Source organism: Calypte anna, chromosome 9, assembly GCF_003957555.1.
Source record: "Calypte anna isolate BGI_N300 chromosome 9, bCalAnn1_v1.p, whole genome shotgun sequence".
Taxonomy (NCBI): domain Eukaryota; kingdom Metazoa; phylum Chordata; class Aves; order Apodiformes; family Trochilidae; genus Calypte; species Calypte anna.
In genome coordinates this window covers 14,332,941-14,403,891 of record NC_044255.1, presented here as the reverse complement: position 1 = coordinate 14,403,891, position 70,951 = coordinate 14,332,941, and the positions used below count along the sequence as shown (strand labels likewise).

General features: G+C 45.2%; 1 protein-coding gene across 11 annotated transcripts; it reads left to right on the top strand.

The window, feature by feature from the left end:
- The first annotated feature begins 15,824 nt into the window (after nucleotides 1–15,824).
- On the top strand, nucleotides 15,825–61,830 carry IL1RAP (interleukin 1 receptor accessory protein). 11 transcript variants are annotated; one of them, XR_003987911.1, is made up of 12 exons: nucleotides 16,097–16,229; nucleotides 31,866–31,931; nucleotides 42,406–42,691; nucleotides 43,427–43,619; nucleotides 45,302–45,467; nucleotides 46,344–46,415; nucleotides 47,421–47,550; nucleotides 48,427–48,575; nucleotides 50,862–51,011; nucleotides 51,914–52,057; nucleotides 54,300–54,453; nucleotides 54,682–54,725. XR_003987911.1 is itself a non-coding variant. In XM_030456425.1 (11 exons), exons 2-11 carry the CDS (start codon nucleotides 31,907–31,909, stop codon nucleotides 61,804–61,806), a joined length of 2,040 nt encoding a protein of 679 aa, XP_030312285.1. In that variant the 5' UTR covers nucleotides 15,825–15,905; nucleotides 31,866–31,906; the 3' UTR covers nucleotides 61,807–61,830. The 11 variants fall into 11 exon arrangements, 10 of the variants coding, with proteins under 10 accessions (XP_030312285.1, XP_030312287.1, XP_030312283.1 ...); XM_030456425.1 differs by lacking the exons at nucleotides 16,097–16,229; nucleotides 54,300–54,453; nucleotides 54,682–54,725 and adding exons at nucleotides 15,825–15,905; nucleotides 61,082–61,830; XM_030456427.1 differs by lacking the exons at nucleotides 16,097–16,229; nucleotides 54,300–54,453; nucleotides 54,682–54,725 and adding exons at nucleotides 15,834–15,905; nucleotides 61,082–61,830 and having other exon boundaries at nucleotides 31,863–31,931.
- Nucleotides 61,831–70,951: the final 9,121 nt, after the last annotated feature.

The window sequence follows — 70,951 nt, the reverse complement described above, 5'->3', positions numbered from 1 at the left end:
CCCAAGCACAATTTAGAAAGAAACTGGACATTACCATGGAAAAAAAGACTTTGCAGAACAATGAAGTATTTATTTGACAGCCTTTCTACAGCACTCATAATGGTTATCTTACTTCCCTGTGGTCATAGTGGGAGTCAGGGCACCAGAACTGGGGTGTGGAAATTGTGGCTTTGTTTTGTTTATAAGTTCAGTATCTTGTGAACAAAGTGCAACAGGATGGCACAAACAGATGCTGGAGAGCATTGGTCTATAATATCAGGGCCTGTGCCTCAAGTGACAGCTTTGCCACCTCACAGGCTGGCCAGGACTCCCCAGGGCTGCAGCCAGGGTGAGAGAAAGAGCTTTAGTGAAGGGTGTAGATATTTTCTCACCAGCTGGTAAGGGAGAGTAGATCTAACTTTCCACTTCATCAGAAAAAAGTTTTGCAAAGCTTGTGTACTCAGGTGATGAAGAATTGCAGTTGGCAGATAGCAAATGCACATCACATCCAGTAAATCTTTCTTAAAAGGGCATCATAAATTAATCTCTCTGCTGTTCCTCTTCATTTTTTTTTAGAGCGTCATTTATCAATTTAATTTAACATTACTTCAGTTGCTAAGGAGTCATGATTGGAAACATGTCTGAACACTAATGCCTGGTCATCTAATTGGAAGATATTAAAAAAGCAAGCTGAAGTCTACTCTCTCCAGCCACACTGCACAGAGAGATATGGAAATGTTCACTATTATATATATTAACAGTGTTTATTAGTCAAGCCTTCTAATTGTTGGAGAGAAGAGCAAAATCACAAAAGGTTCAATAAAAGTGACTCACAAATTAATTCCATTATGCTTGAAATTGAACTGCTTTCCATGCTAGTGGCAGAGATACCTCAAGGATCCTGAAATTGCCTGTGACTCTGTGAGGCATTTCATATCATGATCCTTCTGCTTTACATAGTAATGCAATAAGTCTCCATCAGGCTGGTGACAGAAAGGGGGATATTTTCTTAGAGATGTGTGAAATGATGAATAAAACTTCATGAAATTTTGGGGGGAGAGGGTGGTGAGAGAAAAGCTTTATTACGTTATTGGGTCACCATCAACTCCAGAAATTTTGCACATCTTTCGAACAATGAGCATCAAATGGGAGAGAAAAACTAAGGTTCAATGCTGCTTCAGATTTCTGCAGACACCCAAAAATGTATCCTCATTTCAATTAAATGTTGACCTATTTTTAATCAAAAGATCCTGCTGTGTCTTGCTACTTCAGAAGACTGGCATTGCCAGCAGGATGCTGAAACCTCAGGTCCTGACTCCCCAGGGAGCAGCAGAGGTTTCCTGGGGGCAGCACAGCGCGGGTGCAGCACAGAGCCAGCTCTGCCTCCACGGGGGCTGTGGTCTGATCTCTCCTGTGTCCGAGTGCCTCTCCTCATTGCTGTCACCGCAGGGGAGGGCTGTGGCAGAGACAAGGAACGAAACGACCCATCCGGTGTCATACAGCAGCTCTCAGATGTACTGGGAACTGGAAGCAAAAGAATGAATCTGTCTCTCCAGCTTCGAATCCACGTGTGGCAGAAGCTGGGACGCTGCACTGAATCCTTTTGTGGGGTCACAAAAAGGGACCTGAGCTGTCATTGAAAGGGACAAGTCAGAGTGACAGGCCAGTAACTTTTCTAGATTAATATGTTCAAAGAAGAATATGGAGCAATGTTTTTAATAAGCTCCTGTGACATAAATAATAAATAAGCAATGTAGTATCTGCATACACACACACAAATACACACACGTTATGTAGGGCTTTTCTTACTCATTAATTCCCTTGGCAGTTGGAAAATCACAGCTGAAAACCATCATTTGTATGCAGAGATGGACAGAATTTTCTGTTTTTCCCTAAGACAATGGCTTTTTGGCTAAAAAATATAGACAAATTAGTGTGGATCGTACTCAATCATTTTGTTTAATAAAACAGTGAGAGGGACATTTTCAAAAACTAGGGAAATGAAAATGTTGATTGACTTTCTATTTGCAGTTTCTTAAGTTTTAATTTTATAACATTCTTCTCAAGACCTGACCCTTGAATAAGGCTTCTATAAATCTGTATATTGCATGGGGAGTGTTTCACAGGGGGGTACTCACCAGGAAAAAGGAAACCCCTTCCAAATATGTGAGATACAGAGAGTAGAGATATCTGCTCAGAGCTACTTAGAGTTCACACCACATGAATTCTTTCACAAGGAGATGCAATATCCCTGAGCTGTTTTGCCTGTAACATCTGGAACATTTCTATTGCTTGGGCAATTAATCAAATAGGTGTTTCTCTCTCTATGTGCAAAAGGGCACTTAAGCTTGCCTTTAATTTGTAGAATAGTATTTAAGGTTAATCTCATGTTTAAACAATAAGAAATTTTTTCCCCTTTTAATTAAGATTTATACAGTTTCCCATCTGTAGACTAAGCAATGAAGTCCTAATGAGCAGAGGGCCTTATTATAATCATTCCGTAATTGGAATAATGGTGTGCCTCAGAACAAGACTGTTATGTTGCCAGATAATGGACTAGTGAGCTCTGAAGAAGGACTAACAAGGTCTGTGAAAGACTCTTGCTATTCTTATAAGGACATGCCTACTTGTGAACACCTTCATGAGCTATTCAAACACGTATAATGTAATAAATTGTGTGACATGTCCAAAGATTTATATCATGATGTTGGTAACAGCTGAAGGTCAAGGGCATGCAAAAAGCACTGGAATTGATTATTAATGCAAGAGAGAAAATAATAAGGCAGAAAAGGGTGAAGTGATGTAGGAGACAAATTAAAAGCATAAAAAGGGAAGTCAGTGGGAGTCAGCACCAGGAAAACAATCAACATCCACCACAATACCAGTCCCATCGGCTGAATCCAGCTCCCTCCACACTCTGATTGATGAAATACACTTGAATCCAATATTTTTCCCTGCCTAAGTGACCAGCTCTAATCATGAGCTCCACACATTGCTGCTTTCTTCATCATTCAGCTGGCCAGGAAAGAAAAGATAATTTCAGACTGTTTGTTTAGTAATCGTCTAGTTCTATTTTGGAGTTTGCTTCTGGTGCTAACGAATGCAACTCCATTATGTCATTTATCATGTGAACAGTCAGGTTGAGGAACATTTTAAATCAGGACTATTTTGGTTTGCATGAGAAATAACCCCACAGAACAACTGACAGCATGTGTGAGCAGAAAAATTTCATGCTGGAAAATGATAGGTTAGGTGATTTTGCCACCTCAAAGAGATCGCTTTTCAGCAGCAGAGCATCCATGGGGAAGGGGAGAGTTGCAGCCCCCCATTTATCCTCATGAGGAAATCCAGATTGCAAGTTTCTTAACTGACTTGCTAGGAAACATTTGTTTTCTGTTACCTTCTCTACTATAACTCATTGCAAAGAACTTTTATTTAGGACTTGAACATGCTAAAAATTATACTCTAAATCTGACTTGAGTACAGATGCCATAGCTTGTAATTTTATCTCAGGTGTGGCAAGAGCAGGAAAGTGGAGCTATGGAGAGACACCAGCCAAAAATTTCACACAGACACATCTGCAAAGCGATGGGGTGTCACAGCTCTCGTCTAAACATCTCCCTCCCCAAAACCCCATGTTTGCATTAGAAACATTAAATTCCTGATGTTATACTGTAGCACCAGGTACATTACTTTTTCCTGACTTAATACAGCCCAATGTGATAGACTTCTCCATTGGGGTGGCATCTCACATGATTTTTAACTTCTCCTAGGGATGGGTGTCATTCTTCATGAACCTAAACATGGTGATTTAGGCTTTTGACAAAGAAAGTGTTTTGGAGCACACAGCCATGTGAGAACAAACTGGCAAGATTGTCTCAAGGTATTTTCAAGCTCAAAACAATTTGCTAACTGATTGCACAACTGTGGGTTGAGAAACCTGTCTGAAATGGCAGGTCAAAAAAACCCTATCCATTTCACATGGTGTCCTCCCAGGAACAGTGGAACTGAAACTGACAAAACTTTGGTTAATATCTTGAAGACTGTAGGTGACTATTAATAGCAGTGCCTTTTTTTCCAGAAATCTCAAAGTCATAAAATGATGGTTTAGAGGGACCAAAACTATTTATAAGCTGAAGAAGAATTTAGTGAAGAGTTTTGACTAAAAAAGAGTAGAGGGAAGAATTTTAATGTGCTTGAAATAGTAGAAAATCTTAAAGAAAAACTGCAAATGTAAAGTATTTAAAATGTTTTTTTTTAAAAATGTTGAGTGGCTCAAACATGAAAAGACACATTTTGTTTCAGATCAGATGAAGATTTTGTTTAGTAGGATGAGCAACCTTGCTTTGAAATGTTGGCTAACTTCACCCTTCTGAAGGTGGCAGAGGACTTCAGTTCACCCAGGACTTTTAATCCATGCATATTTATCCTGATAAATAGTAATACATAGAAATTTAACTGTAAACAAACAAACAGCTCCCAGGAGCATTGATTTCCATCACAAGGCCTATTGTTCATTTCCTTTTGCCCAATTACTCTCTTCATAAGTTTCTCCGGCATATTATGAAGACTAAGTGTTAAACCTGGGAGGTCGTTTAACTTGCAGCCTGTGAAGAACATCTTTACATGTTTTACATATCCTTACTGCTTAATGACTTGTGAACTTCATAGAATCATAGAATCGGCTGGTTTAGAAGGGACCTCTGAGATCATCAAGTCCAACCTTAGCTCCAGTACCACCGCAGTTACCAGACCATGGCACTGAGTGCCACATCCAGTCTCTTTTGAAATATCTCCAGGGACGGAGAATCCACCACTTCCCTGGACAGCCCATTCCAATGTCTGATCACCCTCTCCGTAAAGAAATTCTTTCTAATATCCAACCTAAACCTCCCCTGGCACAACTTGAGACCCTGCCCTCTTGTCTTGCTAATAGTTGCCTGGGAAAAGAGACCAACCCCCACCTGACTCCAACCTCCTTCCAGGGAGTTGTAGAGAGTGATGAGGTCTCCCCTGAGCCTCCTCTTCTCCAGGCTGAACAGCCCCAGTTCCCTCAGCCTCTCCTCATAGGATCTGTGCTAGAGTCCCTTCACCAGCCCAGTTGCCTCCTTTGGACCTGCTCCAGCACCTCAATCTCCTTTCTCAACTGAGGGGCCCAGAACTGGACACAGTACTCAAGTTGTGGCCTCACCAGCACTGAGTATAGGGGAAGAATCACTTCCTTGGACCTGCTGGCCACGCTGTTCCTGATACAAGCCAGGATGCCATTGGCCTTCTTGGCCACCTGAGCACACTGCTGGCTCATGTTCAGCTTCCTGTCAATACAGACTTCCAGGTCTCTTGCTGTCTGGCTGCTCTCCAGCCACTCTCTCCCCAGCCCGTAGCGCTGCATGGGGTTGTTGTGGCCAAAGTGCAGGACCTGGCACTTGGCCTTGTTGAACCTCATCCTGTTGAAATCAGCCCAACTCTCCAGTCTGTCCAGGTGCCCCTGCAGAGCCCTCCTGCCTTCCAGCTGATCGACACTCGCCCCCAGCTTAGTGTCATCTGCAAATTTGCTGATGATGGACTCAATCCCCTCATCTAAATCATCTATAAAGATATTAAACAGAACTGGGCCCAACACTGATCCCTGGGGGACACCACTAGTGACCAGCCGCCATTTTGATGCAGCACCGTTCACCACCACTCTCTGGGCCCAGCCCTCCAGCCAGTTCCTAACCCAGTGCAGAGTGCCCCTGTCCAAGCTGTGGGCTGACAGCTTTTTCAGGAGTATGCTGTGGGAGACGGTGTCAAAGGCGTTGCTGAAGTCCATGTAGACCACATCCATAGCCTTCCCCTCATCCACCAGCTGGGTTACCTGATCATAAAAGGAGATCAGGTTGGTCAGGCATGACCTGCCCTTCCTAAACCCATGCTGGCTGGGTCTAATACCTTGCTCATCCTGCAGGTGCTGTGTGATTGCCACCAGGATGATCTGCTCCATAACCTTGCCAGGCACTGAGGTCAGGCTGACGGGCCTGTAGTTTCCTGGGTCCTCCTTCCGGCCCTTTTTGTGGATTGGTGTAACATTCACCAACTTCCAATCATCTGGGATGTCCCTGGTGAGCCAGGACTGCTCGTAGATGATAGAGAGAGGCTTGGCGAGCTCTTCTGCCAGATCCCTCATCACTCTTGGGTGGATCCCATCTGGTCCCAGAGATTTGTGGGGATCCAAGCAGCTCAGTAGGTCACTGACTGTTTCCTTCTGGATTACAGGGGGGCTGTTCAGATTCTTGTTTCTTTCTACAAGCTCCAGAAGCCAGCTGTCCTCAGGACAACCTGTCTTACTGTTGAAAACTGAGGCAAAGAAGGTGTTAAATGCCTCGGCCTTTTCTTCATCTTTGATAACTACATTCCCACCCGTGTCCAGTAGAGAATGGAAGTTTTCCCTGCCCCTCCTTTTGCTATTGATGTATCTGTAGAAGGACTTTTTGTTATCCTTCACAGAGGTGGTGAGATTCAGTTCAAGTTGTGCCTTTATCTCTCTAATTTTCTCTCTACACAACCTAACTGTATTCCTAAATTCTTCTTGAGTAGTTAGCCCTTTTCTCCATAATCAGTAGGCTCTCTTCTTTACCCTAATTTCTTTCAAAATCCCCCTGTTCAGCCAGACCGGTCATCTTCTGCGCCGGCTCGCCTTCCGGCACACCGGGACAGCCTGCTCCTGTGCTTTCAAAACTTACTTCTTGAAGTACGTCCATCCCTCCTGGACCCCTTTGTTTTCAAGGGCTGTTTCCCAGGGTACACTCTGAATCAGTCTTCTGAATAGGCCAAAATCTGCCCTCCAGAAGTCCAACACAGAGGTTTTACTGACGGCCCTCCTTGCATCCCTGAGTATTAAAAACTCTATTATTTTGTGATCACTGTGTTCCAGACGTCCACCGACCACCACATCTCCCACTCTCTGTTTGTGAACAGGAGGTCTAGGGGACTCCATCCCTGGTAGGCTCATTTACCAGCTGGAGCAGGAAATTATCCTCTATACACTCTATGAATTTCCTAGACTGCCTCCTCTCTGCTGTGTGGAGTTCCCAGTAGACATCCGGCAGGTTAAAGTCACCCATGAGAACAAGGGCTGATGATTTTGAAACATCCACCAGTTGCTTGTAGTATAATTCATCACCCTCATCAACCTGATTGGGTGGTCTGTAACAGACTCCCACCAGGATATCAGCCTTGTTGGCCTTCCCCCTGATTCTTATCCACAGGCACTCAACCTTATCGTTACTGACTTCAATTTTTACAGAGTCAAGAGACTCTAAAATATAGAGCTACTCTTCCACCTCTCCTACCCTATCTGTCTCTTCTGAAGAGCCTGTAGCCACCCATGGCAGCACTCCAGTCATGGGAGTCATCCCACCACGTTCTGTGATAGCGACTACATCACAGCTTTCCTGCTGCACGATGGCTCCAAGCTCCTCCTGTTTGTTGCCCTTGCTGCGTGCATTGGTGTACATGCACTTCAGCTGGGCTGCTGATTAGGCTCTTAACTTAGGCTGTCCACCCTTGGGCTCCTTTCTAGAGAGCCCGGTTTCGACCCCATCCCCCATCAAACCTAGTTTAAAGCCCTCCTTATCAGCTCTGCCAACTTACAGGCTAGAGTCCTTTTGCCCTTGCTAGATAGATGAAGCCCATCTGGTTTGAAGAATTTGGTTAGGTTTGATAAAATTTGGCCCATGGTCAAAAACCACAAAGTTCCTCTGGTGGCACCAATCCCTTAGCCACCTATTGATATGATAGGTTTTCCTCCTCCTCTCCTCATTCATCTCTGCTACTGCAGGAATTGAGGCAAACACCACCTGTGCTCCTGAGCCATCAACTAAACAACCCAGTGCCTTGAAGTCCTTTTTAATTGTCTTAGTACATCTTTCATTAATGTCATCACTGCCAGCCTGGACTACCAACAGTGGATAATAATCAGAGGGCCAAATTAGCTGGGAGAGTCTCCTACTAATATCCCTCACCCCAGGAAGGCAGCAGACCTCCCTGTGGGATGGGTCCGGTCGACATATAGGGCCCTCAGTTCCCCTCAGAAGGGAGTCACCAACTACAACTGTCCTTCTTTTGTTCTTTGGAGCTGTAGTTGTAACCTGTCTGGTAGATGGGGGGCGAACAGGAGACTTTCCAGACAGATCTTCCTCTTGTCTATCCTCTGCCTGATTCTCTGAGTCCAGGGCCTCATATCTCTTCTCTAAGGGCACCTGGGGAGATGGTGGGGGTTGGGAGGGGATTCTTTTGCCTCTCCTATGAGGGACCTGTTTCCATTCCCTCCCCTTCACCTGATTTGCTCCAACTGCCTGATGGCAGGAGGGGTAGGGCTTCACCGTCTCCTTCTGGACTTCTTTTGGGTTAGAAAGGGTGTGATTCCACCAGTCGGTTTCCCTTTCACTGTCCCCAATACTTCTTAGTCTCTCTACCTCCTCCTTGAGCTCTGCCACCAGACGTAGCAAGTCATTCGCTTGCTCGCATCGCACACAGACCCCACTCACACTGTCCTCTAGTGCTAACATGAGGCTCAGACACTCTACCCAGCCAGAGGCCTGAACAGCTACATCCCTCTTGCTGTCCCTCTTCAGGGGTTCTGTCTGTGTGGACACACCCTGCGTCTTAACAGGAGCAGGTTTTGCTTTTTTGAAGACCATTGCTCCTTCAAGAGAGCTGGGAGGTGGCTGTGTCCCTCCTGCTTGCCCTGCCTGCGCGAACTCCCTCGCTAGCTGCAGTGCCACGTTCCTGTTTACCTGCTCCTGTTTGTCATGCTCTGGGTCACTAGCTCTCCTCGCAGCCTTTTGTATCCCTCTCTGCAGTGCTGGGTGTTGCCCCCTTATCAGCTGATTGATTGGCCTCTCCTGAGACCACCAGCAGAAGGTGGGGCATTGTCAGATGCTGCTTTGTGACTTTGCATCTCCCAGCTGATGGCTCTCTGCCATGAGCCGAGCAACTGCTGGGGTTTTAGAGGGCCTCTTGCCCTTGTGAAACTTAAGTTCACTTTTTTCTTCTCCCTTTGCTTTTCCTTGCAAATTTATGACTTGCTAACAACAGTGTTGCTCTTGATTCCCTCCTCTTCACTGATCTTTAAGATCTCTCATTTCTTAAGAAAGAGGCAGGTGGGTGATTTGCTTCCAAAAAAGCAGCTTGTGTCTTAAGGTTGCTTATACATCTACCCAATTTCTGTTGATTTAATTCAGTCTCTTTTCTTTGGTCAAATTACAAATTAAATAGCAGTAATTAACTGCCCTAACCAAAGTGTTTTCCTCAACGTGCCCACATTCCCATGAGAGCTTTAGGTTGTTGCACCCACACAGGCAGGCAGCATACTTTCATCATGCTTCATATAGACAGAATACTTCCTTTGCTGATCTTTACACTTGTTCTCAGAAAACCATCCACAACTAATGACACATTCCTGTGGCTCACACCCATTCCTTCAGAAGCCTTTGTCCAAGCTTGTTATGCCCTAGGAGACTAATAAGATTTATTGCACCTTTGCAAATTTTGGTTCAATTCCTCTTCCCACTAAAGGGAAGAGAATAGTCTTAAGGGCTTCTAATTTTTTCCAGCAGACAAATGTGGAAACACAGGACTGGAAGTTAACAGGAGTATCCCTGAATCCTGGCTTCCACATTCACAGAGCTAATTATGACATTTATAATCATATTGATTTTCTTTTAAAAATGAATCAATCTCAGGCTATTTTACCCTTTCTACATCTGCCAGAAAGCTGCTCCAGAATCTTTCCTTCCTGCTTCTTCAGGAAGAGACAATAAATGGGTGACGTGGGCCGTTAGCAAAAGCCACCCATGTTCACCTCTTCCGTGTCAGAATGCCAGCACAGCCAACACATCTCCCTGCTCCTGCCACCTCAGCTGGACCAATGCAGCTGCACCAGGCTGCATTGTGCTGAACCAGCACCCAGGAAATCAATAGCTGTTGGGATAGAAAGAATTACAGAATGTTCTTAGTAATTGTGCAAATGCAAATTTATTACTCCAAAGTTTTCTCTAATGTAAATCCAGTGAGGTCAATGGAGTTATAGCAAAACTGGCCATTCTGCCTCATCTGTTAAGCTCAGTTTTATAATGATGGATAGTAGCTATCGAGGGAGAGGAACTTTCAAATGCTTGGAAATACACTAACCTGGGAAATGAGCTGCAAGGATGCCAGGAATCTCTCCTTGTGCAGAGCAGTGTTCTCCCTAGCCACGTCACTCAATGTTGCCAAAAAACTCCGCAAGCATGGGCTGCTACAGCTCCATCAGGATTAACAGGAGCAGAGGGTCCTGACCTTTGGTTAAAACATGCCAGCCTGTTACAGAGGAATTCCTGATTTTGGCAGGCAACAGTATCTTCATACATCAAGGACTTGCTAACCTGCAGCTGCCCTCTCCAGGGATTGTGTAAGGTTTTCTGCAGTTTCTGGAGTTATCTCCTAAAATCTTCTGTTGCTGTGTAACCTTTCTAAGACATACACAAAGGGGTTGTTTTCCTTAAGAAATCCTCAACTTATGCATAGATAAATAGAGAGTCTAAAGGTTAATGTTACTTCATCACTGCTAAAGGAAAAGATTTCAAAGGCCATTCTGCAGAATAATCTTGCATTTTTAGGGGAAATACAAACTATTATTGATTATAATAATAAGCTTTTAGAATGTGCTAATGGATTCTTTCTCATTCACCAGATATGATGCTCTCTTTTCCCATAAGCATTTATCATCAGAAAGTTACTCAGAAAAGAATGGGTTTTGTTTAGGAAAAAAGACTTGGAGAACTATTAAAGCTTCAAAATATCTGTATAAACTTAAGTCAAGACAGGAAAGGCTTTTACGATTAGATAGGATAAAACCAGGATGTATTAAGTCTTTTCCTCCTTTCTTAAGATCTTTTAATTGACTTTATTTACCCAGGAAAGGTAGTGTGTTACTTCAGTGCCATTTCCTTTTTGCAACGATGTCAGCAAACCATCAGCCAGAGAAACAATGTCTCTGAAAAATCTCAGAAATACTCTGTGCAGAAATACCCAACAGCAGGGAGTTGCCTAGATGAGCAAGGCTGTATTCAGACTACCCACTTTTATTAATCTGCTGATTGACTGCTGCTTCTCTCTGGCATTCATGAGCAAGCAAGGCAAGCTGTAGCTAATGAATGCCCAAGCTGGAAGTTTTCTTCAAACTGCTGGAGAGGGAGTCTTGCCCAACTGAAATGCCAACCCAGTTTGAGTGTCCCTGCATACCCCATGGGCAGGCAATTTACACAAATTCAGTATGTTTGAAGGTGTTGTGCAGATAGATGTTCAGGCATCCTAAACACAAACTGTGTCCCACATGTGTGTACTTGTGGGTCAGATACCTGCCAAAAATTGAAGACATTGTCAGGATGAGAAGATATTCCTCTCCATCACTGATTTGAAGTAATTTTAGCTTGAATGAAACACAGATTCATAGGACTGGAAAATATCTCTGGCCTTAGGCTGTATCAAAACATTTGTGACAGAAATTTGAATGGACTTAGGTGCAAGTCATATAAGGTCAAGTTTCCATATGAGACCCATTTACATTAGCAGTCCTACCACCATGGTAACACAGAGGAAGAGATGCTAACAATATTTAGCACATGAACATGGACTACAGCTTTTTGCTACATCCTGAGGAAAAAAATGTAGATGGACTCAAAATGAAGCTGTGCTTCCAATCTTTCCTCGCTGTGACTTACCAGAGAGTTGAGGTGGCTTGAGATCTAGTTTGGACATAGTCAATATGGAAATGAATACACAGTCTATGTTAGTCAAGCTCACCTGACACAGCTACAACTGCAATTCCTCATGCATTTTGGTGACTGGGTAGCACATACCTCTCTTGAAAGCCATGTCTCCCTGCACAGCCAGGCACAGGTTCCTTGCTGGAAAATGGTCTCAGCAGAATTCAACCCTTACACCCATGTGTGGGTAACCTCAGCTCCCTTGACAGAAGCAGATGGGAGGTCCATGTGCTGCTATGTTAGAAATGTCTGTCATTCTCCACTTTCTTCTGTGTCCTGTATCTTAGGTTATCAGGCATGCTCTTCTCAATGCCAGTTAAAATGTAGGTGTAAAACACAGAAGGCATACTCATTTATAACTCCACAGACTATAATTATATGTAGTCTAGGGCTTGTTTCCTGAACTAGGAAGAAAAATGGGTTAGGTGGGTGTGAGTAAAGTAACAAGCAGGAACATGTCTTTCAGAGGTTATGAAACTACCTTGATCTCTCAGTATCAGAAATACTAGCTTAGAACAAGCAAATTGGAAAACTGCTTTCAGTCTGAGAGTTGGGACAAATAGAAGAGAATTGGGAACAGACAAGAGAATAGTAGCAAGTTTCTGACCCAGCCTGGGAATTTATCATCTCAAGCAGAAATGGAGGAGAAATATGAGCTCACCACTACAGCTTATTTGCAGAAAGATAAATGCAATCTTGGGATTACCAGGTAGGGTATTTCAGTGAGAAATGAGGGCTTTAATGTCATTGTATGAAGCATCAGTGAGACCTCCACTTATTTAATACTATAACTATTTTTGGTTATCCATATGAACTTCAAGATTAATTGAAACCAGAGCAGATGGAGGGAAGAGGTCTGAGGTGAACTGAGAGTCATTTAAGAAAAGAGATTGAAAAGCCAGTCCTGTGTAGCTCAGATGGAAAAGGTGGCAAGAACCGTATCCATAGAAATACCTGATTAAGGAGTGTTGAGCCTAACAGATACTGAAAGAGGAGCCAGTGCTGGTGTCAAAATATGTGGGAATAAACTGGTGATGGAAATTACACAAAGTTTCCAGACCATCAGGAGCATGATAGATTTTCAGAAGATTACTAGATTTTTAGAAGAAGTAATAGGCAGAAAACACAAACTTATTTTAATTTGGAGCATGGTCCTTCTCATTAAAAAACATAAACAACATTGTTCCTGAAGTGGCTGAGAACTGGGCTGTAGAATCCAGGCTCCTTCTGCGCTTCTAGTTCTAAATTGCCCAGTGGGAAGAGAGCAGCAGCAAAATGAGGCCTTCGGCCACTTGTTACTAGAGATCTGTGGAATATTTTTACAGCATTAATGATGCCAGCAACTCCAGTGTCCTGGCTGAACACCAACACATTCCTCTGCTATTTAAGTCCCCCCTGTGGTTTTACTTAGTAATGCTACTCTTTGCTCCATGCGCAAAAATTGTGGTACAGTGCTGCTTTTTTTGGGCTTAAAAACTGTTTTCTATTTACTGAATTGCTCGTCAAACTGTAGTATAATTCACTCTAGGGTGTAACTCTGTAGCATTTTAACCTGCACAGAAATAGCATGCACAAGTATGGAGAGAGGATGGGAGAAAAAATAGCAATACAAAAATAATCGTTATGACAGCACTGAGCCCAAGTGAGCAATATTGCCCTTATTTTACAGTAGGGAATTGCTGATTATTTCCAGCTATAAGCAAAAAGAGTTTGAAACCAATCATAGGAAAATATAATAGGAAGGTGTGTTTTGAGGCTTTGCTATCAACTGTAGCCTTAAAACAATCTTTAGAAATTTGGTGTTGAACCTTTAACTCAGGAGCCTTTCAGTGAAGTCTAAAGTTAAATTCTGTCTTTCCATCAAAATCAGAAAAAATTAATGACACTGGCCTCGACACCCTAACTTGCACTGGCAGGTTAGGATTTTGGAACAGAAAGGATTTCCCAGGGTGTATGTGTCAATGACTGTTAACCTGCATGACCAGTATTGCAACAGTGCCTGGATCCTCCCAAACAAGAATAATGACATTTTCTATCCCAGATCTGTATCTATGGATGGCAGATATTACTTAGAATAAAGTATCATTATTATTATTATTATTATTTAATTCTTGTAACAACCACTGGAGCAGCTGAGCTACTCCCACAGCTGCATTAAATATGACTAAAATATGCAAACCTTTTGTTATTTCATCTTCTATGAGAAAAGTGGACTGTCGAGTTTCAACAGAAGATTTTAAACACATATTTCTCTAAGTATGCTGGAAAATACAGCTCATAAGATGTGCCTTGCTATTTCAGTTTTGCCTATATTCCATAATGTAGCTAAGTGTATGAATACCTAAAGTAGCTCCAGACAAGATAACATGGATCCTGGAGCTGTGCAGGTAGGATGGAGCTGTGCTAAGAGTAGGGTAAATTACAGAGATCTCTGCCTTAACAAGTTACTTTAATACTTCAATGGATTTGGGTTAGAGATGGCTTGAGAAGAGCTGACTCTTAGCACAAGCCTGTAGTAGGCAGATTTTCAAGGGCATTCACTACCAGGAGAAGAAAGCTGCTGACATAGGAAACTTTGTGCCTAATTTTGTTGTGCCAGAGCCCTGGGAAGGGAAAGGGAGAGAGGTGCAGGAGGAAGAGCTATTCCTGCTGGAGCAGTGGGAGCAGTGCTGACTTCTCACTGCAGATCCTTCACACCCTGTGGGACAGCCAGGCCATAGCCACTACTTTTTGGGATGTAGGAGAACTTCAGGTGTGCCCTTGATGAGCTCAGCTGGGCTGGCAAGGACATCCCTTCACAGCAGCAAGCGTGTGTGCAGTGTTACCTCAAGCAGCCTTGCAGAGAAGATGGGGACATAGTGCTAGTAGTGGCCATGAGAGGTGGCACCAGGTGCAACTGGCCCTGCTCTCCAGCATGGGTTTGTTGCAGAGGGGCTTCATGGGGTGGAGCGAAATTTGGCCTCCTAGATATCCTGGAGCCATCTCCTAGGAGTAACAACTGAAGTCCTGAACTCAGTCCATTGCGGATGCAGTGTTGTATCTACTCGTGCTAAAAAGTGCTGCAGCATTTTGAACGGATAGGCGTTTCTCTAGCACGAAAGGCTTTGTGTTCAGACATTCCACTTTGCTGTCAGGCTGCCAGGAGGTGACAAAGGCAAGAATAAGGCCAGGTCACTTATTGCTAGGATGGAAGAGCTCGGCCAGCCTGAAAGGAGAGCTTTCTTCTTTGCCTGGGAAAAGGGTGCTCCTGCACTAGGTGCTGCGCTGATTAACACTGGATGTGTTCTGCAGGAAAAAGTAGGGGCCCAAATTTCTACAGATCCTTCTTCTGCACTTCATCCTTACTATTATTTCCCTTGGAGTCCATTTCAGGTGCCCACTCCTGTTTCATCACCAAAATGAGTCCCATCTGGAGCCATACAGCAGAAGGTGTTAGTGTTGCTGATGCACAGAAGTGTGCCAGGTGTGCTGGGCAGCCCCTGAAGATGAAGTACCTATGTGCAGAGCTGGTTAGTGACAGAGCAGTGCCCCAGCACCTCTGGTTACATTACGCTGAGCCCACTTCTTTGGGGTGAGGTGGTCTGTGCAGTGCCACGGTTCTGGCCAGGGAGCCCTTACCCCCCAGCACACCTCAGAGGGGATAAGGGGAAACTTTGCTTTTTCCTGAGAGGCAGCAAGCGACCTGCGGGGAGCAGAAGGGGCTGCAGCTGCTTTAAGGCCGCAGCAGCGTTGGGGCTGCGCTGGCCATTCCTCTCTACCGAAGCAGACAACGGGGCTGAGCTCCAAAGGCTCCAGGTGTCCCTTGGCAGCACGGGGATGGGGAGCTGATTTCAGGCAGCTGCCTGCCTGTCCTTTGGAGCCGGGACAGCGGAGGCCAGGAGAGGGAGCCGTGGCCCGCACACGGCCGCCTAACCCGCCCCCTCCCCGCAGGACCCTTCCAACCGCCTGAGGGGCGTCGCGGGGGCTGCCGCCTCACAAACGCCGCTCACCCCGCATCACGCCCCCCCAAGCCCCTACGCGGGGCTCGGTGCTGCTCCGTAGCCGGGGGCGCCCCGAAAGGGGCAGCCGGGGGCGGGCCCGGGGCGGGGACGAGGAAGAGAAGAGGGAAGAAGAGGAGTAGGAAGGGAGCGTCTTCAGGTGAGCTCTAGTGCGCGGGGGTGGGATACACGCGTGTTTCTGTAGGTGTAGGCGGCAGGGCGGGGGCACGGGGTGTCCGGTGCACTCCGGCCGTGAACTTCCCCCCAGCACTGGGAGGGAAAGTTTCTGAGGGAGGAGGCGGCTTCCAGCACCGGCGGTGCGCGGGGGGAAGGCGGCAGCGGCGGCGCGCAGCCGGCAGCAGCCCCCGCTCCTCGGCCGGCGGGATAAGAAAGAAGGAAAAGAGGCTCGGGAGAGCCCGAGGAGCCGCGGCGGCAGCAGCAGCAGCAGCGCCCGGCGTCCCCCGGACCGAGCCGCCTCTGCACGGTGAGAGCGAACGTGGCCGAGGGGCGGGCGGGGGCGGCTGTGCTGCTGCGGGACACCCCACCCCCCGCCCCTGGGGAAGGAGGCGGGCGGTGTGCGGACAGGACTGGGCCGAAGTGCGGGACCGTGGGTCCGTGTCTCGGCCGGCTTTTCAGCCGAGCTGTCAGTGCCTCCCGAGCCCGGGATGTGGTGTGGCTGGAATTCCCTCCTTTGGGCCAGGGTATTTGGATATTCCTAGCTAGAGCGCTATATGCATTGGCGGATGCAACTTTAATTTTCAGCCGCATTGCAAATGCGTGAGTCTCGGGTACTGATTCTCTTCTGCTGTCAAAGGGATCTTTGGAATGGAAGGGGGAAGAGGAAGGGGTCAGGCTTTAGCCGCAGCAGGAAAATAAAGTGGAAGAGACACATCCAAGGGAACAGCCTGGAAGCAGTTAGATGCTGGCAGCAGGATGCCTTTTGCTGTGTGTTTGTTGGGAACAGCTGCCCCCTTTCTGCGGAGCCTTTTGTGGGGAGCATTTAGGTGGAAACTGATACGCTTTCCTGAAAAGGTGGAGGGGAAAAAAAATACCGTCAGGGCTCTAGTGCTTCAGGTGGCCCTTGTCTGTGCCAGTGTCTCTTCCTTTGGGTACAGCAGCAGTGCTTGTTCCTCGGAGTGTGTCTGTACATGCTCGGCACAACAGGATCCTGATCTCAGGGCCTCAGGATGTTACCATGAACTGGTTTATAAATACACTCATATGCCTGCTCTCTTTCCATTCTAAGCTCTGCTTTGTGAATAGCTGTTCATAATGCTCAGATATTTTTTTTTTCTTTCTTTCTTTCTTATACATGATGGCTTCTGTTCTGTGCATTTATCTTCGTTATCCTAGAAAAGGTTTTTTACTTTTGAATTTGGGATACTGCAGCATACTCCTTATCTCTTTAATTTCATAACAAATATATATATAAATATATATATTTAAGTAGTATTTTCCTGACACTCCATTATTAACTGTGGCCCCTCTTGGGTATGCAGAACTATCGCTGAACTTTCACTTCTATACACAAAAGGATTGTGGGGTATTATGTATTAGCTGTACTGTAGAGAGTCCCTATCTCATAACTTAGAGGGCCATTTATAACAGGTTGCTTTTGGCAGGTCTGGAAAATTTACTTGGTCTCTTGTGTTCCTTGCAGGAAATGCCTTTTGTTTGCATGGAGAGCATCACTCCAGGCCATGGGCTTTCTGGTGAAAGGGCTCAGCCCTGGGAAGGGTCTTGCCTTCTGCCCTCATTGTCTATCTGGCTGCAGTGAGCAGAGAAGTGCAGGCAGAGAGGATTAAGGTCTTGAAGTGCATGCCATGTTGTTCCTGTCATTGGGAACCTTCTCTGTAGGAACAGTTAAGGATGCAGAATAATGCAGAATGTGGAGGGTAAGGCTGTGAGGACTTGGGATGGTGGAAGCATGCAGGGCATTGAAAGGTGGGAAGATGCTGCATAGAGGTGAAGCAGAGAGCTGTGGGTTGAGAGGTTGGGTTTCTAACACAGTGTCTCTGTGCAAGGCAGAGGCCAGGTCTACATGCAGGTAGCCTGGTGACTTTCACTCCATGTGTCTGGATATAGCTTGAATTCAGCACCTGTGTTATATAGGAAGAGCTGTACTTGCTGGAGTTTGTCCATGCCTGGTCCCTCCAGAGTTAGTGGAGGAAAGCTTGTGTCTGGACACCTCTGGGCTTTCCTCACCCCATTCCAGATCTCTGAGGCTCTGTGCCATGTACCCTGCAACTGAGCATTAGCGGGGGTGCAACAGGGGTGAGTACTGTGTGGGTCTGGGCATGAGCAGGCTCGTGCCTTGAATCAGATAGCGTTCCCCCTAAAGTGCCTGGCAGGAACACATAGGTAAGAGAGATTTAAGAGGACTGGTAGAGCAGTGAGGGATATTGGAGGGATATTGGAGGCAGCCTGGGAAATGTGGTGGTATGGGAAATGCCGCCTTCTTGCCCCTGTGCTATAATTTTGTGCTCTGAAATATGCATATAGGAAGGAGGCTGTAGTGCCCAGCTGTAGTGTTTTAAAACTGGTGTGTTCCAGATACCAGCAACAGGGAAAAAGCATTTTCCTCCTCCAGAATAAGAAGGCCACAATGTGTCCTTTTATTCCTTATTCTCACTTATTATGTTTGGATTGCTATGTTGGTTATTTTGACAGGCATTATTCACACGCCTTTCCCCATCTGTCCCACGTCTCCCACTGTGGTCCACTGTCCTCCCATTTCAGCTAGGATCTGACTTCCAAAAACTTGCCGTGAGATAACCCTTGCAGCTGGCCATGTGGGAGAGGAGATGCCCAAGCTTGATCTCCAGAGCACAGGTTGCATTAGCAAGGTAGACAGTTAGGAAGATCACAACCGACATGTGAATGCATTCCCGTATCCTTGAGCATCCATGCTGTCCGGTCTTTCTTTTCATCATACAGCAACAGGGAATGCTTTGGGAATAAAAATAGCTATATGGAAAAGCCTATATGAGCTGAAATCTGTGAACAGCACCATGTTATCTGAGAACTGAAATGCTTTCTACTGTGGAGCTTACAGTTCAGATGCCTGCTCTCCTCCTCCTTCCCCTGCCTTTCTCTTGGTACAGCTCATGGGTTTTATTGTCCCCATAAGCAGAGCCAAGAGTTGAGACCTGGTGCTCCTCTGGCTGCATGTGGTGGGCCAGATCCTGAAGGAGGGCAAAGCTGGCTGTCGTGTTTGCCCATGCTTGAGCTGACCCCCTCTCTTACACCTCTCCCTGCAGCCTGGGTGTAGCTCAGGGGCCTGTGTGCAAGTGGGTTTCTTTCCCCTGTGGTTTGTAACTGCTTTGTTCTCTTCTGCCATCAGTCAAAGCTATGGCTGAGATTTGGTCACTGCTAAACTGGAGCAAAATAGCTGCTTCTTTTGGGAGGTATTTTAGGATTTTCCTCCCCCCACCCCAATGTTTTCGCAAAGCAGAAGGCTAATCTTGGGTTTCTCAGCTGCAGTGTTAGGTGTAGGGCTTTTGCATGTGACTGAACCACATGTATGCTCAGAGTGCAAAACAGAAGCAGATTTGGGGAAATTAGTTCAACCAGTGCCTACAATTTGGGGAATTCCTTTCTTTGCCTGCTCACTTGCTACGTTTGACCTCGGCTTCCAATGAGATTACTGCACAGGTCATTATATTCCTAAATTCAGAGTCTTCCTTGAGAGATAATAAAATATAGAATTATGAATGTAGAAGTGTATATATTGTTACAATGTTCCTTAAAAGTTTCTGGTAAAACAGGATTTCTGCTACAAGTGAAGAATTGTATCTTCAGTCAGCCCATTGCTAATTTAGCATCTCTCAGTTTCATCAAATGGGGGCCATATCCCCAGGAATTCCTCCGACACAAATTTGCCCAAGTCTGGATGATTATCCAATTACAATTTTAAGATAATCACAGTAAGGATAACTGGCTAAAGATAGAAGTGTCTGAGAGTGTTTGGGAAAGAGAATGAGAGGGAGCAAGAGCTTCACTTTTTCGTGTGAGTAAATTGAGGAGAATTATAGCAGTGTAACTTTTGCAGTAAGCGAAGTCGAAGTCTCTGCTGTTAGGTTGGGACCTTTTTGCTTTCCTTCTTTTTGTTCCTTCTACTCCTCTCTTTTGTTATATGCTGACTCCATGTTTATATGAAAAAATGTTATATTGATGTGTAGAGTCTTAAGGACAATCAATTTAAAAGCTCTGTTTGGGGCAGATTATAGGAGATTGCTGTGAATCCTAGCTGAATTGAGGAGTGGTAGGTGGATTCCTCCTGTGAACACCAGGGAGGTCCCAGAGAGCCATTACCTTAGCAGTCCTACCCTGAGCGGGGTCATGAAGAGCTACCAGCTCTTCTTGGCTCTGTCTCTAGGAGTCCACAGAAGGATATTACCATGCCTGGAAGGAGAACTGGATGGTCATGTCCCACATCCATCATGGGTATTGGGATCTCTTAGCTAGCACGGGAGAGTATTCAGTTGATTCTGAAGCATACAACATGAATTGTGCACTCACAAAAAAGCTTATGAAGTCGTCAGCTTTATTAAACCAAGGTGTTATCACAATTAGGAGAGGAATTAAGAAAAAAAAAAAAAAAAGCTTTAATACCCTTCTGCCTCTTGCACTAGAAAAGCTACTGTGTTTTGTGGAGGTTTTTTATTTTCCTGACAGTTTTGCTTAATCCCTTGCATGACTGAAATATAAGTGTGTTGGAATAACTTGACTCTTTCAGACCTGATGCTGTCCACTTACAGGGATGTGATATTTTCAGAGGTTTAGAGGATGATTCTTACATATTCGATTAACTTGTGTGTGAAAGCTTGAAAACCTGTGACTTAAATGTTTATCCTTAGTGCTGGCAGGGTGCTGTTTAACTATATATTTATAACAATTATACTGCTTGGCAAGAAGACATGATGTTTTCTTCTCAGAGGGAATTTTTGCTTTTTTTTTTTTTTTTTTTTTTTTTTCCTTTTTCTGCCTGTGATTTGTGGTAAGAGCTGCATGCCTTTATCCTTTTACCTTTTGTCCTAGTTGTAAATAAAAAGCTAATTACAGTTAATCTCACAGCAAAGGAATGAAATTTTTAAAGAGTGAAAAATAACTCCCATCTGTTAGATTTGCAGTCGCATTGTGGGGCTTTGCCTTTGACTCGGAAGCAAGCCAAAACTTATCTTGCTCAATTTTAAAGTTTTCTTAGCAATATTTAAACTGGATTTTTTAATCATGTAAAAAACAAACAGAAATGGAAATAGCTTTTTGAATTATGTTTGGCCTTGTTCTTTACGCGCTGGTTGCTAAAAACCTGAGCAACTCTGTCACTTTCCTACTGAAATAAGTTGAAATCTGACTACCAGGTTCTATAGGAACAGGTTTGAGACCTTTATTCTGGAAAATAAAATATTTTTCATAACAGTATATTGCCTCCTGTCTGCTGGGGCTCCATGAGCCCTGCCTCAGCCCCAAAAAGACTTGTTCCAAGGGAACTACTTCTGAAGTAGTTAATATTTAATACAGGCTCAGAACCCGAGTTTTGTGTGATGGGTATGTGGTTCATTTAGCCCAATCAGCTCCAGTGACTGCTGAGCTTGGGGAATTAATCTGTGCTTTTGCACTCATATGTTGTTGTCTTTGATCTCAGCATCTCTAAATGCTTTAGAGCCATTGAAATGCACAGCTGTGGTCTGAGGTGGGGAGAGGCTGCTACAAATGTGGCTGGGGAAACAGGCAAGGATTTCAGAAGCCCCTACTAATGTGCTTGGTTCATGGGACAGCTGTTTATAAGCTCTCTGGTGCCTGATTGTCAGGCAGGCACTAGTTTTCCTGCACTACAACTGCTGATTGATGCCTCTCTTAGGTTTTGTGTAGATGAACCAGAAATTCATGCTGCTACCCTAGACCTATGGGTTGGGTTTAAAAATCTTCAAACCTTAGACACTTGCAGAGTAAATTTTGCTTTTTGCATAGTAAATCACACTGGCAGCAGCTAAAAATTTCTAGTGTGTTTTCTGTTTTGTTGTTTTGTTTTTTTCTCTGAGGGTAGCCCTATTGCAAACACCAAATCTCACAAGGCCCCACCTACATAACCAGCAATCTGTTGATTCAGATCTCTGGGATCTGCAGAAAACCCTCAGTCTGACAGTAAGAGCCATACAAATTCACTGTAACACAAATAAGTGGGTATGTTTTGTTGCAAAATAGCTGCCTTCCCCTTTTTCCCTTCAAGCACGAGACACCTCCCAGCTGCTGTTTTACAAGGAGGGATCTGGATAGTGGAGGAAGGGGTGTGTGTTGCTGCCCTGGGTGATGAGGCTGGCAGGCTGTGAAGGTGGCTTGTAGGGCACCTTTGAAAGGGGCACAAATGTGCTGCTGGATCCCAACCTGTGTTGCTGAAGCAAATTGTGGTGGCTTCAGTTGAGCCAGACAGGGCTGGTGTGTTGGGGTGACTGAAGGACATGGCAAAACTGGGGATGGAGTGGCATCCCAATGGGACTGGGTTGTTGTTCCCCTTCATCCATTCTCCTGCAAATGCAAACAGACACAGCCTCAGTGTGTTTACCTTTCTTTATCTTCCTTGTTCTCTTTTTGCCGTTGCTGTGTGGACTTTGAGGAGATTGTTCAGTTCTGGCTCTGTGGGAGGCTGTACACCCGAAGACATCCCTGACCTGAGGCTACAGAGGTGGAAATGTTTTTCTCAGAGTTAGTGTGTTCTCCTCTTCTCCTGTTGCACAAGTGCTCAGGGAGCTGCATCTTGGTAATTACAGCCTTGTTGAATAGCCTTGGGCTGTGACTACTAGGAAGGCAAAAGTTTACTCCTTTCTAATCTTCTCCCCCTCCTCCTTGTCTGCCAGGTGCAGTTGACTGTTTTTTGTTGACAAGAAGTGTCAAAAGACCAAGAGGGGGAAACCAAGTAAACTTTTCAAAGACGTTCAGTGATTGCTTCCCTCTCAATGGAAAATGTGCCTTGACTCTAGACCCTGGGCTAGGGTCAGTGTTGATGTGACAATATGAAGGCATCTCCTTCCTGATGTTGAAAGGGCTGAGGAGTGAAAATTTTGGAGACTTGAGATTTTTGGCCCTTTTGCCAGCAAGGTTTTAACACACAGAGGTATTTCTTCCTGTCACTGCTCCTTGTAGCCTTTGCAAATGTCAGCAGTGCATATATTGCCTTTTGTTTGTCATTCAGGTGGAGAGATGAATTCATTGCCCTAGTGAGATCATCATATTCTCCCCAAATAATTGATATTGATGACTACCACAGTATGCTGCTGCCTACAGCTCCCTCTCAGCCTTCTCACTTTGTAGGTGCTGTGGGTCACAGAGCAGACCTTCTCACAGGAGACTTCTGGACTGGAAATTCTGGGTGCTGCTGGTTGAATTTAGAGCTGCAGGAATGGAGTTAGTGCAGGCAGAGCCGATCAAGTTCCCTGTGATGGTGAAACCTAGTATTGCAGAAGGAAATGTTAGAGACACGGGGAGCAAATGTGGTAACACGTGACATAGGGAAGGGTTGTCTTGCTCAGTGTCTTCTTTTCCTCCTTTGTTCCTCTCTGTACCCGGGTTTTGTAGTCCCCTTTACAGAGTGCAGCTGTCCTGACCAGGAAGGGACAGACAAGCATAACAAAGCTGCTGTGGTAGTCACCAGGATGACCAGGTGGGTGGGATGGTAACATGGAGGCCCATGGGAGGGCTGTAAAGGACCTCTGGAGAACTGCTCGTAATGGTGGGAGGCAGGTAGCTCCTGGGATTTGGTGCCTTTTGCTGGTGCTTTTTCTCTTGCTTTAAATTCTGCAGTGTCTTGATGTGTACAGCACACTTAACAGAGCAGCCTGTCTGAGCTGGGGGAGAGGGAGTGAAGCATCTCCAAGTCTCATTTTTGTTTGCTTTTTCTTGTAAGGCTAAATGAGGTTATATTAATATGATTAATACATCAGTGTGGAAACACTGTGTGGCCAAACTCAGAAAAACTCAGACTGACTTGCTTTTACCCTTGAATAAGTGCTCTTCCAGGATACCTGGAATCACTTTGATAAAATCCTTCTCTTACACTGCAGGGAGAATTAGAGATCAGGTCTTCACCCACTGGCAGCAGCATGGTGAACACTGCTGGCAGTGCTGGAGATGTTGCATTCTGCCTGGGGATTTTGTCGGCAGCTGCGCAGTGAAAGAGATGCTTGGAAAGGGGAGTGAAACACAGTGATGTGGTGCTCTGAAACATTGGGGTGCTTGGAGAGCTCTTTGCCTGCTGTGTCCCTCTCGGGAGGTGAAGGGGAGAACAAGAAGGGGAAGAAGTTGGCTGAGTACAGAGCAGCCATCCTGGGATTCCAGTCTGCAACGCACTGAGGGTTCTAAGGAGAGGAGATGAAGTGAAAGAGCAGGTATGTAGCTGGCAGCAACGCGTTTGAACTTAAGAAACTCTTGGAGCATTTTTTGAGTCTGAGAGCCCATTGCCGTGAAGTGCTCAGTGGAGCTCCTGTTTGTGCCAGTGGGGATGAAAGAGCTGCAGAGCACTGGCTGTGCCAGAACTGGGGCTCATGAGGAGATACCTCTTCTGGGAAAGCTGCTTTGGGGTTCAAATAACCAAGGTCAGTCCTGCAAAAGGCAGTAAAGCCCAGCTGATAAAACTGCTTGAGTCTGTGTTTGTATTCATCTGGATTTGAGACTTGGGGCTGTGGTAGCTTGGGGTTGTTGCTGTGCAATCTGTTGCACAATATGAACGTGCTGCCATGTCCACAGGGATTGTGGGCATAATCCCTTAAGGAAAGGCAGGGGAGTTGCTTAACATCTAAAATGACATTAAAAAGGTCAGGAGGCAAAATGTATAAATTAAATACTTGTTTTCAGATGTCTCCAGGTAACTCCCTGAGAGCTAGGTGGGACTCTTCCTGTGAGAGAGGAATCTCATCTGGATTCCTTCTGTTTCCTCTGTTCTTTGAACCATCTTGGTTGTGGATCCCTTCCCTCCTTCCCCTTCCCTCCTTCCCCTTCCCTCCTTCCCCTTCCCTCCTTCCCCTTCCCTCCTTCCCCTTCCCTCCTTCCCCTTCCCTCCTTCCCCTTTCCTCCTTCCTCCTTCCCTCCTTCCCTCCTTCCCTCCTCCCTCCTTCCCTCCTTCCCTCCTTCCCTCCTTCCCTCCTTCCCTCCTTCCCTCCTTCCCTCCTTCCTCCTTCCCTCCTTCCCGTTTGCCCATTTTATATTCTGGTAGAAGATAACGTGGGTATTTCTGAGCTCTCCTTTCACTATAACATCACTGTCCAAAATAGAAGCATTGTTGTCTGCCTGCATGAAAGCCTCAGCTCTCTTTGAAGCTCTGTTGGAAGCTTTTCATTCCTGGCTATTCAGACTTAAAAAATAGACTATCTTGGCTGGATACCTTTGCTTGTGCACAGAAGTGCTCTGTAGATCTGTGTTTGAAACTTCTCAGTGGCCAGTGTGCATGCATCAGTAATCCATGCTGTTTGATTTCATAGCAGTGGCTCAGCCTGCCCCCTCTTCAGCCCACTCCACAGATCTCTAGGTGACAGTCCCCAGCTGTTTATTTGTCTTGTCCGGGGTGGTGCATATATTTTGAGGAGGTGACAGATTATTGAACCAGTTTGTTTTCAAATGTATGAAATGCAGTGTGCTCTGCTTGCTAAATCAGCTACCGGAGTTTAAATCACAGCAACACCTGAGCTCCAGCAGAGCAGTGTGCAAGATGTGTGGCATTTCTGCTTTGGTGAGCCCTCAGAGGACCCCAGGAGAATTGAAAAGAAAAGGAGGGGATACTGACTTTCTTCAGATATAATTTTCAAGCTCCCTCCCATCTCACATTGCCTAGATAGTACATTTTTCCTTTTCTCTTTGTAGGGGGAAAAACAACTTCTTCCTCGAATTCTGATTAATAGTGTTAAGTCTGTTGAGCCAGAGGGAAGCCCAGGAGGTGGTATCTGAATGTCAACAGTGATCACAAATCCCTGCTGGCAGTTGCTTCTGTGTCCAAACATTGGCACCTGCAGAAGCAAATCTTTTGCTACAAGGTAGCTCCCAGAAATTACTCACTGTTAATGAACACCTCCCTGCTTGTCCCTGAGCCTCTGAGCTTGAGGTGGAGCTGCTGTCTGCTCTGCCATGGAGCTCTTGATGTTCTCTGAAGGTCGCCTTGCTTCTGCAGGTTTATCTGCTGTGTTGTAGGAGAAATAGCTTGGGGCTACCACCTCAGGTGACTTCTGGAGTGACACACTGCAGGGTCTGTTCATCCCCAGTGCTGGGGATTTCGTAAAAAGTAATCAGTAAAAAGCCAGCAGGCTGCAGTGTAGGAGTCCAGGGAGAGGCAGTGGTGGGTGATGGGCAAATGGAGCCACCTTAGATGCCTGATGGTATGTCCTCAGCTGGCAGAGAGCTGGCTGAGCCACTGACGAAGATGATTCTCAGATTTTCTTGCTGCAGCCTCACACCCCATCCCCCTTCTGGGTACTTGGTAGACCTGAGTGTAAAGCTGTGTGTGAGCACCATAGCTCCCCAGTGCCAGCAAGCCTGTACTTCCAGATCCTGTGTGATGTGGCCAGCTTTGGCCAAGGAAGACCAGAAATGCTTTGTGCTAGTGATGTGGAAAACCTCTAACCAGGGCAGCTTTCCCACCTGACTCCCATTAAATTTAATTATTGTATGTTTTTCCCCTCTGCAAAATGAGTGTTTAATATTACTGTGATTCTAGCTGGTAAAGGTTCAGACTGCTTCAAATCTAAATGTTTCCTTTGGTTCTGATGATATAAATTGCTTTTATAATAGAAACATCCTGGAAACCAAATCCTTTCAGCCTGTTCTGTTGTCAGGCCATCAGTGGACAGTCTGATGAAAGAATGTACCCAGGGAAAGTGCAACTTCAACATCACCCTCCACAGGTTCCTGCTTTGGATGTGTCACCTTTGAATGCACTGATGGGGTCACACTTCCAGCTTCTGCAGTATCCCTGACTGCAGGCCAGGTTTCAGCCCTGCTGCTTCTGCTCGAAATTGTGCCGCTGTTAGGAAGCTGCTGCCAAGACAAATTGGGCTGCTTGCCTTTAGGAGAGATGGGAAGGATTTTGAGGGTAGTGTTGGGAGCCCTTCGTTGTCAGCACACCTGGTGTTTGAAGGGATGAATGTGGTGTAGTTTGCAGGAGTGCAGGGAAGGTGGTGGAGCTGCTTTTAGTGTTTGTCATCACATTGCTGCTGGTTCCCTCCTGTTCAGTTCCTGGCAGCTGTCTGGGAAGGAAAATTTAATGAAAATGCTAATTCCTCATGGGGAAAAAAGTCTGGACTTCTGAACCCATTGCCTGTCTTTCTGCTGCATCTCCAGAGATGTCAGGGTGCTGTTAGGTAGCTCAGGAGGACAGTCCGTGTCGGACCAGCTTGCTGCAGGGGGTGGTTCTGATTTGGGCGAGGACATGAATGGGGGCTGGTGCTGTAGCAAAGGACAGTGCAGTGCAGTGCCCAAATCTCCTCTGAAGGAGAGGCAGGGTCAGAGAGATGCTGTGCAGATCCTGGGTAAGTGGCTCCAAGATGATTTATGCTACAGTAATTCCCCCTTTGTCTGACTTACTCCTGCACAGACTGAAAAGCGAAAGTGTTTCCTGGAGGGCTGAAGGACCTTCTCCCACTTTCCATTAGTGTTTTTGTGATTACTTTTCTGCAGCTGCTTTTGCAGGCTGCTCTTTGTCTGTTTTTTGGATTCTTTGAATTTACTTGGACTGTATGTCTATTTTCCCCAGAAGAAAACCCAGCAAACGGACCAAGCAGTCTTACCCAGTGCTGCTGTGTGATGCTGCAGGGAGCCAGGGCTCCTGGTCTGCAGTGATCTGGGAGCAGAGGAGCTGTGCCTCTCTCCTGAGCTTCAGGCCTGCTCTGCAGCCCACCAGCCTTCAGCCCCAAGTCCGCATAGTATAGAAGCAAAGTATTTCCTAAGGATCTCACCCTGATTTTTGCTGGCCTTCCTGTGTCTTCATCCCTTGTCCTGGGGGCAGCCCTGTGCTCTTAAATAATTTTTTGACTGGGAGGGCTTAGGACAGAATTAACAGAGGGAAAATATGTAAAACCTGCTCTGGACAGTGTTATTTTTTTCCTTTTTGAAACTGCTTTATTTTAAATGCCTTTGCAGCCAGAGCAGTTAGTAGCAAGGTTCTGAAGTGTGTTTTTGTTCTGTGTGTGGTAGTGTGACTTCTTGGTGAAAAGCAAAATACCTGTCAGCTCTCCCTAGGTGCCTGTGCTTAGGAGGGACAAAGGCATTTTCTTGGAAAGTGCAGCATTATTCTGTACGGTTGGTACATTGTCTTTGAGAATAGGTGTATGGTAGCTACATTGAGTGCAACAGTCTTCATTAACTATTGGACATCAATCCTGTTTTTTTTAATGATTTTGAGTTTAGGCTTTGCAGGGCCCATGCTGCTAAAGGCAGCAATGAACAATTCCTTTCCTAGCTCTGGCTCGGAAGGGTGGGTCTTGAACAGTATTTTAAGTGGGCTGTGGTTTTTTTTGTTTTGCTTTGCTTTTTCCCTGACATTAAAGGCCACTTCTGGCTAGTATTGAAGGAAGAACCAAACTTTTCCACCACCTCTCATTTTAAGAAGAGGAGACATTTCCATGACTCTGCTCTTCCCATCTTGCTTTTCTTTGCTCCCCAGTAGACAGAAGGTGAAAGTTTCAAGAATAAAATGCCCAGAAAGGAAAAGGAAGCAATTTGTGATTTGAAACAAAATTAACAATTCAAGTAAGCTCTTGGAAAGAAAAAAAAAAATTCTAGCAACAGCAGTGATGGATTGTGTTCCCCAAGCGCTCTATGAATTATAATTATTAAAATGTTAATTTATGGAGACATTAAGAACACCTCAAAGCATATTGGTCTCAGGAGAAGTTCCTGGAGCCCTGAGGATGTATCAGACCTCTCCAACCTTCTGGCTGCTTTGATTGCCTGCTTTCTAGTTGTGGTGTAATTTCTGATCTGGTGTTCTCTTCTCACTGATTCGATTCCTGATTTTATTTAGTCTTTGACTTTGACTTTATTTGCTTGTGTACTAGAGGTGAGGTCTCTGACCTTTTCGGGTGGGTGCAGTTGGGTGAAGCCCTCTGCTGCAGCCTGGGGTCTCCCCTCTCTGGCCTGGCTCCTTTGGTTGCAGACAGAGATGCTGGTGTTTCAGTGCTAGCTTGTGCAAGAGGTTGATCAGAGACCACTGGAACTGCAAAGTATACAGGCAAAATGGCAACATTCTTTCTGATGTCATGAAACTAAGCAGCAGTTTGCTGGAAAACCTGAGGAAACTCTTCGATTCCTGGCAAGACATGCTGGGCTCTAGTCCTGTGGCATCAGGTTCTTCCATTATTGCAAAACCCACCCGCTCTCTCTGTGACTGAATGGGTGCAATGCAATGCTCTTTTCCTGGTGTTACTGGCAGAATCACAGTATCTGTCCCAGGGAGAACTGATGAGTGTGACCCCAGAACTGCTGTGGGAAGACAACTTCTCTTTGGGGGATATCCACAGATTTTGGACCATTTAAAAGGCCAAGCAACCCAGTGCTAGCAGCACCAGCACACAAGAATTGATCCCATGCAGTGGTAGTAGCACAAACCATCAGATCCTGTGGCATTTTTAAAAATTTTCTAAAAATAATTATATGCCACAGGAAAGGAGCTGGACTGCAGAAACCATCCTGCCCTACAGTCTCCTTTTTCATTGCGTTCCAGCTCTCAATTTCTTTATCAAAGGAGGTGAGTCTTTCTTCAGCTCAGCTGACAAATGCTGGCAGGTTATTGGTGACAACCCTGGAGCAGCCCTTGACTCTGTGCAGATGCCTTCCACGGCCTTCTATTTTTACAGTGTGAGTGCAGCCAGGGCTGTGGTCAACTGAGCCCCATTCCAGTAATGGAAGAATTGCTGTAATCTGACAGGCTCTGTGTTCCATCTGTCTCTGCTGATGAGATCTCTGGAGAACTGGAATGAACCAGAAGTAGATAACACTGTGCAGGGCTTCTTGCTTTCTTGCACTAACCAGCTATAAAATCAGAATTTTCCTACTAGCAGGCAGAGCATGGAAAACTTAGATACCTTGCTGGTAGGAACAGAGGCCTGATGGCTTTGAGACAGTTGAAAGGAACGTTCCTATGAGTATGTTAATGGATGTAAATATTAGCTTGCTGAAGGGTTGAGATATCACTGGGTGAAACAGTAGTTTATTTTGGCCTCAGGCCATGTAAATGGCCTTGCTCTAAATGAGAGAAACTCTTCCAAAATCAGTAGTTGTTCCTGCTTGTTTCAGGAGCTAATTAATTCTGATTTGTGCAAAATGCAGCACAGAATCACTAGAAAATAAGGGTGAATTAGGACATGTGCATTTATCTAATGACAAAATGGAGAGGGAAGCCAGGAGGGATCTTCATTATAAGAATGATCCCCACTGTTTACACCCCCTCTCTTCTGGCCCCTGAATTCCCAAAAGTTCCTAACTACCCCCAAGAAGTGCAACATGTTGGCCTAAAGAGGTTTTATCTTTCTTAAACATTTCCAGTATGCAGAGTGCTTGATTTGGTTCCTTCCTGTGAAGTTTCCTAAGTGGACTTGGGAGCTGGTTTTGGGTGGCAGTAGAGAAAGGGCTAATTATCAGCTGGCATTTCAGTTTGGATGAGGAAGTAGGGGATCTGTCCTCTCATCTAGACCCAAGGAAGAAAATCACCTTCTCCTCAACTTCTTGTCCATTTCTGAAGGCATTATGGCTTCTGAAGCAGTCTGCAGCCCTTGCTACATGGACTGTGCAGGGAAGAGCAGGCTTGCTCTCGGTTTTCTTTGTCTCTTAGAGATGAGCCCAGCAGAGACAAAGCACTGTACAAAGGCTTTTCAGATGCCAGCATTGAAAAGGAAGGATTCAATATCCACTGCTGGATTTTGAGTAGTACAATTCATATGTCCCATTCTTGTTCATCTCTGCAATCTGTGCAATCTTAGGTGCTCTCTGCTTGTGCTCAAAGCCTGTCTGTGTAATGCATATATTAGGACGGTTTTATGCATGTTTAAGAGAGTTCTGTGGCTCTCTCCCCACCCTGATGGAGCAGATTTCCTGTCATCTCATGAGTGAGCTCCTGACAGTATCACCATGCTCATTACTGCACTACCTGGTGGAGCTGAGGTGCTTTGATGAAGTTCAGCCTTTTAACCATCTTCTTTTCCCTTGTCATTGACACCCAGGAATATCAAATGCAACCTTCACTCGATTAATGAGAGCGTCTCAGTAAATGTCAGCTTCTGTGAACTACCAGCTTATAAGTTGCATCCTGGAAACCCTAGAAAACACAGGGATGTGTCATGTCTAGTGAGAGAACAACTCTGAGAGCCAAATGCCAGGTAGTGGTAGTGGGCAGCAAGTGAAACTCTGGCTGTGTACATTATCTCAAATTACAGAAATGTGCCTGTAGCAGGAACAGAGAAGTCTAGGATAGTTTTCTCCTATCAGTGCTGCTTTGAAAGTGTAAACCTTGTTCAGAATACTTCCAAAAGTGTTCAAACCCGGCACGTGGTTGGCCCCCACAGGAGGAAATGTCCAAAGAGGGTTGACTGGAAAAAGCTGGAGCTTTTTCCACTTGTAGAATGGGATGAAGCAGTCAGGACTCTGGCCCTTTCACAGGTCTACCAGCATGCAGCCCTTGCAAATTCAGACTGCACCAGCCTGGCGTCAGACATGTCCAGTGCAAACCTGCTTCAGATGCAGCTCACCAGTCCAGTGCTTGCTGCACTCACTCTTGGAAATCAGCATGTGTGCTGCTGGCACAGCCTCAGTGTTTTGGGAGTCAAAGCTGGATTCTAGCCTACAAGCATCTACTTTAATCCTTTGCTCATGGACATAACCTATTGCAGTGGCTTAAGGCAGTGAGCTCAGCTGTTGTCTTCTGAGCCATGCTTCAGGCTTGAAGAGCTCACACAGCAGCCTGCAGGCAAGACAGTGCTGCATACAGATGCTTTTCTTTAAGAATATTAGTGAAATAAAAAGAACATGAAAGGATCATTGGGTGGGGCAGAGAGTAAATGTATATGTCAGAGTTAAAAAGAAATTGTCTGCAGTTGATGAATATTGTAAAATAACCAGAAGTTCTGTGTGTTCTTTGTCTCAGCAGGATGAAGATGGTTGTTGCTCTGCTGGTTATGCTGGCTGTCCATGGTCACCCTTGGCAGTGGCTCAGGTAAGGACATGGCACGTGGGTGGGTCTGCCTGCTCATCGGTGGGAAGAGCTAATCTAAAGCCAGAAGAAAACAGCTGTAGTCCTTGACATTATTCCTGAATGAATACAGTTGTGTGTGAAATACTTCAGCAAACGGCTTGAACATGATGTTAGTTCTGTGAGGTGTTTTATAATGCTTATGTATAGAGGACACGAGCATGGTGCAAACAGATGCTGTAGCAAACAGCAATAAGCACCATCTCAGTCTTAAAGTGCTTTTGCCAAATTCAAGCTGCCTGCTTGGTCAGTATTATTATTCCTCTTTTTGCGTGGGGTGAAACCAGAGTTTGGCACGTGGTGCTGGTTTGTCTCTGAATTACACGCAGGGTCTGAACTTGAATCTGAACTCAGCTGTTCCTGGCAGGATCTGGAGGGGGTTGAAATTCCGGCTCTCAGATTCTGACTCATGCCTCAGACACGAAAAGGGGAGAGGGGAACTTCTTGAAGTAAGAGGAGCTCTCATACTCATTCTCACTGAGTCACTTTCCTGACAGGAAATATGTTGTCATGCTCACGGCTCCTCTGGCACACATTTCAGCCCAGCTCTGGTGAAGAGGCAGATTGTGTGTGTCTCAGTTCTGGACTTCCTATTTGGGGTGGAAGGGAGACAGCATAATTTGTGGGAGGCAAATGGAGGGAGGAAAGAACAGTCACTGTCTTATAGGGGGGAATGTTCAGAAATTAAGGGCAATTCAAAGGATTGAAAAGTCCTCCCATGAGCCCTTGCCCAGTGCTGTGCTGGCAGATAACCACTTATAATACCCTGAGCAGGTCTTGTATCATTATCTCTTGGACCACACTGAATTACTGGGACCAGATTCACCACATGCATCTCAGCAAGGCTCATCTCAGTGCAGTGGTTCAGCACAGAGGATGAAGTTTGGGAGGCTTTTTCTGCTTTTGTTTGCACAAGAGCTGCAGGCATTCATAGTAGGCTGGGGCCTTCAGTTAGGGAGTGTCCCATCCTGGCTAATGGAGACCTTGATAGAAGTGGTGAGCGATGGAGAAAAAAACAAAGAGGAAGAAAATTATGGCCCAAGTCTCCTCTGGTAGGGCCTAGGTAGGAGGAGTGCCTGGGGAGGGAGGGACCCAGCAATGCAAAGTGCTGCTGCTGGCTGGGAAAATCCCCACTTTGCCTGTGCTTCTGGAGGTGGTGTTCTGCTCTCCACCAACGCCAATATCCTCCTGCTGAGGCAGCATTATTGAGACTCCACGTGCAGTCATCTTGAGGCTGTTCAGAGATGGGAGGTACAATTGAATCAGGATTTCTCAGGAAGTATTAGGAGCAACTCTAAAAGCTGGGGGTTGTCTTGAAATGAGCACCCTGACCTTTGGGCCACACAGACTCGTGCCAACTGATTTGATAGAGGCTCTCTGTGCATTTCTGTGAGGTATTTCATGCTTATTAAATATTCATCTTGTAGCAGAGGTTTCTGTAGGGAATGGTCAGAGCCCTTTGTTGAGTGCTGCAGGAACATGTTTCAAAAGGTGGTACACGGGACACGTGATCAGTTTAAAATAGATTTTGTTCTTCTGCAAATCTACTGTAGTGCATGTGTTTAGTTTGCTGCAGTGTCCATGGATTACAGGCCCAGTCTTCAGCTCAGAGCTCTCTTTTTGTTCCATGGACATCATAAACCACTTCGGGGCTTTCGAATCGTCTTTTGTTATTCATGAGAGGCTTGGATGGCTGTTTGTTCTTGGATGGAGGGGTAGCCGTCTGTGCAGCCCTCTGTTACACTGTGTGTTCCTAGGACTGGCACCAAAAGGCAACTGGAGCTCATTTCAACCCTTACAAAGTCAAAATACAGAGCAGTGTGGGAAACCGGGCATGCTCTGAGAACGTTGCGGCATTTGGGCTCGCTTTTTCTGCTTGGAGAAGGGGATTCAGAGGTTATTCTGGAGTGAATGCAGAGGTCTGTGCAGAGTCTGCAGCTGCCCCAGTGGTCTGCAAACACCGAGTGAAGCCATGGAGATGGTCACTCTCACTGGGAACCTGGCTTCTGGGATGTTTAAGTTGTGTAACTTGGGAGGAATTTGTTATTTTGGCTGACTCTTTTCCTGTGCTTTGCTGTAGCAGCCATACAGTGCTGAATTGTTGGGACCTGCTCGCTGTCTCTCTCCAGCCCAGGCTGGCAGGGGGCTGGGAAAGGCTGGAGGCAGAGGCAGGAGTCCTGGTGTGGTTTGCTGCTGCTTTTCCTGCTGGCCTCTGCAGTCCTTCTTGGGGAGCAGCAATGACAGCAATGCTGACTGGGAACTGCCCAAGCTGGGGGTACTGTGTCTGCTGAGTTCAGAGCATACAGAGGGGTAAGGAGCCAGAAAAAACTACATTTCAGCTATAAAACACTCCCACTGCTCTGGCTGTAATGCGGATGCCTTTCCATCCAGTTCAGCCAGCATGGCTGACAATTTCCCTGGCACAGTGTCAGAGTGCTTCAGAATTGTAGTTCACCCTACAAGAGACAAATCTGCAAACTTTTCTTCCCTCCCAGATTTTGCCACCAGCACTGTGACTCCAAACATCTGTTCTTTGGCTCCTCTTGTTTCTGCTGTGTATAGAGGCTGATGCTGAAACCAAAATAATTTGCTGAAAGGGAGCCATAAGCTGGAAGAGGGAAAAAATGTGATTTGAGTAGTACAGAGTAAAAGAACCTGGAGTCTGAGTCTGAATTTGTGCTTGAGTCTACTACCTGCTCATGCTGTAGGCATGGGCAAATCTGTCCTGGGTTTGAGAGGATACGTAATCTGCAGTGCCTGGGTCTGAACGTCTTCCTGTGACCTTTGGGTCATTGTTTGCAATGGTTCTCAGCATCGTCTTGGTTTCCTTGCCTCAGCTAAGCCATCCTTACCCAGTTTTTAGTATTACAGTTACTTCTTTGGCACCACAGAAGTTGTTTTAAATATACACTAGCTTAAAAGAGATGAAAAGCCAGTTGTACAAAAATACAATAGTCAGTATGAATATGGAATAATAACTCTTGTGTTCAAACAAGCTGTCCTATGGTACATACCAACTTCTGAAGAAGATGTAGCTGTAGTTGCATCCCTTGTTCCATTGCTCTGTCCCTGTTAACCAACATACTCTCTCATTCTTTCAAAAGCTTCAGCTTTTCACAGTGCAAGGGGAATTGTCTTGGGAAATTAGAAAAGCGGGAGAATATTGCTGCTAGCAGAGAAGGAGCAGCCCCGTAATGACTATCTAAAGGATTCACCTAATGTGAGCAGGTAACGTCTGTGCACAGACAGCCCTTTGGTGGGAGGAAGCATCGTGTAGGCATAGGAAACTCCTGGGACAGTTTCCTGGGGGACTATCAGTGTAATAGGATGAGCCTGGGACTGGAGCCAGCTTCTGCCCAGACTGACACCCCAGCATGACAGGCAGGGGCTGTAAGACAGCCAGGAGCCTCTGTCCTGGAGGTTTATTTTGAGATTTATTGTTATTTGATGAATTATGAGTGTGTTTCACTCCACCGTAGCAGAGACTCTCAGGCACTGGTTTTGTCTTCTCTGAAATGTGCTGTGAAGTGCTGGATATCACCAGTGCTTCTGGTGAAGTTCTGATTGCACTGAGCCAGAAGCTGAGGTCTGGGTTCAGAGGTCAGAGCTGCTGCCTGCATCACCCCTCCTGAGTGCAAATCTGCACTGTGTCTCTCTCCCATGCTTAGCAGAGAGGCAAAACTGTTACTTATGGCCAAAGGAAATTTGCAGATTAATAAATTACTGTCTGTAAAACACTTTGAAGATGGAAAAGCCTGCATGGCTCCTCAGGATTATTACTATATAGATCTTATTCTACTGATAGGGTTCCAGTGGCCTTATTTTCCTTATGATTTGTGACAGCTTCAGAAGCAGAGTATCTTATTTTAGTGTGTAAAGTCAAAAGAAAAACAGATTAAACTGCATTATTGTTTTCTAAAGAGACTAAATCCCTCCCCCATCATCTTCTCTTGGGATTTCCTGACTTCCTCCTACTCTTCCAATCTCGGCTTCTTGCTGTCCTAATTTAGGACCTGATTTTATAACCATCCATACCCATCTGTGAGTTATTGTGGTTGTAGAAGTTTATGGTGCTTGGGGGCATGAAGTTATTCAGCACTGGGGGTGTTGAAAGGTGCATAGCCCTGAATTGGATGGAGATAAAACCTGCAGAACGTCCCTGGGTACAGATGTGTACCTACAGCTGCCAGCCTCCCTTACCAGCCACAGTTTTGCCTGCTGAGGAGATAAAACCTCACTTCTGCTTCTTATCAGCTGAGGAAATAGGTTGTGAGGGGTGAGTTTTGGGCTGGCATCAATATGATGTGATCCATCTGCTCTGAAGTGCTGAAACACGTGGGGGAAAGCCACCCATTTTGGGTGGGTTGCTGATGTGATACTGGGCAGTTGCTCCTGTGTGTGTATCAAATAGAGTGTCAGGGGACATCAGGGAACTGTCTCCTACCCTCTCTTATCCATCATGTCCCCCTGCAGCAGGTGTGCTCTGAGTCTTTTACATCTTATTGCACGAGTGATTTCTGCCAGGTTCAGAGACCCTTATGGTACATTTTACTGCCTGCTGTGTTTTTTTCAGCTCCCGTCCTCATCTGAGGATAACCACTGCAGTGTTGTTTTCATGCAGTCATCCCTGTGGATGTTTGTGGTGGGCAGTGCAGAATTGTCGACAGTATTTTAAAGCAGGCAACAGAGACCCTGGCTCAGTGCAGTAACTAGGCTGCATGTTTTTAACTAAATGAGCCTTGTGGCAGAGCCAGGAGTTGAGCCTGGATGTTACCAAGCCCCAAACTGCTGTCTCAGGTGCAGAGGAGCACTGCCAGCTTGAGCACAACTCTGTGGTGGTGCTAATCAGGTAAACCTTCCTTTCATGATGCTGCTCCTACAGATGATTTTGCAACAGGCCATTCTGTTTCCTCTGTCTGGCTCTTTTCCACCCATGTTGCTCTGCTTTGCTTCACGTAGCAGTTTCCTCAATGAAATGGGATGGAAAGTAGCTATTTGCTCCTTTTCTGCTTCAGGCTTTGAAGCAGTTCATACCCTTACCTTGATAATTTTGATCTCATTTTTAAAAAAGCCTCCAGCAAAGGTTGTCAGGCTTGATAGAGAAAACCAAATGCTTTATTTTTATTTAGCCCTGTTGCTGGAGGTAACTAAAATACTATATGCCACATGCAGTAAACACAGCTTAACGCACAGATAGAGAGTGAAGGTATGGAGCTCATGGTGGAAGAGTTTTAAAAGACACGAGCAACTGTCCTTCCCCATGTTGCAGGCTATGCTTGATAAAATAAGGAAATTCAGAGTCAGGAGCTATGGGCTCCATTACAGGATCATAGTTTTTTCAGTGTTGTCCCTTGGCTGTTTCCCTTGAAATCAACAGAGGAAATTACACGATCAGCTTTTTTTTTGTGAGTTTGGCAGAGGCAGAAACTGTCACACCTGTTTAAATGACACTTTCATGATCTAAAGTTAAACAACCACAATGTAGAAGTGCTTTTGGAAATAATGAGCCATTCTGCAACAAAACATCTTTTTCCTTCTTCTTTCCTTGGATGTCCTATCTATTTAAGCAATAAAAGCATCTGGGGGGAGAGAGAGAGAAAGACTATCCTTGTGTGCAGCATCCAGTGGAACTGCTTCCGTGGGCTCATCACAGCTCAGTGGCAGCATGGGATGAATATGGTGAGACTTGGAAGAAGCATAAAAACCATGTCGCTGGTGCCATTGCAGCAGAACTGTATGGCTGAGGTTGGGCTGTGTGTTGGAACTGGTGATGGGGGGGTTGTGCCAGGACACTCCTGCTTACTTACTGTGTTGGAAATGGTGTGGGAGCAAAGCACTGAGGTTATGACAGGCCTTTTTTAATGCTTCCACTGGAAGTGAGATTATAAATTCCTGTAGAGATCATATACCTTCCAGGTAGAGCCTCTAAGGCAGTGTTTGAGCTACAAACAGACTTTGGGCATTCTCTGGCCACTATCACTGCTGGCTGATCCTGGCTAGGGCTAATCCAAGTTCTCTTCCATTCCCAGCAGTTTCACTGTATTTGGGTCTGTGCCTCTTCTCCCAGGGAAGATGTTATCGTTTTGTTTTGTTCCATGGTACCCTCTCTGTGCTGCATTATATGGTCAGATGGGATACAGACCAGTGGGAAACACTGTCCTGCCATACTGCCCAATTGCTCAGCAAAGTGCACAGCAAGGGAGCAGAGTGGCCTGGTGCTGGGTATGTTTTTGAAAGGCAAAAGGAAAAAGTGGAAGAGCGGGTGCTCCTGGCACTGGCATCAATGCAAAGTGCACCCACGTGTGGCTGCTGGTCACAGCTGGTACCTCCTGTGCTCAAAGCACAGTTCCTCAATTCAGCCTGCCCCCCTCTGCTTCCTTCTCACTGACTGCTGTGAGCTTGGAAGAGGGTGAGGGAAAAACTTTTTTTATGTTAAGGTAGTAACGATTAATTCTTTCTTAATCACTTTGTGTGACCAGCTTTTTTCTGCCTTATTGATGCTGATTCTTGCATCAAGCTAACTGCTGGCCTGGCTGCATTCCCTGGCTGGAGGTGACTCACATCAGCTCTGTTTTTAGATAATGCAGCAGGGGCAGCTGAAGAAATTAGGAAGTTGTTGAAAATAGTGCAGCCCCATCTGCTGCTGAAATGCTGTGGGCAAGAGGAGGGTTGCAGTATTGTTGAACTGGCAGCATTGGTGACTCCCTGTCCTGCTGCTGCTGCATGGTCCCAGGCTGCATGCAAGGCAGGCCCTCTCCCAAAGTTAGAGACTATTAAGAAGGGTGAATCAGTTTTACAAATGGCAAGGTAATTTGTGTTGTCATGATATATGGTTTCTCATAAGTATGGCTCTGTTATTTCTTCACAGAAACTTTAGCTAGGGGAAGCCTTTGTAGCCTCAGGGGAGAGAAGGGATGGAGCTGGTAGAGTTTTGGTGGCTGAGAGGTCCCTTTAAAATGGAAGTACTTAAAATGCATGGAAATGCCGAACTGTGGACAAAATGGAATGACATTTCTTGATGTGGCTCTATTCTAGTTTTCTTTTTTGATCCTGGGTTTAGGCAGTTTGTCTGTTCTTGAAAAATCCAAATAATTACACCATTTTTCATATGTTTGACTGTGTGGGTGCTTGTAATGGGTCCTGCAGGTGCATCTTGGGAGCATTTCAGGTGTGTGTATTCAGATCTATGTTGCCAAGGAAGTAAACAGAAATAAGTGAATGGGAAAGGTTTCCAGAAATGTCTGGTTTTACCTTTATGTAGCTGAGCAATGTCATTATTTTTCTTTCATTTTCTGCTTTGCATCTGGAGAAGCCATTTTCTTCAGCTTTGGCTTCTGAGGAGGAGTCTGTTTTGGGATACCTGGTGTATAAAGGCATTGTCAGATTCAGAAACAAGACAGATCTGTCCCTTATATCAGTAGTAGATAGCCTTTTGAACACAGATTGCAACACAGCCCAGGAAAGGAAGACATTTGGAGTTAGCTTTGCTGGTTCCCCTGATTCCCAGTGTGCATCACGGAGGAGCAGAAGGTGTTTCCTTCTAGCATGCAGCCTCCCTCCAGCCTGTATGTAGCTCCCTCATCTCTTCAGCAGTTTCCTCTTGTAAGCTGGCTGGGCTTGACCCCTCTGCTGGAGTCTGTTGCAGGAGTGCATGGCATGAGGAGGAGGGAAGTTGTGTGAAGCACTACAGCTTCTGTCCTTGGTGTTTTATGCATGAAGGAGGTCTCACTCCAGCCCATGGTTTCTGCCATCTCTGCTGCAAGCAATGGGTTTGTGCAGGGCTGGCTTTGTCCTGGCAGCCAGGAGGAGTCCTTGCCAGCTGGGTGGCAAGCAGAAACTGCCATCTACAGCTGCATGTCTGCTCCTGTGGTCCATGGTATAGCTGCTCATCACCATCAGGGTTATGTGCTGTATTTGGGGCTCAGCTCAGAGCAACCATCACCCCCAGGCGTGATGCAGGCTTGGGGAGCCTTAGGACTAGCTGTTTGGTGTGATGATGCTCCTTAAGTCAGATAAATTAGCCAGATCTGAGACAAAGTCTCAAGGTACAGCTTTTATAGTAAGCAATAATATCAGTCACCTCTTCCCCAGCCTGGAAGACAAGGCCCATCCATTGCTTTTGAGTAACCTAGAAGGCAGAAACAAAAAATGAAGTAGTTGTATTTATTTTCAATAATTCGTTCAGGTAGAACGGGCAAGTAGTTTTACCAAGCTGATTTATGATCTGCTGCAAAATGCAAGAGCTGTTCATGATTGCAAATGTCATTGATTTTGACTCCAAGAATTTCAGTACTGTAACGTTTTATCTAGTTTTCCTCTGCTCCAGTCCTGCCATTTGAAGTAATAGGGACAATTTGCTTTTATGGAACCCAAGGGGAGACAGCAAAGTCAGGTGCCAGGAAGATAATCCATGTGTCCTGATTTACAGACCCAGTTCTGCTCCTTTCAGAGGGAAGGCCTTTTTTAATAAAAATGAGTGTCTCCCTCCATGGATAGTAATCAGTGCTTTATCATGCAGTTAGCAGGCAGTCTCTGGCAGGCTCATATCTCATTTACCAGTCTAGGGAAACTTGACTGCACCTAATCCAGTAGCTTGATCCCACCAACATAAAGCAGCATACTGGTTCCAGTTGGCCTTGACCATGGCTGTGACTGGTGACTGTGCACTATGTATAAGGTTTACGGTAGTGGTTTGGACTTCAAAAATGATCCTGGCTGTGGTAGCAGCCATACGGGGTTTTGAAAGAAAAACCTGTTTCTTAGATGCTGAGCAATGGCAGTCTCCATTTGGATTTGAGGTTCTACTAGTAAATATTTGTACTCTGGGTAGCTTCACTTCCTCTTCCTATCCCAATTCACTGTCTTCCTCCAGAGATATCACTCTGTCATATGGATGTTTGGTGCACCACAGGAGGAGCAGTGCAGTTTATGTGTAAACCTGCCAGAAAACATTTCTATTCTTACTAGCCCAGATTCTTCCTTCTGACTGACTGGCCATTGCCAAGCCACTGGAGTTAGTAGGGCTGGCTTTTAGTTTTGTGGTCCCATCTACTTAAGGGTGATCTTTGCTGTTTTAAATTAAGTATGAATTTGGGGCCAAGCTACATCCCAGTGTGTATTCAAGGAAGATAAAATGCCAAAAATCCAGCTTTGGGCCTGTGAAGTCGGTTTAGAAGCTCAAAGAGCATTCCTGTGTTCTGTTTTTCCTCGTTTCTAGTTCTAATGTCTGCAAACAGGCAAGGCTTTGCAGTGTCCTCTCTGGTGCCTGTGATACACTGTGACACAGCTCCCAGGGACCGTGCAGGCAGCACACCTCTCTCCCGTGCCTTGTTTGGGGATCTCAGATGTCTGTCTGCCTAGCTAATGCTTCCCAGCAGCTTCAAGAGATGCTCTGGGAAGCCTGCTGTGCCACACTGGGCCTCCTAAGCGTGGAGAGACAAGAGATGCAGTGACAGCATCTTCTTGGTGTGTCGTGGCTGGTGCTGGCAGTGCAGGCTGCTCTCAGGTGTACTGACACTGGGGTACTTGTGCTTTGCTTGCATCCAGTCCCTTTGTGTCTGGGCATCCTGGTGGGTAAGACGAATGGAGTGGAAAAGAGCACTCAGAAGAGAAATAGATTTTGATTGTCCTGCTTGTCCTGATTCATGGATTAAAAGTGCAAATTAAAAAAAAAAAGCATTGCAAAGCTTTTTCTCCTGCTGCCCAGTTTCTGTGTCAGCCTGAGACACTGAACCTGTTGAGCTGTGCTGGGGAATTGCACTTGGGGGCTGCCTGGGTATCCCCAAGAGAACCTCCTGCCACCTCCTCCATACTATTTCTTCTGCCTCTCAGCCTCTGTTCTCAAACTTTGCTAAAAAAAGTCACTACTCGTCACTTACTTGTGCTTGTACTCTTCGTTGTTGTGACGGGCATGGGTGTTGCATGAATCCAGCACAGGAAAGACTCCCTGCTCCCAGAACCCACTGTCCAGCTTCATCTGGAAGGGGCATTGGCCTGTAGGTCTAAGGCAGGGGATGTTTGCACTATTTTTTTCCCCCTTATTTCCACACCTCTGTTTCTGTCTTCCCTGTCATCGTGTATGACTGCATAGCATTGTATGACTACATTGCATTGTTTTTATCCAAATTTCTATACTCACACAACAATTTAGGGTTGAATTTTCTTGGGTTTCTGTAGGAAGCCTTGTCCTAATGGGTTATAAATATCTTGGAAGAAATGTAGGTGTACAAATGACAGCAGAGGTTTGCAAGTTCTGTAGACATGAACACAATATTCTTACTATGCTTTGTAAAAGCCTGGTTTGCTTCCACTGAGAACGCTACATCTTCTCCTCTGATTTTAAGGGGAACAGGAGCAAGGACTGCGTGGGCAACATGAGCAGAACAGTTTTTCTCCCGCAGACTTGCAAGCTAAGGTACCTTGTTTTTTCTGGCTGCAGAACGCTGTGATGACTGGGGAGTGGACACCATGAAGCAGATCCAGCTTTATGATGGGGAACCTGCCAAGGTCAAGTGCCCCCTTTTTGAGACCTTCTTGAAATACAACTACAGCACAGCCCATTCTGCTGGTTTAACCCTGATCTGGTACAGGATTGGGCAGGATCGGGATCTGGAGGAGCCCATTAATTTTCGCCTGCCAGGCAATCACATCAGTAAGGAGAAGGACACCCTGTGGTTCTGGCCTGCTCTTCTCAATGACACTGGGAATTACACGTGCATGCTCAGGTAGGTGGTGTGATGCAGCTTGTGTATGGCTTCAGTGTAATCGAAGGACTTTCATGAAAGTGGAAGAATTATGCTGTTAGCAACAGATTTTTCTGTAGGGAGAAGACTATTTACATAAGCATTAATGGGAAAAGAATGTTACAATTACAAGACCACTCAGTGCTGAGCCAATTTACATTGTAATAATGCTTGGAGCCTTGCAAACATTAATGAGCGTGACTCTCCTTCCTAGCTGCAAGTGTCCATGAAAATATTATTGCTGAGCCCATGGCAAAATCCACAGGCACTCACCATTAAGAAGTGATCTGTATGTCTGGAGTAAAAATAGCTTCAGATGCAGGGGTAATATTTTGACTGCATGCTAATTTGGCAAAGATTCATGAGATTCAGACTTCTAGGAAATTAAAAGTGTCTTTAAGTGTGGTACAAAATGAACATAGCATCTGCTATGCACTGAGCAGAAGAGCTGTTTTTGATCTTCCTCACATTGTCTCTTGTTCATCATGTCTTTGACCCTATTATTTGCTTTACCAGCAGGGGAGTGGTTGCTTCTTGTTAGTCATCTTTACAGGCTTTTCTGAGCTAGTGTGCCAATCTCTGGTGATGCTTTCTTATAAATGAGTCAACATAGCAGCCCTATGATGCTCATTATTGCAGATGTGTTTTTTATTTCATTCCACTGCTATACAAGCAAACAAATTTCGGTTAATCAGCCCTATCCTCCTCTGTCCTTAGAAATACAACTTACTGCAGCAAAGTTGCATTTCCCTTGGAGGTTGTTCCGAAAGACCAACACTCTTGTGTGAGCCATTCAATAAAGCCCACTGAGGAGATGTTCTACTTGGAGCACACCAATGAGAAGATCATATGTCCAGATATTGATGGGTTTTACCCTGCTACTGTAACGCCATCTGTCAAGTGGTACTTGGTAAGAAGGACTTATCCGGGCACTGGGGAAATGCAGTGTTGTATCTGAAAAAGCAATAGTTGGCATGAGAATCATGGAACTGTGTTTCAGAGTCTCTCCAGTGAAGCTGTTAATGATGCTTCACTAATTTTAAGAAATTTGTTTCCATTGAGTTCAAGTGTAAAACTGCTCTTTGAAGGGAGCTGAGAGCTAGCACAAACTTTTTTGACCCTCAGTTCAGCTGTGGACAATACACCTGACCTGCTGTGTAAGCCAGTCACTGCCCTTGTAAAGGAAACTGTGATTCCTATTCCCTCTTCTGTAAAAAACAACAAAAAACCCACCACAACCAAAAAACCAAACCAAAAATAATGCAACACGTCCAAATGAAAACATCTTCCTTCCCAAATTTCTTTGCAGTCAGGAAATGAAGTTGTATATTGGGACTCTGCAAGGACAATGGGTGCCCCTTTTGACAAAATTCAGCAAACTTCTTTTCTGGAAGAAATGGAGACAAACCTACCCCACCTGCATTACTGCTGTGATTATTGGGCTGTCTCTAGCTATCCTCAGGCTCTTGTCTACAGAATTACTGCTCAGTTTTATTAAATTTTGACCTCTGTTTTTCCCTAGGTGGGTGCCCTTAGTCAAAAGAGTAAGAATGCTCAGATAATGCACAGCTGGAAGGTTATGGGACTGAATTCTCAGAATCCTAAAAAGTGCTTTTGGTTTTCTAGGTAGAAGGTTCTGTGTGAGTGAATTTGATAATTAAGTTGGCAACAAATGTATCTACTGATTAAAAAAAAAATAAAACAAAAAACCCCAAACACTCCCAAAATAAAAACTGCTCTAAAACCATTCAGGAAACAAGAGGAGCAGTTTCACTCCAGTATCTGAAATGCTTCATTTGTACCGTTCATTGAAATTCACATCTCAACAATCAGTTAGCACACTGAAACAAAGAGCCCCATGGAAGTAATTTTTCAGGCAGCAGCTCATCCCATGCCTAATAAAAATCATTAAAAATGGTATATGGCCCCTGTCTTAAACTCCTCCATTAGGATGTATCTGATTTGGAAGTGTACTACTCAGAAATTATGTCCTAGGAAATAAGAACATGTTTAGGTTTTATGACAACCAAGATGTCATCTGCATAACCCCTTTCTGAAAATGGATCTCTAGCTTGTTACTTGGCAGAGGTTTCCTGTCTCACCTGACAGAAATAGAAATGTTAAGGTTTCTATACTACAGACTCTTGTTTGCTGGTTGCCAATTTTGAGGCCTCATCCTCAGCTGAAGTCAGGCAGGGTTGCTTGATTAGTCCCAAAAGAGTGAGACATGGGGACATATCCTTTCTTAGTAACCATTTGTGAATACATCAGCATTTTCTTTCTCTCCTTACTTCCACTCTTCACTCTGCTGAGCTGCTCACTTTGATTGTAAAGGTACTTCTAGATCAGAGATCTCTCTTACAAATCTTTCTGTATTTAAGCCAAGATAAATCTCTTAGGGTCATCAACTTCATTGCCTCATATTATTGGTTTGTATGCCAGCACGCTAGAAGCTCATGGTATCTAGGCCAGACCTACATCACAATCCCAATTATCATATTCATAGGTTAAAACCAGATTTTGTAGTAGCCTTAAAACCAATATCTTTACTTCTGAACCACAAAACTCAAGTGTTTTTCTGCCTGGTTCTAGAACTGCCATTTGGTGGATGGCTTCTACGAGCGGTACCCCCAAGGGCCCAGGCTCGTCATCGGCATTGTCCGCAGTGCCTATAAAGGGAATTACACTTGCATTGTGACATTCAAGGACCATGGAAGAACTTATACTCTCACCAGAACCATAAAGATGAAGGTGGTAGGTAAGAATGACTTTAAAATGTGTACAAAGTCCAGTGGATAGCTGCAGAAGTGGTGAAAAGAGTTTGTCACAGGATTCATTTAAGGCTGTCCTGAGTCTGCGTTACCCAACTGACCTGGGATGTTTTTGCTTTCTGGGGTCAGTCCTGTGTGACTGCCCAGTTGCAGTGAGGGTGACCAGGTTTAGGCTGGCAAAGTACAGCCTATGAGATGGCCAGGGGTACCCTCTGCTGGCATGTGAATGCATAACCCTGGCACTCTTGCTCCTTTTTGTCTACAGTGCCCTTTGCTCAGCATTATTTGTGAGATTGTCCCTTTATAGCCAACTTGGCTTCATCTTCTTGCAATCTCAAAGTTTTGTGTGTCTGGAGTTGGGACTTTTAGGTGTCCAGACAGGGCTTCAGCTACCCAGTCCATTTCTTGGACAGGTCTGTCCCAGACACAAGGGCTCAGCCTACCTGCTAGAGAATTGCAGACAGAACTTTAAAACTCAGTGAACAGCAGAGCACATGCTGAGCCCCATGGCAACTGCTGCTTTAAGAGCAATAAAAAGAAGCAGCAATAAAAAGAAAGTGGTACAGGTTGTACCTTGTTGGGAGATGTTGTGTGGGAGCTGAGGGATATGGAGCTCTTCTGATGTGAGAGGCCTAAAAACTTGATTTACCCTAAACTTTGGAGCAGCCTCTAAATATGGGACTGGCCCTGAGTTTAGGGACTAGGCTTAAATTTCTTTTTGCGTGGAACTCCACAGCAGCAGTGTATCAGAAGTTAGACTTAGGTAAGTGTAGCAGGGCATGAGGACATCATGAGAGAGCCTGCAAGGACCCTAGGTTCTTATGAAGTCTGAGTCTCTGTGGGGACTCTGTTTTCTCCCACAGGTTCTCCAAACAAGGCTTTGCCACCACAGTTCATCTCTCCAAATGAGAAAGTTGTCTACGAACTGGAATCAGGTAAATTTCAATGCTTGCTTCTGCTGTTGCTACCCTGGCAGCCTGTCCTCCGGGATGAGGAGACCCAGCCAGGCACAGCAGCTGTCCCATTCCTCTGCATCCCCTCACAGATCACATGAGCTACCACAAGTTGCCTGGCAGACAGTGTGGGGTGCCAGTTTTCAGTGTCAGAATACGAGAGTACAGCTTTAAAAGTTAATGTTTTGCAAGCACAAATATAGGTGTTCAGGCATGGAGGTACAGGACTGCAGAAGCAGATAAAACGGGGACCCAAAGCTGCTTAGATAAATTCCTGTAGGACCTTGTCTCAGCCCTGTTCCTGGCTGAGACAACCCACCCTCATTCAGCCTCTCAGGGGCTTCAGCCTTCTGTCTACTTCTTGCTCATTTCCTCTCCCTTTTTGGTTGATTACTTTCTAAATAATGACAGTTCTCCATTTGGTGGCCTCGCAGCATTGTGTAATGGGGTACCTACCAGACTCCTTCCCCCAACCCATCTGTTTAGACTGATAGCTCCTTGGAGCAGTTCCATATATTAAATGGATCATGTCCCATTACACTGCTGTAATAATTGTGCCTATGATTATGATTAGCAGTGGACTCTAAAGCACAGCCTTTTTGGCTCAGAATGTCAGGCTTCTTCCACAGTCATTCTAAGTCACTGTGGACTGATCACGCTTATGGACTGATCACAGAGATTTCCACACTCCCAAGCTTGATTTTGACGGAAAGGTCCAAACACCAAAGTGCTTTTGTGGAGCAGGGTGGGTCTCTTAGTGCAAGACAAGCTTTGTAACACTTTTGAGAAGGAAGGCAGGATGGTTTTTTCCTACTTCTTTGTCTATCATAAATCAATGTTAAACTCATCAGGTGTCTGAAAGGGGATGCTGACCTCATCCTCCTGAAGAGAGGCAGCACTCAGGCTGGTAGGATCACTGGAAAACATCGAAGTCAGGGTGCTGCTGTTCCTGCTTTGCAGTACCTCATTGTGGTCCTTCCTTCCCAGGAGATGACCTTGTTCTGTCCTGTGAAGTCTTCTTCACCTTTCTGAAGGACTCCCGGACTGAGGTGTGGTGGACCATAGATGGGAAAAACACAGATGATGTCATGGACCCCAAGATAAAAGTCACACAAGGGTAACTTGAATTTCATTTGTATCTAGCTCTCTTGGGTCTTGCACAGGGCGTATGGGTACAGAAATGAATCAGTCCCATTTTCCTTTGCAAGGAAGTGTGGAGTCCTCTACTTCCCTGTTAATCCCTGTGCCTGCTTCATGCTCAGATGAGGACCAGCCAGCTCCAGGGAGGAGGCCCCCAGACCCCTTCTTATAGAAGGATTCGATAGACTTTTGTATGTATACCAGTTCACATCATTACCTGTTCAGGTCCTGGTAATGTTGCGAACAACTGGTGCTGCTGTGGGACTTATAAAACGGGCAGAGACAATTAAAAAAATTAGTATTATACAGAGTATTGATCAGTAGCAATGGAGATGCAGTTACATGAAGAACACAGAGATGGAGAGTCCTGTTTGCTGGGTGTCAAATTACATATGGGAGACAGTCTCTGCTGCAGTTGGTCTGCAAACTTCTGTAAAAAAGGAAATAATGTTATCCTCACTTTGCAGATGATCAGCTCAGGCAGAGAGGGACAAAACCACTCATCCAGGATTGCACAGGGAATGATGTGGGCTCTGAATCCCAAGTTCTTGAGATCTTGTTGCTTTGTAGACAAGAACTTCCTTTATCTCTAAAATGCAATGTGCCACTGCCGCAATGAGAAAATTGAGTGGCAAAATAAATATTAAGGAAAATCAGATAAAAGAGCAACCTACAGCTGCGTTAAAAACTGAAGTGTGTATTGATCTATAATTATCAGTTTAGGTGTTTTGGGTTGGTTTTTTTTGTTTTGCTTTTTTTTAACAAGAGTCAGGATATATCACAGAAAGGAGTATTTGTCACTAAGAACTTTCTGCAGTTTCACATATGTAATGCTCTCGTTTTTCTCTTGCAGTGAAACTACTAGAGATTTTGAAGACAAAACTGTCATAAGGACTCTAACAGTTGCAAAAGTCACCCCGGAGGACTTGAAACGGAATTACACTTGCTATGCCAGAAATGCCAAAGGCGAGGACCGTAGCCAGGCCGTCGTGCGCATGAAAGGTAAAACACTTTGGGTGTGGAATCAGATGTGTTCAGAGGGGGCTCTCGGTCCTGTCTTGCCCCACAAAACAGTAGTGGAACAAATAATTTCATCAGGCCTTTTCCCCTAACACACGCTATTCTGTATGCAATGCTGTGTTACAGCTGTCATACTGCACCACTTCTTGGAGGCAGGGAGCAAAGGACACATCTCCTGTATACCCTAATGTGGTTGAGTACTTGGGAAGAGAGAAGGCTGAATAGACCTGTTGGTCTTATCCTATCCATGTACCATAGCTGAAGGAGGGCTGAAGGGATGAGCTGCTTGCAATGGTTTTTGCATTACCTGATTGATTGAGGGTTTTGTGTGATGCAACAGCTACCAGAAGGCAGACTGCTCTTGTTGACATGGCTCAGGGAGTACGACAGTTTAACCGTGACATTCTGTGGTTTTTACTCCTTGCTGTGATGATGATGTAGTCTAGATACTGATATCTCAGAATGGATGGTATGGACTGGCCCAGCTCTCTTCAGTGTGTCATTTTCCCTACATCTTTCCTTCATCAAAGATTTTGTTCCTGTTTCCCAGATCCACCCCTCAGAAATAATAACTGAGCCTTCACTATAGGTATGTGAGATTCCCTGCTTAAGGTGGATATTTCTGCCTCCTTATAAACGTCAACTGGACTTTCAACACCTACTTACTGTAGGTCAGACCTCCTCCCATGAGGAACAATGTCCTGTCTTGTGTAGCTCATGCCAGGCACCACCTTCCTCTCACTTGACCCTGTTAGCATGGGAAGGCTCACAGAGGTCCTCACTGAAAGAGCCCTTTCTTTTCCTTCCTGGTAGTTGTCCTCCTTCCTTTCTAGTCCCATTCCCTTGAGACAAGCCATTTCTGCATCATTAGGAAAGAACATGAAAGAAAATACACAACTGAGGCTGAAGCTATTTGCTAGTGTAGGTGTTCATTCTACATACATAATGCTTCTGGTATGGTGATGTTTGTACATTCAGCAGAAGTGAATCTAAAGTCTTCAGATTCTTTCTCTATATAGAAGTGCTTAACATCTGTTTTCTAGAGGACTGATCTGTACTTTTGTCTCTCTTTATTGCCCATCTGCTCCTGGGCAATTGAGTGGGTTTGTTCTTAGCAGACCTGGTTACTCACCACCTCTTCTATCTGCTCTATTCCACAGCAAAATCCAAGAATCACCTCCACCACTGCCAGCAACCTTAAGCTAAGCTCATTGCAGACCATCCCACTGCACTTAAAAACATCAAGCATGTCAGAACCTAACCCCTCATGACTTGTATCTCAGTTTTTAGCAATAGATATATATGCTGGCTCCAGCTCCTCCATTACATTAGTTATATATGTTTCCTGCTTTTTCTATATTTCCCTCTCCTAATGTACTTCTGCTCATCACCTAATGAAAGTTGTTAAATTCCTTCCATTTTTGGTTTTGTAAATCCGTTTCCAATAAAACATTATATCTTGGAACTGCGTGTTTTCCGGTTAATACTCTTCTTTTATCATATAGTTTGCCAGTATTCATGTCAGCTGCCAGCTGAATTGCCATAAAAATGGAATTGTTCAGGGAGATAGTTAGAAGTGTTATTTTCTGTTCTTCATACAAAGCAGCAACAGTGGTGTGACACACTGAGATGGAAAGGGGCCTGTGGTGGTCTGGCTTGAGGTCCACAGATTTTTCTATTTGTTTGCAAGCATTTCAGCCTTTTTGCAATGAACTCTGATTCTTCTTTCCTGGTAGAAAACAGTCAGGCCATGGCTAATTATATCCTTGCTGTCGGTCTGGGACAAGCGACAAGAGCTGTGTGTGTTGGGGAGGAAAAATGGTGGCCATTGCCTTTATTTTGCTGCAGGTGAGCTTTGGCTGGCACTCCTAGAAGTGTGTGCTGTTGTGTTGCTCCAAGACTTTGCACGTACTGCATAGGAGGTCACGTTCATGAGCTGGCTTTGGACTGTGCAGATGGTTTCCACCAACACATCATTATGCCATCTGGCTGCACACAGCATCTCACAAAGAGACAGAAGTCCAACCTGTGTTTTGACTTGCTCTGCCAGACCAACCAGACCTAGTAACCCAGAATGTGGTCTCTAGGGTGGCCAGCCATCACATGTCCTGCCAGAAAAGCCTCTGCTTGGTCACCTTCCTCTGAAGGGCCAGCTTGGCTCTTGGCTGTTCTGTGGTGTTCGGCTGTATGTGACACAAACTTGTTCCTACTTAGCTGAAGGTCCAACCTGTTCTTTAAACTAGACATCCTCTTTCTTTTTGAATCCAGTTATAGCACCAAAATACACCGTGGAACTGGCCTGTGGACTGGGGGCAACCATCCTTCTCGTTGTGGTGCTGATAGTCATCTATCATGTTTATTGGCTTGAAATGGTCCTCTTCTATCGGGCTCATTTTGGAACAGATGAGACCATTCTAGGTAAGGAGTTAAAGGGCTTACATTTATTTTAACCTGCTACAGGCCAGACCATTTTCAAATATGAATTTTCATATAAGTTGTTTTTAAAGCTCTTCACAGCATAATGATATTTTGACCTCCCATTTCTCTATCTGCATTCAGTTGTGTGGGTCACTTTAGAGCAAAAGGAAGTCAGGCTAGGTTCAGGGGAAAGAGAGCAGTCCTCTGCATTTTCAGCTGAAGTGAAGCATGGATGTGTCAGGCTCCCTGGGCCACTGCCCTGGTGATGGTTGGCTGTTTCATCCAATCTAGATACTCAAGATAAGTTGTTAGTAAGTCCCTAGTTTCTCTGGTGACTCTGTGTCAGGATGCAAGAATCCAGGATGATTTGCTGTAAAATGTGGGAAGGCATCCAAAAGGATGTATCTGGAAATCATCCTTCTGTCCTCAGTTCTTCCACAGCTTCCCTTTGTTACTGGGAGTTCATCTCCTGGAAATCTGAGCTGAGATTTCTTCCTCCACAGGGTAAGGAGTGCGTTTGAGCCCTTGCAGCTTGTGGTGTGAACCTGCCAAAGGAGTGGGGTGTCTCTCGGAGAGTGTAGGCAGGGTGCAAGCCTCTGTCTGTTGGGGCCATTCATGTGGAGAGACAGCAAGGTCAGATGTCAAAAGACAGAAGGACCCTGGGCAGTCTGGTGCCTTCAGCAACCCAGCTGTGTCCAGGTACCTGCACCTGCAGGCTGGGTAGTCAGAGGTAGCACTGTTGTGTTGTAACAATGGAAATCAATGTGTCTTAACTCACGGTGCCAGGGCTCAAGGCAAGCTTTCCTGTCTGCTTTTTCCATGGGGCAAGTCAAAGGCTCAGCATGTGCAGTATCCCATGTGTCTCCTCTGTCTTTTGTGTTTCTCTGCACCCCGATGCTCAGATGGGAAGGAGTATGATGTGTACGTGTCCTACGCACGCAATGCGGAGGAGGAAGAGTTTGTGCTGTTGACATTGCGAGGAGTCTTGGAGAATGAGTTTGGGTACAAGCTGTGTATCTTCGACAGAGACAGCCTCCCCGGGGGAAGTGAGTATTTCACAGGGGGCTGTGCTTCATGTACATACTCTATTGTTCTACAAGGTACTGATAGTTGATAGGAACTGGCCTATCCAGATTAACTTTATCTGTTGGGGTTTTTTTCCCCATCTCCATTAAGTCTCTTGTTGGTATCTTCTAATGTTTTCCTTTACATGACAATGTTACATATGCTCCAGGCCACTAAAAAGGTTGTGGTAGGCACGTGGTGGTTGTTGGTCATTCCGGTTGCTCTTGTCAGGAGTGATGTGCAGGAGTGACTAATCTATCAGCATGTGGGAACCAGACCACTGACCTTCATGAAAGCCTTCTGAGCTGCTGTAAAAAAAAATAGGGACAAAGTCAAGGCTAGAAAGAAAAGAGGCAGAGGAAGTGTGATACTGAACCAGACTGGTAGCTCACAGAGGGTAATGGTGAGTGCCTGTAAAAACCAGGAGTGTCTGCTTCAGGGAGGCATGGAGAGGATCATGCCAGCATCAATGAGAAGATATGCCCTCATAGAAGGCCTTCTGCTCACCCTAACTAATTAGAGAATCTGTGTTTGACATACAGTCAGAATATTGTGATTAAGTGTACTTTGTTGTATATAATGAGATTTACCTCTTCACTAAGAGGTAGATGTTCTTTTTCTACTGCTTCAAACCAAATCAGGCAGGTTTCTGGACACAGTCCCTTCTGGAGGGATGCAGGGAATTGCCAAGAGTGGAAGTTTATGAAACTCCCTGGATATTCAGACAGTCTCAGAGATACCACAGCAAGGGCACTAATCCCGCCAACATTTGTTTTCCAGTGCCCTGGGGCTAAATGATCTCTGCCTACTAAAAGTTTGAAACCTGAACTTCTGGCAGTGCGGGCTGCCCCACATCAAATTCATGGGCTTTGTGTCAGGACCCTACTTAAGACAGCATCTGTGCTGATGAAGTCCATTTAGGTCCCTTTTGGGTAGGACAGGAGGGACTTCTGAAGTCCTAGCTCAGCTATGTGACAGAGGGAGCAGAATCTGTCTGGGATCTGTTATCTTTATTTCCTAGATCATTACGTGAAGCCAAATAAATGTGTGCCTCAGTGGACAGGAAGACAGCTGCAGTCCTGGTGCTGCTCCTTGAGAGAGAGCCTGGATGACATGGCAGGGCACTCTCCAAGCTCTGTTTGCTTGATGGCAATGCCAAGCTCAGAGCTTGCATCTCCCTCCTGTGGCACTTCTTGCCATCCTTTCCCTTTGGAGAAACTCATTTTCCTCCTAATGCAGCTCTCCTAGTCTCCCTGCCTTTCACCCTCTCTCCTGGTGCACTCCCATCATTGCTCCCTGCTCTCAAGGGCAGTCACCACCTGCCTCAATCCAGCTCCAGCCCTCTGGAGCACTGTGAGGGTGGCTTCTCACTGCATCCCTTCTGCAACACTGCTGGGCCTTCCTTATTGCTTCTTAGCTAGGATTTTACTAATCTCCATTTTAGGGAAGCACAGCAGCCTGGAGAATAGCTTTTGGCAGCTGGTGTCATGCCTCCAGGGTGTATGTCTGTGTCCTGGGTAGAGAGTTATGTTGTCCTTGATGAAGAAACAGTAGGAGGCAGATTATTCTGTGAGTTTGCTGACAGCAGCTAATCAAACATACTTGACAGCTAAATGCAGTTGCCTGTCAGCGTTATTTTATTCTTCATTGTATTTTCTGACCAGTCAAGTGCATTCCCTTGTTAGTGAAGTGTGGAAGATCCTGCAGCAGAAGGTGCAAGCACCAGTTTTCACACTTACAAGGAATTTTCACATTAATTACCCAAAAATGCCTAAGGACGGTCTACCTGGAGGTGGTGGAAAATCAAAGAAGATCCATACTTACAGTGATGTGTCTCCAGCTTGAAGGGTGTCACTTTTAGGACACTTCATTAAAAGTCATCAGAGCAGTTTACTTGTCATTTCTAGAAACACTCAAATCTGCTTTAATTAATGACTGCAACAGGAACTGCTGGATGAGTCACAGGAGTTAGGAGGGCAGTATTTCCAAAGTAAATTAACCCATGAGGACACTCAGGGAGGGTGTAGTTTACTTCTTGTGTGTCTTTGGTGTGAGGAAACTGAGGGATAACCCAGGGCTATTCTGGATATATACCAGAGGATGTAAGTGTAGGCGTTCAGGCTTCCTGACACTATGTCATAGTCTTTTCCTTGAGTTCATGTATTGAGCAGCTGGCAATTTTCCTGCTTTGCTCCAGAGAGCCTCTTTTTCTGCTGTCACTAGGAGGAAGCTAAATCTGAGCCAACCAGAGCATCCCTCTTGGCCACATGGCATCCTCATCACACAGAGTGGTGTCACTGCTATGTCACAAAGTGCTGTTTAAATGTAGCTACCTCAGGCATCTCCACCTAGCATGGAGAGGAGGAAACACCTGTAGGTAAGACTGGGGCTGGGAGTAGATGTCACTGTATCGGGCAGTGGGTACCAGCTATGGTATAAGAGGACCTACCTGGAATTGCTTGCAGAGTTGGGAAGCACCAGAATAGTCTTTAGAGGTGGCCTTCAAGGGATATTTTGTACCCTCAGGAGATACCCAGTATCACACTGGTGGCTCAGCAGCATTTTCTTGGCCGTCACTAACCACCTCAATGTTTCTTTCTCCCAGTTGTCACAGACGAAACCCTGAGCTTCATCCAGAAAAGCCAACGTCTGCTTGTTGTCCTGAGCCCCAGCTATGTCTTGCAGGGGACACAGGCCCTGCTGGAGCTCAAGGCTGGTCTAGAGAACATGGCCTCCAAGGGCAACATCAAAGTCATTCTAGTGCAGTACAAAGCCATCAAGAAGAGCAAAGTGAAGGAGCTGAAGCAGGCCAAGGCAGCCTTGACTGTCATTAAATGGGAAGGCGAGAAATCCAAGTTCCCAAAGGGCAGATTCTGGAAGCAGCTGCAGGTGGAAATGCCAGTGAAAAAAATCAGGAACTTGAGCCTTCAAGGGCTCATACATACCCCTGAAAAATGTTCAACACCATCAGAAAACAGAACAAACCCAAAGTTAGGCCAGGGAGTGGGAAGAAGCTCAGGATTTTTGCCATGAAGAACTTGTATCCCAAGCATTTCAGAGGACAGTCATGCCTCCCTGCAGCTTTTCTACTTCCATGGTAGTGGAGGGACCAAAGACATGTTCACCTTCTCTGTACAGCCAGCACCTTGGGATAGCATGGAGTTTGGTTAGGCCAGTACTCCTGTGGCACCTTCATTAGTATCCAGAATTGAGCTCCTTTCCTCTCCTAAGCACCTTCACTCCTTCCTGGTTGTTGGTCCCTGTTGTGAACTCTTGGGGACAGTCACTGTTCAGTCTCCAGCCAAGAGCCTTTCCTCCATGTCCTAGCCATATAGTCCCAGTGACTGTGGGATCACAGACTTTTGCTTCAGTGGGTGGAGCATGGACTCTTGAGACTTCTTATCTTTGCTCCCCACATTTCTGTAAGCACAGGTGCATTCAGGTAGATTTGCAATGGCTGTTACAAAAGCACTTAGAAAAAAATAAGCTCTTCCAGATTATATCTGTCTTAACATTTCTATGAAGTCCCAGTCTCTGGGACTCTGTGGTCTCCCGAATACCCCAGATCCTTCAGGACTGTAATGCTTGAAATTCAGGAACTATCTCTCATTACTACAGGCCACAGAGCATGTCTGAGAGATGTTTCTTTGTAGAGTAAACTCAGGGACTTCACAAGCATGGAAGGGACCCCTAGTTTACTACTGAGCCCACCTACTGTTTCTATACTGCTGGCAGGGGGAAAATATTGTGCAGGGGCCTCTGGGGTGGTACAAGATATATGTTCAGATCCCAAGAGACTCTACAAACTTATTTGAACTTATTAAAAACTACTAGGTCTGATGTGCTGGGTAAGAAAATGTGGAAAGACTGTGAGGGTTGGGGTTGTTCAGCCTGGAGAAGAGGCGGCTTTGGGGTGATCTTACCTAAAAGGGGCTTATAAGAAAGATGGGGACATACATTTTAGCAGGGCCTGCTGTGACAGGATAAGAAGTAATAGTTTTAAACTAAAAGAGGGGAGATTCAAACTATATTAATGGAAGAAATTTTTTACAGTAAGAGTGGTGAAACACTGGAACAGTTTGCCCAGAGAGTGGGATAATGCCCTATCCCTGGTAGTATTTAAACTCTGCTTGGATGTGGCTCTGAGAAGCCTGATGTAGTTGAGGATGTCCCTGACCATTGTAGGGGCAGTGGACTAGATAACTTTTAGAGGTCTCTTCCAACCTAAACTGTTCTCTTATCCTATGAAGACTCAGTGTTCTCTGCCTGAGTATGAACAAATCACCTTTCATTGTTCAAGATTCAGTTTTAAGTGAGCCTTGGCTTTACAAAGGAGGTCCCTGCCCATCTTTTTTCCAGCCTAGGGATGCAGAACAGAGGATGCATCTTGGCTTCTGCAACCTTTGCACAAAATGGAGACATAAAAAAACACTGAGTACCAGTCCCTGCATCAGTGGGAGGCAACAGGCATAGGAGAGGACCCGATGCATTAACCCCCAGCAGAGAGGCTTTTCAGATTGAGGAAAGGGATAGTCCTTTCCCTTGCAGGACAGACCAAAGATCAGTAGGACCCTGGCATCAACTGGTGCTGTTAGTCAGTTTTTCACATAAAGCTGCAAGCTGTGGGGGTGTCTCTATACTCCTGTAGCTCCTAACACAAGGACCTGCCCACTTGATTGTGTAATTCAGTATTATACACAACAAATGCAGGCTTTTTTTTTTTTTTTTGTCAATAATGCTTGCTCCTGAGTCACCTCTGACTCATGCTTTCTCTTTGTTGGTGTCCAGTGGGTGAAACACAGCCATTCACAATGGCATTAAAAAAGCACTACAATTTGGAGTCTTTGCCCTGTTCACCCAGCTGAGCAGGGAAGTTCCAGGGCATCCCAGTAAACAGCTCTTCTTTAAAAGGGGTGGGGCTGAATCCTGGCATTGGCAAAGCCCCTTGCTCTTAGTATCTCATGATTAATTATGTTATTCCAGGGCAGTGGGAAGGTGCAGGCACCCCTGCTGCTGGGCAGGTACTGTACAAATGTAGAATTAATAGGACTTCTTTCTCACCACCTTCTTCATCCTTCTCCCTCAAGTAGGCTTTGCTTTAAGCAGATTAAATTGCAGTCAGCTTTACTGGAGGCAGTGGAGCTCCTCATCTGCTCAGAGGTGCTTAAAAGCTTTACTGTTATGTGCTTTTCTACTGTGGCTGGCTGTGGAGGGGCAAGTGGCTTCCAACACTCCAGAAAGCTTCATTTGAACAAGATAGCACCCCAAAACCTTGCTGAGCTTTGTGAAGTTGTTGTGACTGCATCATTTTGCCAAGTTTCACCTTTTTATTTATTTTCAGCACCCCTGTAATTGGCTGCCAGATCTGCAGGCAGAGGGAAGGCCCTGAGACCAAAACAGAGCTATTAGGGGTCCAATTTAATTTTTGAAAAAATTGATTAAAAAATACACATAAATCCAATTAACATCCCAGACCTTGCCATGCTGCATCTCACATTTGGCTGAACTACCAAGGGAACTTCTGATGTTTTAGTTAGCTTGATTGTTTTAGGAAGTTAAATCCACCTTATTTATTTTGCTGATTTTCTTCAAAGAGGTTTCAAAATAATCCAATGAGCCAGAACTTTCTCTGACATACATTGCAGTGGCCTGTGGTGCCATTGCAACACCAGAACAGGATTACTGAGAGACATTGGCAGAGCACCCATAAGGAAAAAGGTGCAATGGTCTGAAGACCAAAGAGGTCCAGAGGGAGCAGTGTGGAAGAAATATCACTCAAGGAGGCTCTGCCTGGCTTTGCTGGCAGCTGTCAGACCAGGAGTAAGCCCCAGTCCCAGCTGTAATGCAGGTCTGTGAAACCTCAAATCTACCTGCCAAGTCATCCTGTGCCACATGTGATTTGCATCATGGGATTCTGTCACAGCATCTGTTGAGTTCAGTTGATTCATTTGAATTTCTGTGCTTAAACTTCATGCTTATCAATATGCAGCCCATGAAAAATTCCTCATGTCATGGGGAAACAGCATGGCATAAATTGAGAAAAAGTATCTTCCCCCCCTCCCCCCATGCCATTTGATGTTTTACAGATGTTCTGGAGTTTTCCCTTCTTTTTTCTGTATGTTTTTATCTTTGTGTTATTTGGTCTGTGAAGTGTCAGTATTATTTTATTTTGCTTTTCAATAAAACATTTCCACATTTACATTTCAGTCCTTGTGCATTTCTCATAAGTATCATTTTCCTCCCCCTTGTCTGTGAAAGGCCATTAAAGAAAGATGACTGTGTACAGTCCAAGCATCAAGATCATTTGGGCCACCTCCTTAGAGAGAGGATGTTTTCCTGGCTGTTTCGTGATGTGCCTGCAGAGATGCTGAGACACCACCACTGCTACCAGAGCCATGCAAGCAGAAATGCAGAGATGCACAGCATTCAGATGTCACCAAGCAGTGGACATGCACATGCAGAAAGTCTCTGATTGCTCACTTGGCAATTACGAGATAGAAAGTTGGGAAGGAAGAGACCAAGTCAGAGTGTTGAACAGAAATCTTGGAAATCTGCCCAAACCACATAGATCAAACTCACTCCTAGGCTGCTTTGCCCATCACCTCCCAGGTAGTTGGCTTTTCCCCTTGTTTGCATGCTAGCAGGTAAGCTGAGAGCAAGCCTAGAACTCCCAGACCACTAGGAAAAAAGGAATACTTGTGACAAGCTACAGATTTGGGGTCTATGGGGCATGAGATCTGTGACCTCCCAGCTTTTGTTGGGCTGGGACAAACGTCTTGCTCTTATAAGCCTTTGCTGCATCTCTGGGGTGCAGTAGGGGAAACACAAGTAAACAACAAAAAAAATACCACTGTGTCCTTCATAACCATGGAGTAAAGATGGAAGTTTTTTGGTATGAAGTGTATTGAAGATTATCAGATTCCCAGCTCTGTTGATACTCAAAGCCCTGCAGCATTAGTGCTGGCTGTCCCGTCCTGCCTGCACACTGTGAAGTGGCCACTGTGAGCTGGGATTATGTTGTAAACTGAACATCCCAACATACTCTGTTTAGCCAAGTCTAAAAGCATCATATTCTCAGAAATAAAACCTATCTTTAGGAATCTAAGCATTTTCCCTACCAAAAAAATGTCAAATCTCAAAAAGTGTTGCAAATTCAAAATTACTTAAAAGAAAACCACTGCTAGCACCTCAATCAAAACATTTCATTTCAACAGTGTTGGAATCAGTCACATTAATTGAACATGTGCTTTCTGAGCAGGCAGATAAAATAGGTGACCTCCCAGGGGCTGCTCCTGCCCACTTTTTGCTGTGGTTCTGTGATTTTAGTGTAAAAAAAAAAAAAAAAGACCTTTCAAACAAGCAAAGGAGCTTTTTCTTTCGTAAAATGTTGAAGCTTAGCTGATTTCAAAATAAATCTCAATCAGTTGTAGAAAGGTTTGAATGAGGTCTGGACTCAGTAAATTGGGAGATTATTGTGAATTCTTTGTGCCTTTGAAATAGGATGGTAAGAGCATTTCACAGATTTAAGTGACAATTCTGATAGACCTAACTTTATAGAATTCTTGTTTTAATTAATTTTTGTTTTCTTCTGTAAGTTGTGTGTGTGGAAATCCACCCCCAAACTGTGTATACAAGAAAAAGAAATCCAAATTGTTTAATTTAAATTCCAGTTTTATGTTAAAGATCCAAACAGTGTCTTACTTTCTCCAGTAAGGTTTTCTTGTTCAAAATTTTTCCTATCCCAAGTTCTTGGTTCCCAAGTAACCCAGTGACAATAAGTTTTACAGCTAGTCATACATCTTAGAAAAAAAATTATTGCTCTATACAGTATTAAAATAAATGCAACTGGGTACAACACAGTACACCTTCTGCTTAAGGAAATAAGCAGATAAGAAAAGAGACAGCCAAGTACTGGAAGAGTAGGAGGCATTGCCCTTGCAGGAAAGAAGCAGCATTTTTATTTTAATAAAAGCCCAGTGTTCCTCTGGCAGAGAGGAAGTGTGAAAAGAGATGGCAAGAGCAGAGAGCTCTTATTCTCAGAACAGCTCTTTGCAAGTCATTCCTACAAGGCTCTTGTCATTAAGTGTGCAAGAGCTCTTAGGCCAGCGCTCTCTGTCCTGCTTGAACACCACCTCAGGCTCCCCCCCCTCCATCTCAGGTGCCAGCACTCAGTATGTGGGTGGTTTTTTTTAAAGTTTTCACAGTTCTCTTAATCAGCTTGGGTTAATTTGCCAAGAGCCACAGCCCTATTAAGTGGCATCCTTTCCACTGCTCAGCCATTAGCCATGACACCTTCAATATGCTTGCAGCATCCCAAGCCATAACTAGAAGTCCAAGGACATCCTCAAGGGTTGCTGCTTTTCAACATTCATAACAAATAGCTGCTGCCCTTACCTGGCACTGTTCCAGCTAAGCATTTGCTGAGCTTTACAAGCTGCAATTAATCCCAAGAAATGCCTTGAAGGACAGTATTTTCACCCCCAATCATGGCTATAGGGAAACTGATGGAGAGGTTTAAGGCTGACATTTTTGTTTTCTAAGTTTGGAGGCGTGAGAGTAAGGTAGGTGGGCCTTGACCTCAGCAGTGTGAGCTGTGGTATGATTACATGATTGTTTCACTTGGTTCCCCTGGTGCAAAGGGCTGTCAGAGCTGTGGGCAGCTGTGGTTCCCAAACAAGACCTGCCCTTTATCAAACACCTACACATCCCTGAGCAACAGTGATGCCATGCATGGCAGAAGTCGGAGTAAAGTCCTGGCTTATCTGGCCATCCTGGCTTTATATTTACCATTCAGTCTTCACAAAAACCTAATGCCAAGTCAAAGTGCTGCTATTGCTCCTACACTACCTGGTGACAGGAGTTTGGTCTCATTAAAAGTCACTGGGTTTGTGCCAGGTTACCCTCTGTGGGAGGGGGGGATCTGCTCAAGTTATGCCATCAGGCAGCTTTCTTGAGCTTTTCTCTCCCTCTTGTGCACCCCAACTCCTCTGCTCTTGCACTCTTAGATACCACTGAAGCCGTGTTCAACTTCATCCAGAGGAGCCGCAGGATGATCGTGGTCCTGAGCCCCGATTACTTGACGGAGAACAGCATCAGTCTCCTGGAGCTGAAGCTGGGCATCATGTGTCAGAATGCCATTGCCACCAAACTCATCGTGGTGGAGTACAGGCCACTTCAGTGCACCCACCCCAGCATCCTCCAGCTGAAGGAGTCTGTGTCCTTTGTCACCTGGAAGGGGGAGAAGTCCAAGCGCTCCGGTTCCCAGTTCTGGAAGGCTCTGCGGTTGGCCCTGCCACTGCACAGCCTGAGCGCCGGCACCGGCTGGAATGAGAGCTGCTCCTCCCAGTCAGACATCAGCCTGGACCCCATCCAGAGGAGAAGGAGCAGGTTGAAAGGTCAGCCTGACCCCTGGGGCACTGCTGCAGGGACTCTGGCTCCTGGAGGGACGGGCCCAGCCCCTGAGACAAAGGCCAAACACCGGGCCAAGCACATCTTGACGTGCCGGTGTTGTGGGACCTATTGCAATGGCAGCAGCAGACTCAAGCGCAAGCATCGGGCTGTGGCTGAGCCCAAGTGGGACTCTCACCGCTGCAAGCTGGGCTCGGGCAGGCCCATGGCACAGGGGGTTCAGGGCAGAAGTCACCCCGAGCCCCCTCCTCCACAGGGTCCCGCTCTCGCCCTCTGCCATTACAGCGACGTCTCGAACAACAACGACTTCTACGTGCTCTAACCCAGAGGCAGGCAGCACTGCAGCTGCTGGGTCTGAAAAAGAAGCTCGTGGCAGCCTCAGCTGAGATATTTTTACTATATCACAGGCTGAACGTGGTGTCCAGTCCCCTGCTAGCACAGAGGACTGCAGCAGTATCACCCCTGTGCTGGTGATCTGAGCCAGGGACCTGTGGCCACACCAAGAGCAGTGGCTGGGGCTGCCTGCCGTGATCCTTCTCTTTAATTTAAATTGCAAAATGGAGCTGAAAATGTATTTCTCTGGCGTTGCTTTTCCCCAGCTGTGGTTGTATTTACCACAGGGCTGCTCCCAGGGTTGGGGGCAGGATGGCAGGTCCTGGGCCAGGAGTCAGAAGGGAGGGAGGGGATGGGGGGAAGCCATGCTCCCGGTGGCAATCTCTGGAGAGATGAAGTGAACCTGCATTTTGTAAAGGATAAAACTTTACTAATTAGGGCAATGACAGCCCCCCACCAGTGCAGGAGTGTGCCATGCGGTTCAGTGTGTTACCCTTTGTGGTCTAGAAATATTTGGTCAAAAGTTTTAAGACAAGTCCTTTCTCTCCCAGTAAAAGTGATTTCTTTAATCTGTTACAAGTCCCATGGGAACTGGGAAATGCTGGAGCCTTTTGTTCATTAGGCAGTGCCTGGGGAGGTGGTTTGCCCAAGCTGCCTGAGGTGTCCTACTGTTCCCAATGCTTCCAGTGGGCTCCTGGGCTCAGTCCCTCTCCTGGCTTCACTGTGTGATGGATTTGTTCAGTCAGTTGCATGCCTTTCATGCAGCAAGAAAGAAAACCATTACAAATCTAGGTAAATATGATTTTTAAATTTTTCTGAGCAGTGATCTGAGGGATAGAAGCAAGACCTAAATCACAAACAGCTCAGGCACTGGAGCTGAGGGGTCAAAACTCAACCGTAGTTCATTAAATAACTGAAAGAGCCTTTGAATAGTCTTCTTGAGGCTGCTGTTTCCCGTTTGAGCTGGCTGTCCTCATCCACAATGAAAACTTCATTTTCCTGGTTCCACTTGGTATAAGGACTCCTCTCTTGCTAAGGGAGGGTGCTGACCCAGGGGGTTGGCTGTTCAGTTTCAGCTGATGCTCAGACACACCAGAACAGGCAATACACTGCATTTGTTTTCTTTCCCTGAGACAAAATAGAGAAAAGTCTCCTTCATCATACTCTGGTCAGTCTAGTTGTTGCCTCTCTGGTTGGAAAGTAATTATTTTTCTTCTGCCTTGGAAATACAAACTGAGCCCTTGGGGTACAGGGCTTGTGTTCCCCAGGACAGACCCTTTTCTGATGTCCTCAGCTGAAGCCTTAGTGAAATTGCTTGAGCCTTGAGGAAGAAAGAGGCCACACCTCACTCATTTTATTAGCTCTGAAGCCTAGTTATGATTCTCATATCTCCTTCCTCCCTTCAGCAGGCACTTTCCCACTATAGTCCCCACTTTTTCCATCCTTTCTAAGAAAAAGCACAGCTGATGGCTCTCCCATTACAAGTCTCCGTGAGCTGAATCTTAACAGCCCTTCTGCAACAGACAGGAAAAATAGAAACCAAAAAAACCTGTTGGTGAATCAAACTAAATAAAATAAGGGCAAAGAGCCCATACCAGGTCATAGGAATTAGAAATTCAGGCTCTAGAGTACTCTCCAGGCATGGATTTCTCTGTAATTTCAAGAAAATACATTTTAAATGGTTTAAAAATGTTTTGTCCATACATGGCCATTCTCAGTAATCAAAGAGAAAGAGCACAAATGAGATATTTGGAAAATAAGATGATAAATTGCCAAATGCTTTGTAAGAAGTAATCAAAATACTATAAAATCGGTAAATTGTTCCAGTTGCTTACAACTAGGTGTGGGATGGTACTGTCAATGAATCTGGTAGAGCTGAAACCACAAACTACAAAATACAAATAATTTGCAATCAGTCAACCTGCAGAGTCAGCATATTTATTATTTGTTGGCATTTAAACAGCTTTCATTTACAGATCTTGCCCTTATTTGACCATGGTGTTGTCTCAGTCAACTACAGCAGTCCAAAGATCTGGAAACAACAGCTGGAGCTTGTAGCAGATGTACAAAATGGCCAAATCCAGCCTTTTTGGGCAAAGTGTCATCTCTTCATGAAAGAAGAAATGCAAATGGGTAAGAACCATTGCCTCTCCTGTTGCTTCAACAGAGCTGGTACAATTTTACTAACCACCAAACTGATGGAGTGTTTTCATCACTCTTTTAATAAAAACTGAGACGTGGTGGGTTTCAGTGCATACAGAGCCTTTCCCTCCTGAGACCACACACCCAGAGCCTGAAGGCATGCAATGCTGGATGTCTCTGCAAGGACATGGGAACTAAACTTCAGAACCAATTTAAGTTGTATTTGGGGGTATTTTCAAGCAACATCTGAAGCACCCGCCTTTGAGGTGGTGTCTGCCCGGTGGGACATACCCAGAGTAAGGGTATATTCCAGAGACATGGCAAGCAGGTGAGGGGAGACCATACAAGGGTAGGCAAGCAGGGGTACCCATAGCATGGAGCTGCAGCCTGGGTGATCATAGGTTCTGCTTGCTCACCATCCAGGCACTTGGCTCCATCTGGCACACAGGGGCACGTGGCAGGAGTAGAGAGAAACACTAACAAATGACCTCATATGTGCCTGCCCTAATCCAGGTGAAAGAGGCAAGGTGTGACTCTTTTCATGTGGGTGTTCATGCTATGTACCATTGCTGGTCATGCTGGGGAGAGGCTGCAGCTCTAAAAAGACATAATAAATGCACCACTCAGGCCCCTTTTGTAAAGATGGTAATGAGACACATAAATGCTGCAGAATGATTTGTGGAAGAATATGACTTTAATTCTTCTTCATACCAGACTCTATAATGGCCAGACACAGGGGACACATTTGCACTGTTATGCTTGTAATCAGGCTGATGATTTGTACTTTACTAAAACATATCTGCCACTAAACCGTTTGGCTTGGAAACATCAAAGAGTTTTCCAACTCATCAGTATTTGTTCAAGTGAATAATCAGCCTCACCCTTAACATCATGCCTGATGGTTGTTTTGCCCAGCTTTTGCTTCCAGACAGGGCTCTTGTTCTGTCTTCCTCTGCTGCAGCAGGGAGACTTCTCAAGGATATTTGTCAATGTGGGTATTTGCACACTGTTGCCAATCTGGCAATCCATTAGCCATGAAAGGTTTGTGCTCGAGTTTTCCAAATGGTTTTCTTCCCTTTTTTTTGCTGTTTTGTCATTTTCAGACCACAGGAGACAGAGACGTCTCTCCTGTCACCTGTGCAAGGAGGTGAAGTCCCTGACCCCATTTTATTCATTGCTGCCCACTGACTCTTTCCTTCATGCTGCCACATTTCAGTGGAAAACCAGACTTCATCACTCCTCCACTCCAACACCTTTTCAAGGAAGTGTTATGGTTGAGATGCCCCTCAGCACTCCACCCACGTGATCTTAGATTAATTTTTTTGTTAGTCTTCATTGTATCTGCTTGGGGCCAGCTCATCCGGCAATCCAGATCACGTTGCATGCTTGATGAAGCAGGAAATAGTGATGACAGACAATCTTTGCGCCATCTGCCACAGTTATTAACAAATGATGTTTTATTTATCTCCAGATCAGCCATGAAGACACTGACTCCCATTAGAAACATGTTCAATGACAAGTTCTCATCTCTTGAGATCTATTGGGTAATGGATGAAGAACCAAAACCCTGCTGGTAATGTGCACAGGGCTATGCTTACAAAGCACTACTACATTTACACACCTAGAGTTACCAGCCAGGCTGGAAATACTCTTGATGGAAAAGGGACGTTTGCGAGTATCTGCTCCCATTGAGCCATGTTCACTGGTTTCTAATTAATTATTCTGACATCTTGAAATTCCATAAGTGGGCAATTTCATACTGACCAATGTGGGAATGAGTCTGCAGTGAGCCATACAGATTCACACAGAACTCGAGTTTCCCATTCACAGGAAATCCCGCTGTTTTGGGTGGGGTTTTATCTCCTCTCCTGTTATCAAGGAGAGCATAGATAGCATGAGATGTCATAAACATTTTCTGTGAAAGAAACAGTTTTCTCTATATCCGTAGCAAATGGAAAACATTTGATTCCCATTTTAACTTCTGTTCAATTTTACATAAACATGTTTTGAAAAGTTTTAAAACAAAGCTCAAAATGTGCTATGCCAAGAGAGTAAAAAACATATTGGTTTTACTTCTGTTCCCCTTACAGCATGTTTTGTTAAAGCACTTCAACTTAAATGAAAACAGCATTTTCTTTTGAAAAATAGCTTCCATTATAAACCATCAGATCTGCCTCAGTTATCACACTTGCCCTTTTCTGCATATTGGCTCAGCATTCTGTTTTCAGTATTTGGAGTTTCCCAGTCTTCTAAGATTTATTAAAGAATTAGGTCAGTGGTGCCACGAGCTCCTACACCAGCCCTCTAAGCAATTGAAAAGCCTCCAACTGCAGTCTTACAGTGACTGCAAAAAATCAACATGTTTGCATATCAGATCATATCAGCTCCTCAAATCTCACTCATGTTTGTGCATCAGGTCCAAGAACTTGGCTGTGGATAATGCCTTGCTACCTCTTTCCTTTTATGTATTGCCAACACAAATGGAGATGTCTCTGAAGACAGTAATCCATGCCTTCTGCTTTTCTCGTGCTTCTTCAGTACACACTGTTGCCAGTGAAAGAAAATTCAGCTCCATTCATGCTTAAATTTTAATTGCCTGCTCCTTTCTGGAGGCAGGCAGGAGTAACATCTAGCATTTTGTTTCACATCTCTGCCTCAAAAGCCTCTGCTCCACTTGTGGTGATGCACAAGAGCAGCTGTTTGCTGCTTGCTGACATTCAGTGTCAGCCTTGCTGGCACAAGTCCATTTACCTGCACTGAACATCTTGGTGGAGTCAGGCAGCATTCCAAACACCCTCACTATCCCCTTCAGATCTGCACACATGAAAAAAAATTGACCAACCAATCAATATCTGGCTATTGTCCCCTAATGTCTGCATCTGTTTTGACTGGTTTCATGCAGTCCAGAACCACAATCCTGCTGGAGCCCTGGCTCACCCAAATAACAGTACTTGCTCAGCTGGTCTACTTTTTCTCAGTATTTAGCACAAAGCTCACCTAAATGGGGAAAAGTGCGAGCATCTGGGCTATGTGAACACCTAGTCACTACCCATCTCCTCAAATCAGACCATGTATAAACAAAGATGATTTAGCTTCCCATCCTCATTTCTAGTTTCACTACCTGTCTTTCTTGACTGTTTCTATCTGAAGCTTCCAGATGATAACTACTGTCATGCACACAAGCAGCATCCAAATATTTCCAGCTGCTTCTACCAGCTTGACTATTAGAGGGAGACAGACTTATCAGACAGACTTATCAGGCTGGAGTACATCCTCTGGCTGTACTCCAGCCCACCTGCTTGCTTTTGGTCCCTTATTCCTCACTGAAGTATAGCAGCTTGCCTCCTGCTCTTATACCCTACAACACTGTCTGTAGCACATTCTTCTGTCCATCCTCCACAGGTAAGGAAGCACATTCCAGGTGCTATGCAGGTGTCAGGAGACACCATTCTTCTCTAAGGAGGCTTTGCTCTCATTTTATGCTGTCCCAGATGCCATATATCACCTGGCAGCAAACTCCCTGCTGGGACACTGGGTCTCCCCAGCTTGTCCCTGCTCATGGTGAGGCGGTCAACACAACAGATGCCTTTGTGCAGTGACTTCATCAGCAAACGTGGGACAAATCTGTGTGCAGACTCCTGTCTAGCAGCTACCAGTGTAATGCCAGAGCATCCAGATCCCAGCAGCCTGCAGGGTGTCACCTCCTGCCACTGGCTGCTTCAGTGTGGTGGGTAGCTTATATTTAGTTTCTAGAAGGTGATGCTATGAAAGGAGATAGAACAAGGAAAGATGTGATGGAGAAAATAGACCACATCATTCCAACTGAAAAAAAAATAATCATTCTGGGTTTTTCAGTTGTACATCTATTTATTACAGAGTTACTTTTTCTTTTTGGAAATACAGCACTTGGTGGGCAAATAGCAGCTCTCCATTACAAAGCAAAACTGTGGCCACTCACTTTACAAAGTAAAGGTAACCTTTAATATTCCCTGTTTAGCCAGTGCTTTTACAGAAACACTGGAACAAGACGAGTACCTTGACCAAAAGCAAACTCTAGGACTTTTGTTGAGAATTCACAGCTGCCTGGCTGGCACCTTTGCAGCATTCCCCACTACCTGCTGTCACTTTTATCACTCAGTTTGGAACAACTGCTGCATATTTGATTTCATTGCTTCCCTCTCCGTTTGGCTTTTGACCTTTCTTTTTAAATACCATATGCTGCTACCTCCCTGACCTTTTAACCAGGTATAGTTAGAAGCTCTTGCTACCCCTCATTCCTGGCTGCAGAAACAGAGCAGGATTAATACTAGGCAGTAGGAACATGAGTATTTTGATTCATTTTTGAAAGATAGAAAGTGCCAAATAATTAAGTACCCTTGCTAGCAGGTGGCAGGGAGAACACATCCCACCTGCAGCAACTCCTTTACTGCTTCAAGCAGCTCCCTCAATGGTCACCCCGTTACCCAATTAGTTGATTCTTATTAATTAAATCAGCCGTGTCTGAGGATTATAGCCAGGCAAGAAAGCCCTCACAGAAGTGGGGTTAGTTTGAGGTGTGTTGCTTTGTGCCTGCTTTGCAAGTGGGAGGTGGATGTGAAGATTACCAGAGACTGGTTCTCCTATGGGTTGCTATGGTAAGGTACAAGTTATTATTTCCCTTAAATAAAAACACTGGGAGGTTGGTATCTGAGTACTTCAGACACCTCACTCTATGTTGTTGTCCCTGGTTACATAGAGATATTATTGGAGAGCAGAGAGAGAAATTTTGTGCTGCTAGGCTTAGTTAGTTCCTGCATGGTATCTCTGGAAAAGCTGAAGGCAAAAATGCTGGTGCTTCCCTGACACTTTCAAAATGAGCTCCTTTGAGTTTTGGGGGTCTAGATTCTCACTACTTGCGGTGCTGACTAGGCAAGATTGCTCTTACCTGTGTGTTCTCTTGCCGTGTTACGTGTCAAATAGATATAGCTTAATAGTCTGTTGTTCTCTCTCTGTGTTTTTGTGAAGTTAGTCTCTGTTTTGTGGCATTCCCCTAGATTAACTGTTGCAATGTACAAGCTGTTCTGAAGAATTCTAGTCTGGATCAGCTCATTTTTTATTTTTATTTTTTTTTTACTCTTGGTATATATATATATATTTATACACACACACATATATATTTTAAGCTTCTATTTATTGCTCCTTCTCTGCTGACCCATTTGATTTTGAAGAGATGCACACAATCCTGCAAAAGCCTGACAATGTGTTTGTGACTTGCTCTGCACAGAAGTAGTCAGATAATCAGTAATGATAAATCCAGGTGAAATCCATAACTTGTTTGTACCTCTCCCACTGTGCCATCCACTGTAGCCAGAAGAGGCTGATTAACGTGCTGGGAGTATATCACACCTTTCCAAAGTGTCTGTGGAATGTGTGTGTGGGTAATGTAAGCAGGTTATTTTGTCCTTTTCTGCATTTTTGGGATGTTTTGGCTCCTAATATATGGCTTCATATATAAGGGTGAAGGCTTCGCTTTTTTTCCACGTAGCTGGAGCCTTCTAGCAATTGTGCTTTCTTGTTAACCCTTGCTCTGCTTCTAGGGCTGGACAAGCATCTACAGACATTACTACTGTTTTCTGTAGATGGAGTTGGATAGTGCCCTTCAGGTTATCCTCACAGGAAATGCAACCAGCAGCTCCCACTTCCCTCTGCATTAAGCCCATCCCAGAAAGGTCAGTAAGTGACTGGCCAGGGGTTCTGTAGAGGTGAGCACAGGGGGCTGTGGGTCGTCCTGCTCAGAGCACTTCTGCTGGCATTTCCCTCCCCTGAGCTCTGGCTTCATTCACATTTCTACCACAGGACAACACACCTTGCCACTCCAATAAGGCAGCTCTTTTGAGACATCTTGCTTGCTCTTGACACTCTTGCATGGAGGTGTCAGCTCCTATTGTGTTAACATGCATAGAAGGAGTGCTGTGATATTTGCTCTGTGCTCAGGATGGGATCTCTTCTAGTTTCCCCCACTGACTTCACACACAGATACACACATTTCAAGCTGTCCAGTGTATTTCGAAAGAGCGGAAAGTATTTGCTAAAAATATTTATGCACAAATTATTTATGGCCTGGCCCACATCAACCCTGTGGCAGCCGTTACACAATGTCTCACAAAGAGGTCCTTATCTGGAAGAGCACACAGCCAGTTTTACAGCCTGGAAGTTACCAAGAGGCAACCCTACTGGCTTTTCAATCAAATCCAAGGAATTTGAGGCCTAGACATTCAATTTAGATGTCAAGTCTTGTCAAGCAGACTCTGCCAAGCTGCTTTCTAATGCCTTACAATTCAACAGAGCTCTGGTCGAGAGTATCAGAAAACGCTGTACTGCTCTAAGGCATTAGTACCTTTCTCCCCTCTCCCCTCAGAAAAACTAGGGATAGACAAAGCAGACCCTCCCTATCTGGAATCAAGATTATAATTATTTTTTCTCTCTATGTGCTGCGGAAAGCACTGAAATAGCCTATGAAAGGGGAAAGGACTGGGCACAGAAATTGGAGTTGGCTCACAAACACCCTTTAATGAGAGTGCATATCCAGTCTACATGGCTTTTGGCTTAAAGCCTAATAAGAGTTTATAAAGCTTTTATTTTTTAAATATGTCTAAGTCTGAAGAACAAAAATTAATCAATATTCAGTGCAAGGGAGATCCAGCCACTTGTTCTGGACTATTTCTATCTTCATATTGTTCTTTTGGTTATATTTACCATCTGCAGTGGCCCCATGGGTGCTGGTCTTTAAAACTTCTGTACTAAATATTCCAGCCTCAGCTATTACAGTCAGGATGTGAGAAATGAGCTTTCACAGACAAGAAGGCAGGAGAGGCTCTTGATATATTGTGACATTGGTGGGATGCAAATGTACTAAAGGACTGACAGGAATATTAGCACATCCCTGCCCAGCTGCTCAGTACCAGTGCTGTTGAGTCAGCTGGCATGCAACATAATTAAAGCATAATTCCTCT

Excerpts from the sequence above, each read along its gene's own strand:
- IL1RAP (XM_030456425.1), top strand. The coding sequence starts at position 31,907 with ATGGTCACCCTTGGCAGTGGCTCAG. Across the intron at positions 48,576-50,861 it reads GGCCGTCGTGCGCATGAAAG|TTATAGCACCAAAATACACC; the intron begins GTAAAACACTTT and ends TTTTGAATCCAG. Across the intron at positions 52,058-61,081 it reads AGACAGCCTCCCCGGGGGAA|ATACCACTGAAGCCGTGTTC; the intron begins GTGAGTATTTCA and ends TTGCACTCTTAG.